The sequence below is a fragment of the Protopterus annectens genome, chromosome 1.part0 (genome assembly GCF_019279795.1).
Source record: "Protopterus annectens isolate FY-2018-M chromosome 1.part0, PAN1.0, whole genome shotgun sequence".
Taxonomy (NCBI): Eukaryota; Metazoa; Chordata; order Ceratodontiformes; family Protopteridae; genus Protopterus; species Protopterus annectens.
Window position 1 is genome coordinate 1,587,059,652 of NC_056725.1, and position 72,089 is coordinate 1,587,131,740.

Here is a 72,089-nt window from a genome sequence, read left to right on the forward strand (position 1 = left end):
TTTGTGCCCCTACTTATGCAAATCTTGTCATGCTCTCCTGGGAGAATACATTTACATTTAATTCAAAATTCCAGGTTTATTGGGACCTTTGCATCCATTTTTTGGACTACATTTTTAAACTATGGAAGGGTACCCAAGAGACACTAAATGAATTTATTTATTTAAATTCCACTTCTGATTTTTAAAATTCACATATCCAAGTTTTCCTAATTACATAAATTATGTGGATGTTCTTGTGAATAAAAATATTAGCTGAGATAGATTTACTTCAAACATTTATAGGAAGCCTACTTTTTCAAATTAATATCTACACTACAAGAGCTGTCATCCCTTCCACCAAAAGAAAAGGTCTGGTTAAAGAACAATTTGTAAGGTTAGCCAGACTATTTTCTGATGACACTGAATTTGAGATTCAAGCTGATATTTAACTAACATGTTTTTGGAGCAGGGTTACCCCAATAAGTTGAAACAGGACTTGAGGAGGGGGGTTTCTAAGGGTAGACATAATAAATACAAAGTTCTGCAAGGAACAGATTTTCCAAATTCTAGTGAATCAACAGTAGTAAGAAGTGATGAGATGAGTAATGCTCATTTTAATTCAGCATTTGTTATGAACTATTTTAATGACTGTCTCTCTATTAAAGAAGATTTTAGAGATGAATTGGGAAATTTTTAGCTTTGATCAGGGCATCTTGGACATTTTGGGGCATACACCACAAGTTTTCTAGAAAAGGAGTTTTAACCTTAAGAATAATTTTGAAAACAAGAAGAACCTTAGCGATGTTCAGAGGATTGGTCCCCCCATTAGTAGGATGAGGCCCTGTGGACACTGTAATTATTGTAACTGTATTTATGTCAGTGATAATTCATGATCAAACATTTTTTTATGGATGTTTTATTTTAGTTTTATATATATATATATATATATATATATATATATATATATATATATATATATATGCACACACATAAGGTTCTCATATAACTGATGTTTCAGAAGCTTTGCTTACACTTTACAAACCTAATTTTTTCAAATATTTAGAATTTTTAAATATTAGGGATTTTTAAACACTAGGAACTTTTAATTCACTCTTATTTTTTATTTATTTACAATGTATTACAAACTTATAAGTTATTATTTTACTGTTATCCTCATTTCAGTCTTATTCATGCTTGTTTTGGGCAGTTTAGTCTGAGATACATTTGGAAACTATACTAATTAGAAATATACATGAATTATTCCTAATGAATAACAAGAGGTGTTTAAGTCAGCCTTGTCATGTGACCTGAATGTTATACAAATGTGCAACTGAGTGTTGGTAATTTTATTCTGATGAAGTCTTCTAAAGTTTAGGATGAAAGCACTCAGTTTAAACTTTTTGAAGTCAATAAATTTCTATTTTATGAAGTGTATATCTTCATTTGGATTATGTTCATTAGCAGTGAAATATGGTGTTGTAGAAGCAGAGACTTTGTTGTTTTTGGGTTCTTGGTTCTTTTCTGCTTTGCTGGAATTTTGGTGATTGACATATACCCTGATGTTTGTCCTTAGTGGTGATTGACACATAGCCTGGTATCTGTCCTAAGTGATGATTGATGCATACCCTAATGTCTGTCCTTAGTGATGATCGGCACATACCCTGGTGTCTGCCCTTAGTGGTGGCTGACACCTACTCTGATGTACGTCCTCAGTAGTGATTGATACATACCTTGATGTCTGTCCTTAGAGGTGATTGACACATACCCCTGATATCTGTCTGTAGCGGGGACTGACATTTAGCCTGATGTACGCCCTTAGTGGTGATGGATGCATACCCTGAAGTCTGCCCTTAGTGGTAATTGATGTTTAACCTGATGTATGTCCTTAGTTGGGATTGACACATACCTGTTTGTCTGTCCTTAGTGGTGATTGACATATACCCTGATGTCTGTCCTTAGTGGTGATTGACATTTAACCTGATGTATGTCCATACTGGTGACTGAAACATACCCTGATGTATGTGTTGATTAACACATACCCTGATGTCTGTCCTGAGTGGTGACTGATGTTTAACCTGATGTTTAACCTGATGTATGTCCTTTGTGGTGATTAATACATACCCTGATGTATGTACTGAGTGGTGATTGACGTTTAAACTGATGTATGTCCTTAGTGATGATGCCACATACTGTTATGTCTGTGCTTAGTGGTGATTGACAGATAGTGTTATGTCTGTCCTTAGTGGTGGTTGACACATACCCTGATGTCTGTCCTTAGTGGTGATTGACACATACTCTGATTTATGTGTTTAAGGAGCCCCTCATGCCCAGATGTATGTCCTTAGTGAGCCCTATTGCAGATATTCAGACTGTATCGGTAAAGTCAGTTTATACCCTGAATACATAATGAAGTTCCATCAGGTTCCTTAGAACTGAATTTTATAGAACCTTCTTATACTTCCTAGCCTTGGGCAGGAGTGGAGGAGCATGGCTACGTAATGATGAGTACTGTCCACTCTCTTTTACCCATAAGAAAGTGATATGCATCACTTCAATGGAGCTCAGGACGTTCACACTGTAACTTCCAATGGGCGGAACCTAACTTTTTGACAGAATCAAATTATGTCCTCACATTTCAAACAAGTGTTCATATGTCTGGAACCATAGGGGTTATGAAAGCAGTATGAATGCAAACCCTTCAGCACAAAGTGTTTTTATAGTGGTAGTAGTCTTTAAGTTTTAGGTCTTAAACTGAATTTTGTAAGTCACAGTAAACAGAGTGACTATTTTGTCTGTAATATTTTCTAAACAGCTAACAATATCTCAGCAACCACTCAAGTTAAATATATACTGTCAAAAGCATTTCATTCATCTAGCTGAGAGCTTTCATATGAGGTTAAGTAGTTCTGTCTGTGTTACTTGGTTGTTGAAATATTTAGAAAATTGTGAAAATTATATCTATATAAATTAATATCATAAAAACAACAGTTAATATCTCTTTACCTGCACTAGAGAGATGCCAAATATTAATGCAGTTGAGTTTGCCATTGTGTAAGCTTTAAGATGTAATCTTTTAAAACCTTGTACATAGTATAATTTTGGAATTATTGATGCAAATATGAACAAGTTATATTTGATGCCTAGTTGCGTCAGTAGGAGTTAACTGCAGACGCACCTGGAGGCATCACTTGGATGTCATGAGTTAAGGGATTAGAGCAAAGTGACTTCAAAATTGAGTTATACATGCAATGCTGTGCCAGTGTTTAGGAGATCAACATATTACATTGCTAAAGGTGAAACTGTCATTTTTCTTGTCTAGCAAAAACACAGAATCAGCAGTCACATACTACATTCTCAGATATTCTCATCTGTATTAGAAATGCAACCTAATTAAACTAAATCACTATAACATCTTTGCACATCTAAAGGATGAGTTTAAACTGAATAAAGATTTTACATGCAAACAAAAGCTGAAGGAAGTCACTTGATGACCAAATTTCTTAATTATTCAAAACATACATTGACACAGATGACACAAAAATTAAATACAGGAAATGTATGTCTTCTATAATGTTCTAGAACACAAGATAAAAGATATATAGCAAAATGGTTAAATAAGATGTTTACAAAGTTAGAGAAATAGTTTTGAATCATGTTAGTTCCACTTGGCATACTCTGTATGAATTTTAGCAATTCTCTCATCTTCACTATTCTCATACATCATCCTTGAAAAGGGCCCACTGATTAGTGCAATAACCTCCTAAAATTAAACAAATGTAATAATATTCAACATATTAGTTATTTTTTATTTGAACACTGTATTAAGGTAAGGTTTGTATGTAAATGGCATCTGATATGGTATAATATCTATTACATTTAACTGCAACTTGAGTTGAATCAGTTCCTTGCCAACTGTAGTTAATTTTGCTACAATAATTAACATTTCTAATTTTAATTCATTCTAAGTTCTCCCTGTTGTATAGGATTCCAACAGTCTATATAATGCCTACAGAATGCTGATCTGAAGTTGTCAGCACAATCATTACTACAGATGTGATCAATTCCAGTCCATCTGTGACTACCATATATGATGCAATGCTATCTGGTGTATAGTGCCACAGAGTAAATATATACTAGAGTATTGAATGCTGCCACAGAGTAAATATATACTAGAGTATTGAATGCTGCCACAGAGTAAATATACACTAGAGTATTGAATTATTCCTAAGACACAAGACCTTCATCATGTAACAGGGTTGCTAGGAAGCAAATAACAGAGGAGCAGCTCTAAAGCTAACAGCTGTCAATACGCAGACCAGCAACAAGCCTTAGCATATTAAGGAAGCCTCACATACATGCAGTCCCACAGAGTAGGTGCATTTTCAGTGACCCTCACACATGAAATTTGTACATGGTTTAACAAATAAGTACAAGTTAAAATGTTTATCCTCAACTGGTTAGCACAAACAGCACCTCGGTGTACCCTAGAGATTACTAAGGTAATCTTCATAGTGTAAATGAACATCACTGTCCCCCAGCACATGGATTCCTACTGAATTGTCTAAAGCTTAGGCTGTCGAATGCTTAATCATTGACACCTAAGCATCAAATGCTTACAATAGCGAACGGACACATCATTGAATCCTTTCCCCGAGAAAGAATTTGCATGGCCATTATTGGTAATTTGCCCTTTCCCCAATGTAGAGCGATCTTGGAGTTGGTATATTTAGTTAGGAGGGGAGGTGGGGATGGGGTTGCAGCCCCCCACATTGGGGTGGGGGTAGGGTGGTGAAGTCCCCTATGTTTGAGTGAGTTTGTTTATTTTGTTTACGGACGGCCACCCAAATTATTTCCCGAGGAAATAATTCAATGATGTTGCCATTTGCTATTGTTAGCTTTCAACTCTTAGGTGTCAATGTTTTAGGATTCAACAACCTAAGCTGTCGATGTTATGATATAGACACCAGCACATTACCTATTTCCATAATGCCTACTACTATGTTCCATGCATGCCCTGTTTTATCTCATCCCTCCCAATTGTGATCAAGTCCTCTCTTTTATATTTCGGTATGTCAGCCATTGGAGAGGACATCAGCCTGAGCTTACACTGGTGTCATGCCAGGTATCAGCCTATACTTATTGGTGTATTTGGTGTTGCCCCATTGAACCACCTTAGTAATGTATGCCAGCCCTAACTCTAACTCTTCCCTCCTCCCCAAACCCTAATCCAGCACCTTACTTTACAAAAAGCCTTTCTATAACACTGTCACTACACAAGACAGACTCAGACACAAACTCACACCAACACACTCTACTTGTACCACATCTATCCCCTTATCTAACTCTGACCCTAACACTAAAATGTACATATTTATTTATTTATTGACATTTGATATCTGGGAAAGTCCGACTGGGTCAGAAACCCATTTTCAGCAGAGGACTAGGGAGAAAAGCTCCTGCAGTGATTAAAAAAATTTGACAATAACAGTAAGCATATAACATCAAGCATATAACATCAAATTATACAGCATTGGATATATGCAAGCGATACAGTAGGGGGTAGATAACGTACATACTAATTTTCATTTTGGATAGAAAAAAATTAACATTACATAAAATATATTTTTACAAAATATAAGTAATAGGTTGGATAACAGGCATCAGAACACAAAAAAAATTTACAAAACAAAAAACATACTTGCACACGAAGATATAATACCCTATTACCTCACCTAACCCAGATGCTAACCCCAACACCAAATAGAAAATGCAGGGGAGACACACATACACACGTATATGTGAGTGTTTGGGTGAGTTTGTGTGTGTGTTTGTGTTTATATATATATATATATATATATATATATATATATATATATATATATATATATACACACACACACACACACACACACACACACACACACACACACACACATACACACACACACTCACACACATATGCATGTGTATGTTCATTTAATATGGATGCCTGACAAATTAATTTTACAAAAATAATACAAAAACAGTTTTAGTTCAGGTTTAAATATATGTACGTTGGCACACACAGACAAATAAAATGATGCATTCAGAAAAAACAAAGTTCCAGATATAGAAGTACCTTTAGAAATACTGTCTCTATGAGAGAAATGTTCCTATAGTCCAAAAATATGGGACCTCATAAGATGAAATATTAATACTTGAACTTTCTATAAGAAAGCAAACAGCAAGGAGCTGGAGTGATTTGAATACATTTGATATCATTGAGCCTTCACTTCCAGGTTTAAAGTAACAGAACTGCCCAAGATATTGGAAAGAGTATTAAGAGGGAAAAATAAGATATAATCACTCAGTTATACATGCAGGGATGCATGTTATTTATGACATACCTTTGAATTAAATGTGCAGACCTTTCTGGATATTATAGAATATTTATAAGATAATTCCTAGGTGGATTTTATTTATGAGAAAGTGAATGTTTCGTAAGGATAGTTTACAGCTGGATCACTGTGGTATTGATTATTTAAGTGGAAAAATTGTTGACAGTCTGAAGACTTTTTTGGGAACACTGCAAGGGAGACAGGTAAAGGTATGAGGCCTAATCATTCTCCAAAATGTTATTTGTATAATGCCCAAACCTTAGGAAGTATACAAAATGAGATGAAACTGGTATTATCTTTTGAATCATTCAAAACTGTAGCAATTGTTGAAGTGTGGATGACGTCAAATTATATTTCACTAATAATATGAATGTTTTAGGTCAGTATCAAGAAGAAGTGGAATTTTGTTACTAGTTCCTGAGTCTATTCCCACAATACTTGTAATATTGGATAGTCATAATGAAATGCTCATTGTTGATATTTTAAATCACTCTGATACTATAACACTCATAGCCTGTTATTATAGACCAGAGATGGATGCCAACAAAGATAAGAAATGTGTGGAATACTTGGACAAATTAGTTAAATGTAAATATACAGTCTTATTAGGGGATTTCAGTTAGCCTAATATAAACTGGATAAATTGCAATTATAATTCAGAGTAAGCAAGAAAGTGCATTAAAATATTGTCTTATCATGGTTTGATCCAAATGACTGAAGAAAATATGAGGGGTACATATTTTATATCCTGTAGCCACAAGTGTAGAAAATCTTACTAAAATATAAAAATGGGAGCTACACTGGGGAAATCAAATCACAAATCAATAACATTTTACATTGTTAAGAATAAACTGTTATATACAAATAATAAGACATACACTTTTGGGCTCCTGGATTATCTAAAAATATATTAGGAAATATCTACCATTAATTGGATGAGTATGAATTTTAATAAGGAAACTGACTAAAACTACAATGTATTAGAGAAAATCCAAGGTGAAAGTGGTGACTTTACAAATGAATCTGTAATTAGTAATAATGCTAAGAGAATATAAACAAGATGGCAGGGTAGAATGTTAATAAAGCTTTAAACAAAGAATAATTGGGTTTTGACTATAAAAAAATCCCACTGTAAGAAATAAATATAAATAAAATAAAGTAACCAAGGATGTTTAGCCCTTAATAAAAAAAGAAGCATGCAGTTTGAGAATAATTTGTACAAAATAAATAATAAGAAGGCTAGGTAGAGCTATCCACGTTCATATAAAATTTGGTAATTGAGTAGTGATTAAGGATATCACAACAGCTGATATTAAGGTTATAAAAGATGAATTTAATAGATATATGTCCAGTAAAGAACAAGGACGGTTACATATTGATTGTTTTCAGAATTAAAAAAAAAAGAATTTGCACAATAATAACAATAAGCAGTTTTGAGAACTCCTTGAAAAAAAGCAAAAACATTTTTATCCATGTAACCTGACAGAAAACTCACAGTTTTTGTAAAGAGATCACCTCTGCATCCAAATCTGCATTCAGTTTTCATTAGTTTACTTAGGGCATAGAAGTACCACAAACAAAGTGAACACGTTGTATCAACCTGATACCAAAACTGGGTGAACAAACTGACGTATCTAATAATAGGTCTGTGAGTTTGATACATATACTGAGTACATGTTTTAAGAGGTGCATAACTGAACTGCAACTTCAAGATAACTAATATATAGGAATAATGGGTCTACAACAACATAAGTTTATAAGTGCAGGATCTTAATTAACAAATTTGGTCGACTTCTATGATCAAGTAACCTTATCAAGTGGTCTAGGATTATCTTGCAATACTATCATCCTTGGTTTAGTTAGTTTGACTTGTGACTATATGACTCATATTTATAAAGTATTGAATAATATAGGATATAATCTATGCATTGTATGTTGTGTAATGAGATGGTTTATAGGAAGAATCCCAAAAGCAGTTATTTATGGGTGTTCATCAAATGCATTACATTTTTATACCACAGGGCTCAGTTCTTGGACTGTTATTTCTCTAGCTAGTATTCTGACTATTGCAAGACAAAATTAATTTTGGTTAATAAATATGGAAATTATTCCAAATTTGGTTTTCTAATTCTAAGTAGAGAGGACTATCAAGATATGAATTTGTGTCTGTCTTAAATCACTTAATGGGCATCTAACACTGGTATTTCTTTTAGTTTTAACAAATGTGAAATTTATTTTGGAGAAAATGTCACTCAAAGAGACTACTTATTTTGAGGGATCACTATTAGAAGAGGTATCTGAATATACAGATTTAAGCATAACAAGCAGTGATAACTTATTATTCTCTAAGCATCTTGATCTACTTATGAAAGGGGCCTTCAGGTAAATTGCATTAATGCTTTAGAATGATTTTGATAGGGTTATATGCAATCTAATTAATGTGAGCAAGTCTTTTATCAGACACATTCTAGAGTATAGTTACTCATTTGTATATACACATCTTCTCAGATGAAAATTTTGGAATCAGTTCCAAAGACGTTAATGAGGACAATCAACTCTTTCTGCTCTTGATCATGAGGAATGATGTCAGAATGCACATCTGTATTCACTACACTGCAGATATTGTAAAGGAAAGCTGATTCTAGATATTAAAACCATCAAAATGGAAGAACTAACAATATTATTGAATTTAGAGATTTGGAGCAGTAATGAAACACTCAGACATAAACAGCTTAGATTTTGTATACATCATAATAGAGCATGTTTAAGAAACTCTTTCATTTACTCCACATATCTCAATAATATGGAACCATCTTCCTTTTTGGAGATGTAACCACAAATCTTTAGAACTTTGTAAGATGATTCTTGATAAATGGCCTGATAAACAATTGCTCAATCCTAGATTTAGGGAGTCTGCGTTTCTTGAAGGCCTATGGAGAATAATACTGTAAACTAAACTTAGGAAACATAAGAAATTTAGATATGCTAGGACAATCATTTATAATAGTCTATTAAAGCAAGGTTGGGATGTATAAACATTGCACTAACCATGATTTTGCAAGGTCTGTATATAAGAACCTTGATATGACAAACTTCAGAAGTAATTGTGCACCTGTATAAATAACCACAAAACTGAATGACACTGACAAGTACTATCGATAGATGAAATAAATCTCACAGCTGCCAAATACTTATTCTCCACAAATACAGACCATTATGAATATGTTATTATAGGTGAAATGGCTTAGTGCTCATTCTGTATGCTAGATCCATAGCTTGTATTCTCTCTCTTATGTCACTACATGAGGTTGTCTTGCCTCATGTTATCTTTCTCCAATATCTCCAAGTTGTTTAGATCCTTAGAGATGTAGTTACATTTTTTGCACCCAGTGGCATCATGCAATCTAGTGTCCCCCTCAACTTTAAGCTGAGCAGCAACAAAAATGTTTTCTTCCTGTAAACTGCAGTCACACACAGAGTGCTACAGTGTTTCAGTTCTGACCCCAAATGTAATAATGTCATTCACTACCAGTATGCACTGAAGACTGACCAGGATTTGCCAGTCATGCCCCCTTACATTTTGTGTCCAATTGCCCCCTGTGTCACACTACAGCTATACCCCTGGGATCTCCTTATTAAATCTGGACACAAAGTTCACAAAATCTGTTTTGCTTCACCCTTTGATGCTTGCCAAGAGTGCTCTTCTCAGCACCTGTAATTTATTCGGAATAGGGTTACTTACCTTGGTTGCATATTTAAGTAGAATTGGAAATTCGTTTTTATAAAGAGTTTTGCTCATAGTGCAGCTGGAACTGTTTTATCTTAAAGCTACCATGTTCTAGTCTCTGCAAGCATTTCACGTGATATTTTACAACTTTATGGTTATAGTCGTGTTGATAATGAAAACTACAGTGTTCTAGTGTCTGCAAGCATTTCACGTGATATTTTACAACTTTATGGGTAACGTCATGTTGATAGTCTCTGCAAGCATTTCCCATGATATTTTACAACTTCATGGGTATAGTCATGTTGATAATGAAAGATGCAATGTTCTAGTGTCTGTAAGCATTTCACATGATATTTTACAACTTTATGGGTAACGTCGTGTTGATAATGAAAGCTGCAATGTTCTAGTCTCTGCAAGAATTTCACGTGATATTTTACAACTTTATGGGTATAGTCATGTTGATAATTAAAGCTGCAATGTTCTAGTCTCTGCAAGCACTTCACGTGATATTTTACAACTTTATGGGTATAGTTGTGTTGATAATGAAAGCTGCAATGTTCTAGTCTCTGCAAGCATTTCACGTGATATTTTACAACTTTATGGGTATAGTTGTGTTGATAATGCTGATTTTATCCTTTTTCCCTTGACTACATTACCTGTTGTGATCATCATGACTTTTTTTTTAGTAGTCCTTTGCATTCTCACACCTCCCAGCTGTGTGATGCAATGTTTATAGAATATGCAGTGAAATAACCTTGCCACGTTGTTTTTTTAACTGCAGAACCTTTCAGACACATGTGTATACCAGCTTGCAACAAGATGTATAACTGTTTCTAGTTCCAGTCTACAGGCATGCATTTGTATGTATTTTCTACCTTTTCTATATATTTTGTGAACCATCATGTGCATTGCCGACTCTCTTAAACTGCCATTCTTAACTTTCATCTCTTGGTTTAAATTGGCCTTCCTAAGACATTTGTGCCTCAGCTCTTGGATAACACATGCTTGTTCAAGTTCATTGTATTTTCCAGTACAATTTGTGGTGCTACTTCTTTTTTGTCCAGCTCTGGCTTGATTTTCATACCTGCTCTCTTCCTAAATCTTTTTGCTAACTTGAACAAAGATGTCATCTTAATGTCCGTTTCTTCATGGTTTAGACCTTTCACTATGTTTGGATCTGAAGTTGTCAACAAATATATATGTATTCCCACAAACATCAAATTACACATGTAGTCAATTTCAAGGAGGCCTATACTTTTTTCAGACCAAATGATATATAATCTTGGTAAGTATGGTTTTGTATATCATCTGACTGGCATGAAGCAGTTTTCTTGTTTTTCTATTCAGCTGATCTAACACTTCTAACACTTTTTAATTTCAGGTGATCACAGCAAAGCTGTAAGTTTGAACAGGGGTTATAAGATGATTTATATTTTGAACTTTATTCCTAGATATCAGTGCAGATTTAAGTATTATTATCAGTCTCCTTAAATATCCCCTTTGTTTTAATTTGTTTATGCCATATTGCTACCTCTTCATCTATTCCCAGATATTTATGCAGTCTTTCTCACTACAATTCTTTTATATCACATTCCTCCTCAAGTTGGATATTTCCTGGATGCTTTGATTTTCATACTACAAAGTTTGCTTTTGCATATTTGCTAAGACTAAATAACACTTCTATGTCATCTTAAAGGTTTAAGCAACTTATACCTTTGTTATGAGTTGTTTGTCAGTTGACGTCTACAGTTTTACACCAGCCACAAACAGCAGATGAAATTACATTTAAAAAGATTTGCCAAATTATGGCTACAGCTATAGCCTAGATTGTTAAGTAAACAATCATTCTAAAAATGTTAAAAATTAAGAGAAGGCATGGAAGAATTAGAATTTCTGGAAATGTTAAGAGAGAGAGAGAGAGGGAGAGATGAGGATAAAAGGCAGTTCACTTTCTGGAAATAAATGTAGACTGGTGAACACACTAGCTAGGCTTGTAGCTGACAGAAAAGTACAAGGAGGAGCACTAAGGGTTCATATCTTAATGCCAAATGCTGTAGACTTGGAAAGGTAAAACTAAAATGCATAGAAAAGGAGCAGCAAGAGAGCAGCTGGAGGTGGAACCCTAACAAAACATATAAATAACAGTCATATTAAGTGGCTAAAGGAAATGGTATGGCAAGTGATTGTGGAGAATAGAGAACAAGATGGAGAGGCTGGAAGAAGAAGTGTGATGGTACAAAGTTGAACCTTAATTGGTAGGATAAGGGGAAGAAGGCAGGATGAATAGTGAAGGAATAATACAAGTTAATGGATGATTGGTACAGAGAACATGAGGCTATAGGGACAGAAAGAAGTAACAACAGCAACTGCAAGCATTAAGAATTTGGAAAAATCCCATGTTGTTGTAATTCTGGGGAAAAGAGAAATACAATGGTAGACCAAGGGGGAATTGGAATTAAATTACTTAGACTTAAGTTGAAAAATAAAACAAAAATATTGATAAATAGTATAAATAGAAAGGAAATAGAAGAATGATATAGAGTTGTCACCAGCAAGGAAAAGGGGAGGTCTTTTTAATGATTTGTATGGGAAATGGTCTAGCAAGGATGAAGATTTCACATAATGGTTTGGGCCTATCTACAAGGCAAAGACATAGAAGACTTGAACAAGGGGATAGATCTATAGGAAACAACCAGGTCTATAAAGAATATGAATAATGGGAAAACAGGGGAAGTGGATGGTTTCCCTATAGAATATTGCACAACTATAGGGTTAGAACTGTGGAACTCATTGGTTAAGGTTTTGTAAGGATGTCTTAAGGTAGAGAAAGAGAGAGGTGTTGCTGTAGTGATGTTGATATTGCCAAAAGATAAAGAGGATCTTAGTAATCTACATACCACTAGCCTTCTGCAACATGGAAGCAAACATAATTCCCTGAGAAAATAGCAGGCACATTGGAGAAAGTGACTTTGCAACCTGTGTGGGTTCAACAAACAAGATTTGTTAATGGAAGATATCTACTGATCAGTGGAGACTTCTCTTGAACATTATTGTATAGGCAGAGGTAGAGAGAGATTATATTGCAATGTATAATTATCAATGTAAAAATTATCCAATAGGATTCCATAACCAAATAACACTTAATTAAAATAATAAATAAATAATATGTATTATTAAACATGCACTGGAATTACCCCTTTGAATGTCTTGATAGTGTTTGTAAATGTGCTTCTTTAACATTGCATCACAGATTGTGAGAAAAATACATCTTATTTTGCTATTTGGTGACAACAAAATAGAAGCATCATTTAAATTTAAGCATTTTAGTCCTTCTAATCCTCCACTTATCACAAAAAAAATTGTGTTGAACGAGTGATACATGACAAAACTCTGAGACTGATGAAGCCAGACAAAGGTGGAGGGTTAGTTATTAAGAACACTATAGATTATTCTACTAGAATGTTCAATTTGCTTAATGATTGATTTACATATGAGAGAGTTTCGTTAATTGAAATTCATATAGTTTATGCTCACATTAAATGTTTACTAGAAGATTTATTGTCTCAAAAAACTATTGTTATTGAGTTGTTTAATTTTTTAAGTGTAGGCTCTCCTATAGTTGCAGCTATCTTTGTTATTCCTAAGATTCATACCAGTTTAGAGGATCCACCACTTTGACTTATATTGGTGGTGAGGGGGTCTATTACTGAGCCTCTAGCTGTTTATCTTGATAGAAAGCTAAAAGGAGCTTTGGATTTATTTGACCACTTAATAAAATATTCTTGACATTTTTGCACAAATTTAGTTTATTTGATTATACTGAAGATATATATTTTTGTTACAGTTGATATCAGGAGTTTATACATGATTATACATCATTCCATGGGAATGAAATGGTTTATGGAATCTGTGGATAGGTGCCCTTGGTTAGATGTTAATGATTTGATTACTATTGAACATTTTATAGATATTGTTTTAAGAAATAGTTCTTTGAAGGAGAGTACATTAAGAAAAACTATGGGGTGGAAATAGATGTAGTGGTAGTTACTCTATATGCCAATTTGGTGCTCACTGAGTGGGAAATGGTGCATGTGTTTGATGAAGAATTTAATTCATGTGTTAAATTGTACTTGAGATACCAGGATGATGTTTTTGTTGTGGGTAGGTGATTTGACTTGTTTAGAAAAAAAATTCCACAAGTTGAATAACTCGACTGATTTTTTGAATTTTACTTATGAATGTTCTAAAGACAACATTCATTTTTTGAATGCAAAGATATTTAAATCCTTCACATCTTGTACATGTCAGTCCAGTCAGTCCACTATTTATAGAAAACCTACATTTTCAATACCTATTTGCATTGGTTGAGTTGCCATCCATTGCCTCAAAAAACAGCTGTTGTTCGATGGCCAGTGATACGGTTGTCAATAATTATTTCAGATGACAATTTGTTTAAAATTGAGATGGATAAATTAAAAGAAGAGTTTTTGGCTAGGCGATATCCATCAGATAGCATTACCAAAGCCAAAGAGTTAGTTTGTGCAGGCAGAAAAACAAGACATATGCCCATTCTCTTTGAGAAATCTTTTTCTTGGTCCAAGAACACAAGCTCAGATGATTTTATTAATCAAGCTTTTATTTGCACTTTTACCAATAAAGAGAGCACTATTAAGAGCCTAAGTAAAAAAAAAAATGGAAAAAAAGGTTTTCTGAGAATGATTTGGTGAAATTGGGATTTGAGCCTAAGGTTATTTATAAGAGCGGTGCCAATATTAAATGTTTATTAGACAATACACCTCAAGTAATGAACAGAAACGTGTGTAAAATGAACAAATGCATCAGATGTGGACAATGCTGCTACATTTTAGATACTAAAAGCACATCTGTTAAGAATTATTATAGAAGTTTATGTTGCCTTGGAAAATTTGACTGCAACACCAAATCTGTTGTATGTTTAAGTCAATGCATCTCTTGTGACCTGTATGGCATTCAAAGGGGTAATCCCAATAGTGCTTTGTACAGGCAGTCTTTATTGTGTAATAATTATAAGAAGTTTTTTTTTTTCATTTTGGAAAAAGTAGATAATTCTGAAAGAGTAGGACTCTGGAAAGAAAGTTTAAGTAAACAACATCTTGTTTGGCAGTTATGATTAGATGCGTATGCTTTTCCAGGTATGAATGATTACTGTTCAGTTTTACCTATTTTAAACTAAAAGTATCAGTTCATTTCATATGTTTATCCATTTTAATAATATATATTATGCATTTATTTGTTTGAATTTATTGTTTTAGTTATTAATAGGTTATGAAGTGCTATTGGATATATTTTAAGTTGATAATTAAAGGTTATAATATAATCCATTTGGTTTGAATGTAGAGAAGTTTTGAAAAATTCCTAGTGGAAGATGAAAGTGCCTAACTGCTTTTTATGTATTGTCTTTTTGTATGGAGTTATTAAATTTGGTTTACTGCAAAGTCCTGTCTGTCCTACTGATGGTCTAAGATGTTGTTTTTGAATATTTTGAATACTTTGGCACATCTTGTTTGTTCTTTGGATTTTTGGTTACTGAATGAGAGAGTTTCACAACTTATGTCTATGCATTTGTACAGGGAAACCAGCTACATGTGTCTGTTATCTCTTATTTTATTCTTACTTGTGAATGAAATACAAACACAAAGGGTAACTGACCTATAGAAGAACCAGGGATACTATAGTAATTTAAATTATCCGAGGAACAAAAGGGATTGTGTTTTCTATTGGGAAGATCAGTCATTATGGTTTTGAAAAGAAGTTAAGCTTTAGTATCCCCCTAGTTGAAAGGAAGGACACAATTCTTGGGTCCTAGGTTATATGCCACTCTGTGGAAACTAAAATAGAAACTGCACTGACCTGCTTAGAAATATTAGTTTATTGTCAGCCAAGTGGTCCTCTTATCTTTGACTGGGAGTATTATAGTTTTGAGAGTGTTGATCTCATCAGTGATCTTTATCTGTTGAGACATATCGATGAAACACTCTAAAATAAGTCTATAGTTAAATTACATAGATATGGGAATGTAACATTGTTACAGAATGTAAGCTGAGACTTGGAGCACTCAGTATATTAGAAGAGTGAGGAATGATGGTTTCAGAAGACATGCAGACTAATTATCTTGCATGGGTTATCTGGGAGGAGAATTTGGAACAAACTGAAGCAAGGAATGAGATAAAGATAAAGGGATCTACAGATAAAAATGTCAATAAAAGAGTTGGATGAATGGTCAGATTTTGTAAAGCATACAAAAAAAGGAACTCGGAGATATAGTTAAATGATCAGCTTACCATACCTTAAGAAGCAAGATAGTTATTTATTCATTCATTCATTCATTCATTCATTCATTCATGTATGTATGCATTTGTTAATATGGTTGATACAGTGGTTAGAAGACCCTCTTCATGTATGACCTGGACTAAAAGGCTAAGGTCACATATATTAATGACAACAAAATACATGCAACACAAAACTGAACACATATAAAGTAAACAACATAATGCCAGCATAAAACAGTAAAAAGGAAAAGTTTGTTGTTGTGTTTTTTGGCTTTTTCCGGTTAGGGATCGAAACAGCGGAACTCCGGTTCGTTAATGATTGGCAGTAGATTTTTACGTGCCGAGTTGCCAGCTCTGATGCACAACCTTCAACGAAGGTACGCCCATTCACACATGTTGCCACACAGAAGACGCTTTAGCTGAGAATCGAACAGGACAACATCTTACTGTGAGGTGACAACGCTATCGCAGCACCACCAAGAAAAAGTTTATATAAATGAATTAGATTTTGTTGTTTAAAATGATAAAGGAATGGGGAGCAAAAGACATGCATTTTATAGAAGATTTGATGGAAGAGAATAACCAAGGTTAAACTAATGAGTTTCTTAAGGACAACAAGAAAACAGAATGTTTTGAATGAAGGTGATCAGCACATGTATGTAATGGTTTGTAGTGGAAAGATAACTGATTGAAAGCGGAAAGATTGGGAGTTAAGTCAGAGGCTGAGGAAAGTTTTGAATCATTGTGGAAAAAAGTGGGTGAGGGATGATGCTATTATAGAACAGAGATGGGAAGAATTTTGGACAATTGACAATAAGCTGAGCATGACAGGGTAAGCTGTGAATCTGCATAGTCTTTTACTTCACAGATTGTGTAGGACACTGATACAATGCCAAAAGAAGGAGGATGGGGAAGAGATGTCATCTGTTAGAGATGTGGGTAGAATGAAATAGATTGCAAAGAGGCTGTGCCCCTGTGAAGAGCATTTGCAATATTTCTTAGGGGAGTTTTGAGGAGAATGGACTGGATACTATGTATACTTAGGATAGGTATTGACAAAATGTAATATGTAGTTGACCTAATCAAAAAGGAGATAGCAAAGAATTAGAAAAAAGATGTTAAACATGGAGCACATGGAAATAAGGTGGCTGGTTAGGAAAATAATTCTCAATGTGTGAAGGAAAGAGTAAGGTAAGCATCTCAGGAGCAGATGGCAGATTTGACAACATGAGGTAAATGATAGGTGAGTAAACATAACAAATTTTAATAGACTAGAATAAAGTGAGACTTGATTCTTGTCGCATGTGTAGTAGTGTATGGACATACATGAAGTAGATCAATTTGTTTCAACATTATGCTATTAAAATAAATGGTATTCAATCAATTTAAGTTGATCCACATGGAAGCCTAGGAATGTTATGACCTCACTGTCAATGGACTGAGATGGTTCTCAGAATATCTGCCTAATAGAATACAGGACGTAAAATACAATGATGCTATTCCAGCTGCTTATATGTGACTACATGTGTACCCTAGGGATCAGAACATGGTCCATTGATGTTCACTATTTATATGAATGCTATAACCCATTCACTGTATAGATTCCAAGGTAATTGACTATTCCGATGGCTCCACTTGTACTTCGAATTTCAGTTCACCAAACTGCATTCATATCAAGCATGAAGCATGTTTCCATTTATTTCTATTTCGACCAGTTTCCATAGGTCTACACCTCAGTGCATCTGAATCCAAGCCCTTGAATTTCTTTTGTAGGATCTCTTTAACCAGTATTTCTAATCACCACCTCTCACACTTGTTTCAGTTTCTAATGAACCCAAATTAACCATTAAAGCTCTTGGCTTAACCATGATATCGAGGAGGTTGTTTCAGATAAGCTCCTTAGGTGTATTATTGATAATCAGTCACATTATGACTTTCAGTAAAAAGACCAGTTTAAAACTTGACACTTTTCACAGCCTACAGCTTTCTTAACAGATAGTCCCAGTTTATTCACTGCAATATGAGCAAACTTATGACAAATTCTAGATTTGCCTTAGGATGCCACAGCAGAAGTCACAACTGCTTATCTTTACACAAACTGCATTGAATCAGATTAATTCAATCATTACCTTCCTGATGCATAACTATGCTTTGCTCATAAACTATTATACTCCAAAAACAGTCCTTCATTAGCCCAAACTAGCTTGTTTTGTAGAACATCCCCTAAAATCTGTGAGCCTCAGCCAATAGATTAGTGCCATCCCTAAGTATGGCGATATCATGTCTCGTTTTACAGACAGGAAACTATGGAACTTCAACATACTCTTTCAGACAAGAAAATTTCCAGTTCCTCCCTCAGCAAAGGGGATGGCGAGTCCAGGAACAGGTTGTTAGGGGGCTTGATCAACAGTTACTGATGAGGTGCGAGTGGAGTACCAGCATTCATTTAAGAAGTTGTGGGTGATACTGTGGCTTCCTAAATTAATGTATTTAATAGCTTAGTGAGTTAGTAACTATTCATTTTCACTTGTTTGAATGCTAGTTTGCTAACCCCACTTCAGCAAAATTCAAGTTAAGCGAAACCAAGTGCTACCAGACAGTTTTTACTGGGAAAAGAACCACTTGGCCACCAGGGAAACTACACAAATGGAAACAAATTAAACCAACTCGAGTGGTGCCTTCACCCCCACAGCCCCTGTAACTACATATACCAACTACAAGATCGCACTACACTGGAGAACAGGGCAATGTTCACCCTGGTGGCCAAGTGGTTCATTTCCCAGATAATGCTGTTTGGTAGTCCGTGGTTTTGCTTAACTGGAATTTTGATGAAGTGGAGTTTGCAAACTAGCATTCGAACAAGTGAAAATTTGGTAAGAAGAAATACACCCAAATATATATATATATTATTTATTTATTTGTTTTACTTTGGGTTGAGCAGCACCAGTCTGGGGATCTCCCAATGTGCCAAATTATAAAGTTATAGTTCTTTCCTCACTTGTGAGCTCACACTTGGGTGTCACCTAATTGTCTGACATCAATTTAACTAAGACTCCGTCAACAATTCTTTATATAATTTAGCATAATTTAGTTCCATTACCATTCTCTATGTATCTATGCATTACCCCCTATTAGCTCTATTCCATTCGACGACTTGTCAACTAATATTTATTTGTATTTCAATATGGCTACAAGCAGTCTTGCCATCATGTGTAACAAACTGCAGAATTCCCACTATACTGTATATGTATCTGTTTTTTCAACAACTGGTCTGGTGTTCATAAACAGCACATAGCACTCTGCAAATTATCACCTTAAAGTAGCAACACTGAGGGTGGAAGTAGCAAAGAGACTTTAGGGTAAAAGTAGCTCAGTACTCAGCATATTCAAATGACTACATAAGGATGTGGAAATGATGTTCCTGATGCAAATGAGGAATGAGTTATGCATATGAATTCAAACATGACAGAGTGATTTAGAGTCTTACAAAATAAGCATATTGTACTGTGGCATCCACATATTCTGAACACCAGGAATTGCTGATGTACAGAATGATGTAATGTTTGTGACAACTGCAGCAGTAGCTATAGCACAGCAATACCTCAGTGGTCATTCATGCAACCAGTGCATGTGACATGGTGTGCACTGACCCTCTAAACCAACACAGATGATACTGTCAGCATCTTACATACCAGGACATTAGCTCACCAATAGGTTTTAGGCTGCTTCCTTGTGGATGTGGAGACCATATGTGAGCCTGTCAAATTGTGTCACCCACATGAGAAATCAAGTGGACACTAAAGGATCTGTAGCATTAATCATCCTAGCTACATGGACATTTTAGTGGCCTATGGGAGATACAATTGAAATAGTGCAGGCATCAGCCTCATGTATCTGATACCAGTTTCTTGACATTAGGTTGCAGCATCTGGAAGAGCATACATGATTATAAAAGAGTTGCAGAGGAAAGAGTCACCCCTGTGAGGGTGTTTTACAATTTAGCTCATTTCACTTAGGTCCTTGTCACCATTGATTAAACACATAATGCCATCAAAGTCCTTCCAAGCCCACACAATGTCAGATAGCTCATCAAGATGGATTCCCCTTCTTCAATGATCAAGTGGTGGGCAGTGATCAGGGTAGCAATTTTATGTATCTGTGCACCACCCAAACAGTTCCCATGCATGTATTGGCACAGGTTATTCATGTGCCACACATATGGTGCATGTCTGACTTATAACAACAGTTTGTGTGGTGGGACGTCACATAGGATAATCTCATTGGCAGGTGTACACACAGGTAGATACTCATGCCAATATGTACAGATCAAGTTCAAGTAAGTAGCAAGAGACATGTCATAATATTGTATAATGCAGGTAATGCTGGACATGAGTTGGAAGAATGACTGATGACCTCCACCTAGAACAGCTAGACATTAGCAGAGGTGGCATATAATACTGTGCATGCAGAGACAAAGAACAAATATATTTTTGGCCAACTGATGGGATGCTTCACCTGCCTTAATGTGTCCTGTGAGGTACCATGGTATTCACCTGAGACCTGCACCCACATATTTGCAGTGTGCACCAAACTACATAACCTGGCTCTGCAGAAGGTTTTACCTTTCAACCGAACTCTCAAACTTTCGCCCCATAGCCTTACTCTCTCCTTTAGCTAAAATTATGGAAAAATGCATCCACCAGCAACTACTTGATCACCTTCTCCAAAATGACCTACTAGCTGACTGCCAGCATGGTTTTAGGCCCTGCCATAATACCACCACTGCTCTCTTATCCTTCTCTGATTGCATTAACAAACGTAATAACAACATGCTTTCCTCTGCACTTTTTATTGACCTCTCTAAAGCCTTCAATATGGTTAATCATCAGACACTTCTAAACATACTCAAATTACTCTCTCTTGACACACAGGCACTAAAATGGTTCAACTCCTACTTAGAAAATAGACATCAAGCTGTCCTTTGGGACAATCACCTATCCGCCCCTCTCCCTATTACCCTTGGTGTCCCTCAAGGCTCTGTCCTGGGGCCACTCCTTTTTTCCATTTTTATTAACGATCTAGATATAAATCTTCCTCAAGCTACCTGCATACAGTATGCAGATGACTCCACTCTAGTCTGTGCTGCCTCATCTTCATCTGAACTACAATCCATAACTCAGACTGTATTTAACCTAGTAGAAAACTGGTTCCTTCAACGGTGTCTCCTCCTAAATGCCAAAAAAACAAAATTGTTATTATTTACTCCAACACTACCACCAGGGAAACTACACAAACGGAAACAAATTAAACCAACTTGAGTGGTGTTTTCACCCTCACACCCCCTGTAACTACATATACCAACTCCAAGATCGCACTACACTGGGGAACAGGGCAATGTTCACCCTGGTGGCCAAGTGGTTAATTTCCCAGAGAATGCTGTTTGGTAGTCCGTGGTTTCGCTTAACTGGAATTTTGATGAGGTGGAGTTGGCAAACTAACATTCGAACAAGTGAAAATTTGGTAAGAAGTAGACCCATATATATATATATATATATATATATATATATATATATATATATATATATATATATTTTTTTTTTATTTTTTATGTATGTATTTTTTTTACTTTGGGTTGAGCAGCATCAGTCTGGGGATCTCCCAATGTGCCAAATTATATAGTTATAGTTCTTTCCTCACTTGTGAGCTCATGCTTGGGTGTCACCTAATTGTCTGACATCAATTTAACTAAGACTCCGTCAACAATTCTTTATATAATTTAGCATAATTTAGTTACATTACCATTCTCTATGTATCTATGCATTACCCCCTATTAGTGCTAATCCATTCTACGACCTGTCAACTAATATTTATTTGTATTTCAATATGGCTACAAGCAGTCTTGCCATCATGTGTAACAAACTGCAGAATTCCCACTATACTGTATATGTATCTGTTTTATCAACAACTGGTCTGGTGTTCATAAACAGCACATAGCACTCAGCAAATTAACACCTTAAAGTAGCAACACTGAGGGTGGAAGTAGCAAAGAGACTTTAGGGTAAACGTAGCTCAGTACTCAGCATATTCAAATGACTACATAAGGATGAGGAAATGATGTTCCCGATGCAAATGAGGAATGAGTTATGCATATGAATTCAAACATGACAGAGTGATTTAGAGTCTTACAAAATAAGCATATTGTACTGTGGCATCCACATATTCTGAACACCAGGAATTGCTGATGTACAGAATGATGCAATGTTTGTGACAACTGCAGCAGTAGCTATAGCACAGCAGTACCTCAGTGGTCATTCATGCAACCAGTGCATGTGACATGGTGTGCACTGAGCCTCTGAACCAACACAGATGATACTGTCAGCATCTTACATACCAGGACATTAGCTCACCAGCCAGGTTTTTAGGCTGCTTCACTTGTGGATGTGGAGACCATAAAGGTGGAGCCTGTCAAATTGTGTCACCCACATGAGAAATCAAGTGGATACTAAATGATCTGTAGCATTAACCATCCTAGCTACATGGACATTTTAGTGGCCTATGGGAGATACAATTGAAATAGTGCATCAGCCTCATGTATCTGATGCCAGTTTCTTGACATTAGGTTGCAGCATCTGGAAGAGCATACATGATTATAAAGAGCTGCAGAGGAAAGAGTCACCCCTGTGAGGGTGTTTTACAATTTAGCTCATTTCACTTAGGTCCTTGCCACCATTGATTAAACACATAATGCCATCAAAGTCCTTCCAAGCCCACACAATGTCAGCTAACTCATCAAGATGGATTCCCCTCCTTCAATGACCAAGTGGTGGGCAGTGATCAGAGTAGCAATTTTATGTATCTGTGCACCACCCAGACAGTTCCCATGCATGTATTGGCAGAGGTTATTCATGTGCCACACATATGGTGCATGTCTGACTTATAACAATAGTTTTTCTGGTGGGACGTCACATAGGATAATCTCATTGGCAGGTGTACATACAGGTGGATACTCATGCCAATATGTACAGATCAAGTTCAAGTAAGTAGCAAGAGACATGTCATAATATTGTATAATGCAGGTAATGCTGGACATGACTTGGAAGAATGACTGATGACCTTCACCTAGAACAGCTAGACATTAGCAGAGGTGGCATATAATACTGTGCATGCAGAGACAAAGAAGAAATATATTTTTGGCCAACCGATGGGATGCTTCACCTGCCTTAATGTGTCCTGTGAGGTACCATGGTATTCACCTGAGACCTGCACCCAGATATTTGCAGTGTGCACCAAACTACATAACCTGGCTCTGCAGAAGTTTTTACCACAACAGGGAAATATACCAGTGGGATCCACATACTTGTTGGACTGGGAGCATAGGAGCAGGGCAATAACTCAGAGGGCAAACAGACAGCAGCCATACCTCATGCAAGGCAAACACAGATGCAGTATATTGCTGTACAGGCAAAGAAGTGGCATCTGGTCCACAATTTTGAGACATGACACATACTGTGCAGAATAAAATGAAGCATGCATTACCACAACCAGGGTATGGAATACAGTGTGTGGACTGGCCATGCTGTACATCAGACATTACCTTACCCACAATGGTTAATAGATGGACAGGGTACAGCCATCATCATTTGTGGAGATAGGGGCAACAGTGACAATTAACACTAATGCTGTCATATAGATTAGGATCATGTGAGGATGATGTAGCCACACAGTTTGGTAGCAGATTGTGAAGAGTCCTAAAGATCACATCCTACAGTGCCATGATGAAGTTGCCATTTTGTCAGCACTGGTAATGTGTACTGTGGTGGTCTGCTGCTGAAGTTTATTGTGGTCGATGGGGAGAGTGTGTAGAATGAGTAGAGCATGAGCACGTACCTGACAGGTTAACCCATGTTGGGGACTAACAAATGATGATTTTCATGACCCATATGATTCCCAAGAGTAAATGTGACACTGTCTTTCTACAGGGGACACAAAAGTTATAGAACTTTGAGAGAACAATCTGGTGGCCTGTAGAGGTGTCTGAGGTATGGAGCTTGTGCAGCATCAATGGCCATGAATATGAGACCAGGAGTGCTGGCCTATTTTGCTAAAGCTAACAGTGAAGCTGTTTCAGGGGTGATCCATGTCATACGGATATAATTAAAGTGTGACTGTCCTCTTTACATAAGGATGAACCATGGCCACAGACAGCATGGTCTAAAGAGGCATAACAAAGGACTGTTGCCATCTGCCTCATGGTAGCACTAGCACTCCATTTCTAAGTGGACTCAGCTCTTATCATACCTTCAAACGTGAGGGATACTGTTGAGCTATCACCATTTTTGTTAGAAATAATATCACCTATACAAAAGATGCATAAAACTATTTAGCTAGCTGTTCTTACCCAAAATACCTTTATTCTGATTAATTTTATTTGTCATTCAATTAACTGGCGCACCTACCTAAACTTTTGTGTATCTAAAGATTCCTAGTCTTAGTTAATGATAACTCATTTGAATAAACAGTTAACCATCCCGATAGAAACTAGAACACTCTCAACTTGGATCTCAACAACATTGCTGCATGTGTGTCAAGCCTAAAGTATATCCATCTCTTAAGTTACATTACAAACTAATCAACTCCTCCTTTAAACCCACTAGCCACACAATGTGAAAAGGACTTTGAGCCTGCAGACATGCTTAAAATCTGTGATGAGTTATCTAAGTTTACTAACAATGTTTCCAGTCCCATACAGCTTCTGTTAATTTTTCATCTAAACTTTTTCACTCTGTCTCTTTTTTCCTCCTTTGAGTCACAGCTGATTCCTGGAGCAACCCCGTGGACAACCAGCCACAAGACAAAGTGGGAATGATTTAAATAACCAGGTCTTTCTTCTGTATTAGATGTGCATGCACTCACACAACAATTTAGAGTCTGCATGTCTTTTGAATGTGGGAGAAAAATGGAGCACAAGGTAAAAACCCACTCAAACACAGGGATGTTAGAATGTGGGAGAAAATGGAGCAAAACAGAAAACCCATGTAAAGATAGGGGGCTCACTAACAGAACCCACACTGTAAATGTTGCAGACTCCAAATCTGACTTCAAACCAGTGACAAGTGGAGTACCACAGGGTCCAGACCTGGGACCTCTCCTGTTTGGTATCTACTTCTCTGAAGTTCAGTCCAACACAGAAGACCTTTGGCTAATGAAGTTTGCAGCTGACTGCAAACAAAGAGCCAAAGTCGAGTCCCCAAATGATGTGGACATCCTACAGAAGGGTCTCACTGAGACAGATGCTTGGTGTCAGAGCCATGGCCTCAAGCTCAGTGCCAAAAAGTGCATTCTCATCCCCTTTGGTAAAAACTCTGTAACCATGAACTACCACATAGGTGGCAGTCTACTTAATGCCGAATGTGTGATAAGAGACCTTGGGACCCAGGCGGACAGTAGTCTCTCCTTTGATAATCACATCACCACAGTAGTCAGGAAATCCTTCTATGTGGCACACCTCTTCACAAAAGGGTTCTCATCCAGGAAAAAAAAGGTCATCGTTCCCCTCTACTCATCACTCATTAGACCCATTATAGAGTACAACGCCCCTTTTGGAATGTACCTCACAAGACATCTGCAGCAGCTGGAAAGGCCACAGAAATACCTCCCAAAGAGGATTACTGGCCTCAAACAGATGCCCTACACTGGCCGTCTCAAAGAACTCCAGTTTTACTCCATAGCATATTGCCTACTCTGAGGTGATCTCTGCCTAACATATAAAGCTATGTCAAACCCAGAGCTGTTGGACATGCTGCACCTAAAGAAATCCCAATTCCTCCGAACTACATGCTATTGGGACCTAACCTCATCACCACAATAAACAGGACATTCTGGAGGGATATACCTGTCCCAGAGACTTTCCATACTCTTGAACAAGCTACCCATCTATGTCAAGTAAAGTTCCTCATTAGCACTCTTCAAGAAAAATCTTGATGAGTGTATGAAAAATAGGAAATACACCCCAGGGATCACTTCTGTGGCTCTACTTGACAGGGGCACAGGAATATAACATTTTTGGGTGGCATAAGCCAGGGAACCTTGTTGGCTAGGCTTACTTAGTCCCTTGGGCTGATAGCCTAGTACCTACCTATGAAGCTATGAAACTATGACATTACTACTGTGTGGAAGAGATGTATGATGAGGCACACATATGTAAAAAAAAATATAGAGGTGACCTGTATCTGCCCTATAAGGCATCATCTGACCCATTACTGATGCTTTTACTGCACATCAGGTAGTCAAATGGCATCAGAAATATGCATGTCTCACAGAGGTTACTGCTGCTGTGGAACAGACTACTCATCCACATAAAACAAAGTTCATTCCTGTCCATATTCACTTGCAACTTAGATCTATGGATGAGAAATAACATTTACACCAGGACTGTCCCATGTACTACTAATGGACGGAGGCAGCTCTTAAATGCTTTATCCCATGCATGGGTCCCCTTAAATTATCTATGGTATGATCTCAGTTATTCTCATTATGGTCATATGTATTTATTGACCATAGGATGGGTAAGACCAGTCTCTAACCAAATAAGATAGGTTATTATGAGCACAAAAAGGGAAATTGGCTAGGCTTAAAATGCCCCACAAGGGCAATTAACCTAGTACTTACCTATGAACCTACGGGCATACAAACTCCACAAAGAAGGTACCCCAACCAAGAATTAAACTGTAGAACCTCTTACTGTAAGGCAAAAGCTTTACTCTCACATAAATAATTTGATAGATCTAACAGTCCCCACTCAAACCAAATATAATACAAAATTTAAAAATAAACCATGTTGATGGTGTACAAGGAACTATAAATGATACTTAGAATGTCCAACGCTGAACATGAACTGAGACTGTCATCCAAAGCCAAATATAACTACATCCCTTCTTAAGTTCCATTAAGAAACTAAGAAGTAACACCTTGAAAACTGCAGAACTAATGTGACATGGTATTGCTCACTCTAAATCAAAAGACATAGCTAATAAATGTTATAACAAATTTAGTGGTAGTTTTACACAAGAAACCATCATTGAAATTTCACAAATATGTGAGCTCCGACTGACCCCTAAAGAGCACCATGGACGATATCCTGATAACACTCTCTAAAAATAAAAATACCACTTCCATCAGCTCAGACAATTTACATGGATGCCTTATTAGCATCACCTGATCTGCCTTTGCTGAAACCCTCCTGCAGCCTAGCCATGGGCTATGTCCCTGAGATAGGGAAAACAGCTATAACTGTGCCGTTGGAAAATGAGGCCCTACCACAGGCCATGTTAATTACATGCCCATCAGCCTAACTAGCCTAATTTGCAAGGCCATGAAAATATCTTATCTGACTTCTTAAACTGTGTTATTAAAAATGTCATATAACTGGATCCACAGATGTTTGGTTTTGTTAAGGGTAGATCATGTTTGCTCAGCTTGGTAAACTTCTTTGAGAAAGTTACAGAGGCCATATGCAGTGATCATTCAGTCCGCAAAGCAAATCTGTCAAGGGCATTGAAAATGGTACCCTACATTGGCTTTCATTGTAGGCAAGCTAAAATAACTAAATGTAGGCCCTTGCATGTTAAGACAGATTGTAAACTGGCTGAAGGATACAACACAAAATTAAGGTGGCAGGTGTGACAATAGAAGATATTGGCAGCTATGTCAGGAGAAGCAGGGCAGTGGATGTATGACTTGTGCCAGTGCATGTAGCTGGAATTTTGAAAATAATTATATGTCATTTGTATATCAAACTGATTTGTACAGATGCCTGTGCTGAAAATGTATTTGTGGGGTTTGTGTCTGTTAAAATGCATCAACAGTGCACCCTGCTGGAATGAAAAGAAATGCACATGTATTATTGTAACTGAATTAAATGTGTATGTTTAAATAGAGGATACTGGGACAACAGAGGTTAACCAAATAGCTTACTTTAAGAAAAATAAGGGAAATGTAAATAAGCTGTTAAACCATTAAAATGTTACCCCACAGTGCTGAATAGGACTGGAGACGGTGGGTCTGGAAGAAGCCTTTTTTTTGTAAAAAGAGGGAAAGCCCTCGACACTGTCATAAGCATTTAGATGTGTACTGTAGCTGTCTATGCTAAATTCCTGTCTCAGTTTCAAAGGGTGATACTATGAGAACCTAGAGTTAGGTGACCAAATGAGGTAATTCTGCAAGCCATCTTGGATATTGTATTTTACAGGGAGTAATCTCTGAGTATTGAGTATTCTGTTTTAGGGAACCTGACTAGAAAGTGCTCAAGTATTTCATGGTGCCTTGTTCTATCAAGTAAGTTATTAGGGGATAAGAATTCTCCTAGATTCAGTCAGGAATATAGTGAAGCTTAGCTTAGAGATTGCTTTTCTTTATTTGTATGAGTCTGCCTGTTAATGTTATTTTTAATATTTCCTGTGATCTTGGTGGTTTACCTAAATATATGTTTAGTATTTTATTGTTGTTTTATTATTTATTATTTAATATATTTAAACTTTTCATTATGGCTGGTCCTTTTTAGAAAATATTTAAGCTTTGAGAGTATTTGTACATATTTATTTGGTGATAACTTTGGCCATTCCTGAAAGCCTTGCTGTTTGGTCAACATTACCATTTGTATTAATATTAGCTTCACTCAGTATAGTTGGATACCCCTTTAAGAGCCTTAACATACTAACTGACTGAGCAAAGTTGGTAGCGTGGGTAATCTATACCAGCCTTTCCCAGGTGTGTGTGTGTGTGTGTGTGTGTGTGTGTGTGTGTGTGTGTGTGTGTGTGTGTGTGTGTGTGCGCGGCCATGCGTCGTGTGTGTGTGTGTGTGTGTGTGTGTGTGTGTGTGTGTGTATGTGTAAAAATTAAATCTCAAAGAGTAATCAAGGAGCTTGAATCCTCACAACTGACACTGTAGAGGGAATACAAATGGATACACTCAGTATTTCCAGATGCAGACCTCTCTGCATCAAGCATAATTTCCATTAAGAGCACAAAGCGAACACACTCAGGCTGGGGTCTGGGTTTCTCTCACTGTCTCCCCAAGTCCACAGTAAAGATCCTCACTGGCACAGCTACAAAGTTAGGTCCTCAGCCAAGTGTAAAAGCCAAAGTTCTCCACCACTCTCTCTGTGAAACCACTGCTTCATGTACCTGCTCCAAGTAGCTGACACACACACTTTTTGAGATTTACTTTTCACACACACACACGCGCACATACACACACACACACACACACACACACACACACACACACACACACACACACACACACACACACACACACACACACACACACACACGTGCGAGCACACACACACACACACACACACACACACACACATGCACACACACACACACACACACACACACACACACACACACACACACACACACACACACACACACACACACACACACACACACACACTGTTAGAAAAATATGTATTAATGTATATGTTTAGTGCTTATTAGAAGCTAAAAGGGTTAACACATTTCATTCTATTTTATGTACAGCTTAATTCTGTATGAAATTATAAGATGCTTTTTCAAACTGCAGATACATCAAACAAAGACTGCTTGAAGAAATGAACTGTAATCTGTACTTGCTTTGTGCTCGAATTAGCCATAGTACCTTGAATGGTAACATTGCATAGTGAGAAGCTATATCAGACCGGTGATCATTAAGGCCACGTTGTTTTTTTTAGGAAGTTTTTTTTGTAAACTTGATATGCCAGCAGAAAATCATGGGCAAACAGCTGCTGTGAAATAATATTGAAAGAACTTGTGCTTTATTACGTCAGCTTACTAGGCAATACCTTGTAAGAAATGTATAAAAATAGTTTCACTTCCTGATTCTAGTTAGACAAACTCTGTATTAGCACATTTTTGTCTCCTTGCTGCAAGATTAAAGTGCCTTAACCTGAACCTGCCATGTGTTGATCATTTTGAAGTTATTTTTCCTTTGACAGATTGGTCCTTCGGACCGGAACTCTCACTTCACCTCAGGTCAGATGGGCCAGGTGGCATGAAACCATACGGAGAAGAGACCACATCGGTTCTTCTGCTTTGAAAGTCCTCTGACTGAATTGTCGTTCAAAAGAGGCCAGCCACTTTTCTAATCTGCGACTGGAGGACGAGTCGGTATACGAACCAGAGACGGTCAATCACGGAGGCTCAGGTAAGGTGAGATTTACCTTTTTTCTGTTTTAGATCAGGGACTTGATTGGAAATATCTGTCAGGAGATTTGTATTGTACAAGTCAGGGACAGAAAGATTGCAATCTTGTCACAGATCAGGGGAAACAGAATAGGTAAAACAGTTATTCTAGATAAACTGTGAAACAGAAAATTGTGGTACACGTGAGAATAAGAAGGGTTACGTAACATTTTTTATCAGAACAATATGGGTAATAAGTGCACAAAAAGTTCCCAAAACCCACCGCTGACCGAAGATGCAAAATATATGCAATCACAGCGTGCCGACAATGTTAGATACTATACAAAATGGGTTAATAAATATGAATTTAATGGCAAATTAGAAAAATCCTCGCTTATTAAACTTGTCAAACAGCTTAAAGCTGATACAAAAGGTCAGGTAAAAAAGCAACGTTAATTGGGGGGTTCCTCAGGCACACAGGTGGATTGAGGAAGCAAACCGTAGGGAGCAAAAAAGTAATAATTCAAAAGCTATGTTTCTAGATAAAGAAGACAATAATTTGGTAATAGCATCAGCCCCTCCACCCCCTCCGCTTCCTGCACCGGAATATGAAGTGAGTGGACAAGCTGGTCCACCTCCGCTATATCCAGCTGTTACCACAAAGCCAAGACTGTATGTTAGAGATCCCATCGAGACCAGGTCTCAAATGCGTAACTTAAGAGGAGATACTGAGTTATATGAAATAAACAAAAATTCATGAGCTATGAGTGAAGAAGAGATATGTCCACTCATAGAAGTACCAAATCAGCAGGCAGGACAGGACTCGACTCTCCTAGTATATAGACCTTGGACACCGGAAGACATCCGGAAAGCCACAGAGGAAATTCCCCATCTAAAAGTTAATTTTAGAAAATTCTTGGAAGACTTACAGGGCATGAGGTTAAGTTATCATTTAAATGGAGAAGAAGTAGAAAAAGTAGTCAGACAGATCGTAGGTCCAGATTGGCACATGATCAGTGGCAACTGGAATCCCCGTGACGCAGAACACAAGCCACTTCCACATAGCAACGCGGAAATAGATAACAGAGTGAAAGGTCTAACAGACCGAATCTCTGAGAAATGGAAGCGTAGGGCAGACTGGACTTGCATTAATCAATGCATCCAACAGGAAGGTGAAACTCTTGACAGATATTATGCTAGATTATTAGAGTGTTTCAATAACCATTGTGGAATGCAGGTACCGGAAGACCAGACACATGATTCCCCATATGAGCAGCAATTAAAGAATGCATTTTTGAAAGGCAGTATTTTCCCTATAAGCAGCTTTATTACAAAGCACATGGTAGACCATCGTACAAATAGATTACAGTCACTACTTGAATATGCTAGGCATGCCGAAAGGCATTTTAACAGTAAAAAGAAAAAGAAAGCCCAAGTATTTGCTTTAGAAGACGGAGCAGAAGTTTATGTAGTACAGTCTGGAAAAAAGGGCAAGAAAAATGCCCAGGGAAACAAACAATCTGATAAACGATCAGAAGAGTTTGAAGAAAGAAAGAAAAGGGGTGAATGTTTTAAGTGCTGAAAAAAGGGACATTTAGCAAGGGATTGCAAGCAAAATAAGAAGGTAGCCTGACTATATGATAGTCAAGAATCACTAGAAGGGAGTAACCGAAGAAAAACAAATGCAAATGTGATAGAAGGAGTAGAGGATGTGATAGAAGAAATAGAGGAAGTACAAGGAATCACAGATGGTGAAGAAAGTGAAATTTTAGACTTGGCATTATTGAGCCTAGAGCTCTATTTAGCAGACACAAAACCGGAAGTTACACTTTTGGTAGAGGGGAGGGAAGTTAAATTCCTGTGTGACTCAGGGGCTTCACGAACCCTGAAACATCCTTCCAAACTACCAGAAAATTCAGAATCACTTGATTACATATTAGTGAAAGCAGCTAATGGACAGCTGTATCGGGAGCCACTCTCTCATAACATAACAATAACTGACCCTGTTTCAGGGATGACCCAGAAAAGCAAAATTGTTGTTTCTGCAAAATGCCCAGTGAACCTTTGGGCAGACATCTTATGAGATATTTGGCATAGCAGTAGTACCGACTATGCAGGGTATGGAAGCTTACAGTGACAAATGGATACTTTTTGTGGTGCACCGAGGGTGAAACATTTTATTGGTACAGCCAGGACTTAGTTATGACTGGTCAAGGGGCAGTAACTGAAGAACTGATGAATGTAGCCATCAGTAAGTCCCCCTCCCTTGACACTGATAAACAGCATTTGTTTCACTGTACTCTGTATTATTGTAGCACACCAGGACCTGATAAGAAATATGAGCAAGAACTGTTTAAAACCATGCAAACAGATTAGTATTACGTAATCTGTACTGGGACACAGAAGGAACAGTGTAGTTAGCTGTTCATTGCCCCAAGAATTCTTTGCACTCTATAAATCTAATCAATTACCACATGTTAGTTTAACTAAAGACAAGAATGTGAAATGGGCAGATCTTGGAGAAAAAGTCACAAAGTGGGAAAACAGACAGAGTTAGAATTGTCAGAACAGGGAATACAAAAGCAGAAGTTAAATTGGATAATGCAGACACACCCAGCTGTACACTTGCAGTCTAGCGAGGACAGCTGATTAGCACTATTACTAGAAGAGGAAGAAAAGCTTTATGGAGCATACTAGAAACTCTCTGGTCAACAGGAAATCAGATGTAGGACTAATTCGTACAGCAGGACCAAGGAAGTTACTATTACGCCAACATCAACCTTTAGGACCTCAAAAGAGACAATATCCCTTAAGGAAGGATGGTCAGGAATAGGGAATCAAACCTATAATAAGCAGCTTTACTTAAGGAAGGTGAGTCTTGATAGAATCTCCTGATTCACCATGTAATACACCACTTATTTTCCTGTTAGGAAAGCAAATGGAGAATGGCATATGGTCCAAGATTTACAAGCTGTAAATGACGTAGTAATACCTAGAGCACCTACTGTGCCAGATCCACACACCCTATTGAATGATTTGAAGCCTCAACAGAAGTGGTATTTTTCTGTGGTAGATATTAGCCAATGTGCTTTTTCGATACTGATACCCTGACAGCCAACATTGGTTTGCTTGCATTCATTTCAGGGGAAAAGAGTATACATACAACGCTGACTACCACAGGGTATTGTGAAAACCCAACAATATTTGCACAAGATGGCAGCAGCTTTGCAGTTATCCCACCAAAGAGGCAGCCAAATTTTTCTTTATGTAGACGACATCCTGCTGGCAGCCCCCACCCAGCAAGAATGTAGAGAAGATACCATATCATTACTACAATTTTTAGCCACTCAAGGACATTTATTTTACATTTGTTGACCGGGCTAGTCTAACTGGACATAAATATCCATTTTCAGTAGAGGCCCGGGGAGAAAAGCTCCAGTACAGGCAATAAACAATGATTTATTACATAAAGCATATGAGTAAAAAGAAAAATTTGGTCTAGAACTTTGGACAATTGAGATGAGGCCGTAAGTTAAAAATTTTGAAGTTTCCCCGACCAATTAAGGGAACTTGGATCGTATACCTACAAAATACTTTGGAATTATGAGAAATCCGGGGAAAAAGGGAACCCTTCCAGTATATAAGGGACATATTTTTTAAAAAGGGGAATTCCCATCTAAATTTTTTTAAAAAAAAAGGGGAAGAAAAAGGGTTAATTTTAAATGGAAGAAAAAGTAAGGGAAACGTTTTTTAAAATTGAAAGAAGTGAGAAAAAACTTTAAAGAAGAAAGATAACAATGAAAGGTCAGCCATTCGTGAAAGGAACTGGGCAGAACGAAAATCAATGCATAAAGGAAGGTGAATTTACAGATATAAATTTTAGTGTTTAATACCTTTGGGATAGGATTTAAACCACGATCCCCAGATGAAAATTAAGTTTTTTTAAGCAGTTTTTCCTTAAGATTTTACAAAACCCCTTTCTAAAGATTAAGTATTTAAAGCGGGATCCAAGGCAGTTTATACAAAAGATAGAATTTTTTAAAGAGTGAGATTATTGATAGCTGAAGCGAAGGGAAATTCAAAAAAAAAGTAAGATTGATTTAAAAGAAGAAAGTGTAAGTTTTGAAGGGAAGAAAATTGCCAGGGAGAAAAAATAAAAAGAGGTTTAGAAGTAAGAAACTAAATGTTTAAATGAAAAGGAATTGATAGAGGGAGGAGAGGATGTGATAGAAGAAACAGAGGAAGTACAAGGAATCACAGATGGTGAAGAAAGTGAAATTTTAGACTTGGCATTATTGAGCCTAGAGCTCTATTTAGCAGACACAAAACCGGAAGTTACACTTTTGGTAGAGGGAGGAAGTTAAATTCCTGTGTGACTCAGGGGCTTCACGAACCCTGAAACATCCTTCCAAACTACCAGAAAATTCAGAATCACTTGATTACATATTAGTGAAAGCAGCTAATGGACAGCTGTATCGGGAGCCACTCTCCCATAACATAGCAATAACTGACCCTGTTTCAGGGATGACCCAGAAAAGCAAAATTGTTGTTTCTGCAAAATGCCCAGTGAACCTTTTGGGCAGAGACCTTATGCAGATATTTGGCATAGCAGTAGTTCCAACTATGCAGGGTATGGAAGCACAGTGACAAATGGATACTTTTGTGGTGCGACCGGAGGGTGAAACATTTTATTGGTACAGCCAGGACTTAGTTATGACTGGTCAAGGGGCAGTAACTGAAGAACTGATGAATGTAGCCATCAGTAAGTCCCCCTCCCTTGACACTGATAAACAGCATTTGTTGCACTGTACTCTGTATTATTGTAGCACACCAGGACCTGATAAGAAATATGAGCAAGAACTGTTTAAAACCATGCAAACAGATTAGTATTACGTAATCTGTACTGGGACACAGAAGGGAACAGTGTAGTTAGCTGTTCATTGCCCCAAGAATTCTTTGCACTCTATAAATCTAATCAATTACCACATGTTAGTTTAACTAAAGACAAGAATGTGAAATGGGCAGATCTTGGAGAAAAAGTCACAAAGTGGGAAAAACAGACAGAGTTAGAATTGTCAGAACAGGGAATACAAAAGCAGAAGTTAAATTGGATAATGCAGACACACCCAGCTGTACACTTGCAGTCTAGCGAGGACAGCTGATTAGCACTATTACTAGAAGAGGAAGAAAAAGCTTTATGGAGCATACTAGAAACTCCCTGGTCAACAGGGAAATCAGATGTAGGACTAATTCGTACAGCAGGACCAGTTACTATTACGCCAACATCAGCCTTTAGACCTCAAAAGAGACAATATCCCTTAAGGAAGGATGCAGGAATAGGAATCAAACCTATAATAGCAGCTTTACTTAAGGAAGGAGTCTTGATAGAATCTCCTGATTCACCATGTAATACACCCTTATTTCCTGTTAGGAAAGCAAATGGAGAATGGCATATGGTCCAAGATTTACAAGCTGTAAATGACGTAGTAATACCTAGAGCACCTACTGTGCCAGATCCACACACCCTATTGAATGATTTGAAGCCTCAACAGAAGTATTTTTCTGTGGTAGATATTAGCAATGTGCTTTTTCGATACTGATACACCCTGACAGCCAACATTGGTTTGCATTCACATTTCAGGGGAAAAGGTATACATACACGCGACTACCACAGGGGTATTGTGAAAGCCCAACAATATTTGCACAAGAGATGGCAAGCAGCTTTGCAGGATTTATCCCACCAAGAGGCAGCCAAATTTTACTTTATGTAGACGACATCCTGCTGGCAGCCCCCCCCCCCCCCAGCAAGAATGTAGAGAAGATACCATAGCATTACTACAATTTGTAGCCACTCAAGGACATAAAGTAAACAAAAACAAATTGCAACTTTGGAGAAAGCAGGTTAAATACTTGGGATATATAATATCCAAAGAAGGCAGAACATTAGATGAAGATAGGAAAATAGCAATTTTACAAGCACCCAAACTGACTACCAAGAAGGAAATTATGTCCTTCCTGGGCACAACTAATTTCTGTCGGGAGTTGGATTCCAAACTATGCCTTGGAGTCTGCTCCACTGACCAGCTTGATATACAAGAAGCCTATGGCAGCACAACATTTATTACAATGGACACCAGAAGCAGAATCAGCTTTCTGCAAACTGAAACAACTGATAGCATCCTCATTAGTTTTAGGATTACCAAACTATCATAAACGTTTTTTCCAAACTGTAGATTGTAAACAAGGTTACGTGACATCAGTATTAACACAGCAGCATGGGGATAAGCAACGCCCCATAGCTTATTATTCATCACAGCTGGACCCAGTGGCATGATCCCTGCCCCACTGTGTACAAGCAGTAGTTGCAGCTGCAATGGCAGTACAGGCTTCAGCCTCAGTAGTGCTGTTTCACCCTCTCACATTGAGAGTGCCTCATGCAGTCCCAATTATTTTACTGCAAGAAAAAGTAGCATATCTTTCTCCTGCTAGACATCTTTCCTGTATGACTATACTCTTGAGCCAACCTCATATGACAATTGAACAATGTACAACTTTAAACCCGTCTACCTTGCTCCCGACCCCTGTGGATGGCACACCACACAACTGCCTGCAGGAGATTGAGCAGAAGACTCTGCCTAGAAAAGATCTAACGGATGTTCCCTTGGATGATGCCGAGGTGACATATTACATGGACAGCTCATGCAGGAGGGGTCCTACAGGACAGAACCTAGTGGGGTCTGCAGTAGTTTCTGATACTGAGATTTTAGAAGTGAAGTCTTTACCACACAACTTATCTGTGCAAGCAGCAGAATTGATTGCCTTGACAAGGGCATGTACCTTGGCAAAGGGTAAATGTGTGAACATCTTTACTGACAGCCAGTACGCTTTTTCTACTGTACATGTTTTTGCGCAACAGTGGAAAAATAGAGGAATGATAACATCTACTGGTAAACCGATTAATCATGCGCAATTTATTTTAGATTTGTTAGAATCTATTCAGTTACCTCAGAAAGTAGCTATTTGTAAATGTGTAGCTCATACCAAGCAACAGGATAGGATTTCAAAAGGTAATGCGAGAGCTGATACAGCTGCAAAGCAGGCAGCTTCAGCTTCAGAAGTATTTCTTTTTACAACCTTCTGAGATTTTAGATTTAGAAATGTTGAAAACAATGCAGACACTTACTATGAAAATAGAAAAACAGAAATGGATAAAAAGAGGAGCAATTCTTGAGAAAGGGCTGTACATCTCCAAAGAAGGAAAACCGATTTTGCCGTCTAACTTGTTTAGATATGCAGCTTTGTTGAGCCATGGGCAGTGCCATGTCTCAACAGGGGGGATGGTACAGTTAGTAAACTGAGTGTTCACTGCATATGGATTTACAAACTACACAAAAAAGTTTTGTGTAGCATGCCATGTTTGTAACAGGCATCATGCACAAGGGGCATTGAAGCCTAAGCAAGGTAGTTTTCCAACACCACCGTACCCATTCCATACTATCTGTATGGATTTTATAGAACTAAACAAATGTGAAAATAAGAAATATTGTCTTGTCATTATAGATATGTTTTCCAAATGGGTGGAAGCTTTTCCGACCAAAAATCCAGATGCAGCTACTGTTGCAAAAGTCCTTGTTAAAGAAATTATTCCTAGATTTGGCATACTGGAAAAGATCTACAGTGACAATGGCACACACTTTGCAAATCAAACCATACAACAGTTGAGTCGATATTTCAGAATTTCCTTAAAGAACCATTGTGCATACCACCCCCAATCCGCAGGATTAGTAGAGAGGCATAATGGGGTTTTGAAAAACAAACTTAGGAAATTGATTAGTGAGACACAAAAGAACTGGGTGCACTGCCTGCCTCTGGCACTGTTGAGCATGAGAACTGTTCCAAATGCAAAGGGGTTAACTCCTTTTGAAATACTGTTTGGGAGGGCATATTATATACCTCAGTGGAAACCTCTCATGCCTGCAGACCAGGAGGCTGACAGTTCACTTGAAGAGTATATGAGATGACTTTTAAGTAATAAACAACTTTTGCAGTTAAATTCTGTTTCAGATAAAGAACAAACCAGACCATCGGAAGCAGCAGTAGTCCCAGGCACGTGGGTCTGGGTGAAGGTTATCAAGAAAAGGAACTGGACCACACCAAAGTGGGAAGGGCCATACCAACTGCTACTGTCAACACCCACTGCAGTCAAGATCGCAGAGCGAGCATCCTGGATTCATCTGACACACTGCAAATTGGTTAAAAACTTTGAACTGGACAAAAAAATTTGTTACTGTTACACAAGAACAAAATGACCAGATACGGAGCAAGTAGAAATGCTGAACAACCTCAGAAGTATTGCATGATCATTCTGTTGGCCATACTGATAACATTAATCTTTATGATGTGGCCCTTCCTTTATCCAGCCACATGAGCTGAACTGAATAAACGTGAATCATTCATAGACTGGCATCCGAACTTTAACACTTACCAAGCAATTAAATATGTGTATGCTGAAACTTTTAATGTTTCGAATTGCTGGATCTGCACAGCTATACCAACGGCATACAGGGGATTATTAATGACTGCTGTCCCCCTAGGGGTCAATGAGACCTGGGAAAATTTGCTTTTTGATGCTACAACTGTAAAATCACAAGACAAAATACCATTGTACCTGCCTGTTACACAAAAGGGTATTGTATGTTTTTACAAAAATGATACTGTTCAGGTAGGTTGGAGTAATTGTAATGTGACTGGTCCTTACAAATTTTATACCAAAGCCAATAATGCAGGTTATATTTGTGATGCAAACTATGACTCATATCTTGAGTTGATCCATAAGACTATTGATGAGATACAACGTAATCCTGTTCTTTTAAAACAACTATCTATTATTGATAAGAAAATGTTTCATGCAGGGCAAGTGTATATTAATACTAAAGTAGAGAACTGTTATTTTGTTTGTGGGAAAAAGGCATACAAATGGTTACCTGAGAACTGGTCCGGCAGTTGTTTTTTGGGTTACCTGGTTCCGGCCATACGACAGACTGCAGTTTTGCCTCAGGGGAGAATTCAAAATGTCAGAGAGGTCACCAAGAAAACCGGAAATCCAATCAGAAGGCCTGAAAATCTAGTGGGATGAATTGAAGCAGGCTGGAGAAACCATAATTCCATTGAAAACAAAGATAAACTGACACACATGGACTTGAGTGACACTATTATATCATGGGCAGGTATAGCCCCTGCATATGGCGCAGTGAAATCGATTTGGGAGCTGAGAAAACTTCCAAACTTCTTGAAGTAATGAGTAATGCAACTTTTTCTGCTCTCGAGTTAATGACTGATGAACCGAATGCTATGAGAACTGTGGTGCTTCAAAACCGCATGGCTCTTGACTTCACCCTAGCGGCGAAACGTGGTACGTGTGCTTTAATAAAAGAGGAGTGCTGTTCATATATTCCTGACAACCAGTGTGAGATAAACGACCATCTTGAGGTGATTCAGCAAGTGTCAGCCATGACCAAACCAGGCCAAAACCCACTGACGGACTTTTTCCAGAATTTGTTTGGGTGGGTGGGGTAGCATCCTAATGAACGTCCTGATTGCCATTTGTGTGGGATTACTCCTATTAGGAGTGTGTGTTTGTTGTGGTATTCCCTGCATGAAAAGATTGATCAAAGATTTTATAGACATGTCAGTTTCTGAGACTTTATATCAAAGTACTGAAATTGAAAAACTGCTGAAAAATGAAACACTTTCGTAAGTTTAAACTGAATGACGCTCTTAACTGCAAATTCAAAAGCAGCCTAGAGACTGGTTGCTAAGACTAAGGGACAGAGAATGTAGTCAGGGCAAAGAAAAGGGAAAAAAAAACACAAGGAAAAAGCAAAGAGTCAAGGAGAGCACAAAAAATACAAACAGTGAGGAGGGTAGACGGAGACACTACAATGTTCCCAGGGGGGAAGAGAAGAGCATAGGAGGAGGGAGAAGGTGAAAGGCAAGTACTAAGGACACAGATAGATTAAGGGCTGGATTGAAGAAGGTAAGGGTCTATAAAATGAAGAGGCAGTCTAAGGGATAGAGTAGCAAAATGAAACAGGGAGGGGGGGGTTGCTGCTGGCAGAGACTGGCAGTAGTCTAGTAAAAGTAACAAGAGTAGAAAATAAAATATAGCATACGTAATACTCTTTGAATAAAAGTCAAAAAACACTGTAACATACAGTGATGATTACTGTGGTTTTGTCCAGGGTGGTTTAGGTAACCCAGGGGGGAACCAAGGCAGGATTTGGCGGGTGGATATAGTAGTTCTTAGGAGTCCACAAACGAGCACTTCCAGGAGTTAAGAGAGTGGAGAAAAATACCTTATACCAGCTGGTAGAGAAACGATATGTAAAAAAGACAAAAATGAGCAGCATATAATAACTTTGAACTATGACAAGCAAATCACTCTTTACATGGAGTAACAAAATATGTACATTTACTAGGCAAATAAACAAGGTACAACTAATTGTCAGCTTAGTGTCAAGAGTAAAGTAACACTTTCATAAAGTAACACTTTCATAAAGTAAACAAAAACAAATTGCAACTTTGGAGAAAGCAGGTTAAATACTTGGGATATATAATATCCAAAGAAGGCAGAACATTAGATGAAGATAGGAAAATAGCAATTTTACAAGCACCCAAACCGACTACCAAGAAGGAAATGATGTCCTTCCTGGGCACGACTAATTTCTGTTGGAGTGGGATTCCAAACTATGCCTTGGAGTCTGCTCCACTGACCAGCTTGATATACAATAAGCCTATGGCAGCACAAGATTTATTACAATGGACACCAGAATCAGAATCAGCTTTCTGCAAACTGAAACAACTGATAGCATCCTCATAAGTTTTAGGATTACCAAACTATCATAAACATTTTTTCCAAACTGTAGATTGTAAACAAGGTTACATGACATCAGTATTAACACAGCAGCATGGGGATAAGCAATGCCCCATAGCTTATTATTCAACACAGCTGGACCCAGTGGCATGATCCCTGCCCCACTGTGTACAAGCAGTAGTTGCAGCTGCAATGGGCAGTACAGGCTTCAGCCTCAGTAGTGTTGTTTCAGCCTCTCACATTGAGAGTGCCTCATGCAGTTGCAATTATTTTACTGCAAGAAAAAGTAGCATATCTTTCTCCTGCTAGACATCTTTCCTGTATGACTATACTCTTGAGACAACCTCATATGACAATTGAACGATGTACAACTTTAAACCCGTCTACCTTGCTCCCGACCCTGCGGATGGCACACCACACAGCTGCCTGCAGGAGATTGAGCAGAAGACACTGCCTAGAAAAGATCTAACGGATGTTCCCTTGGATGATGCCGAGGTGACATATTACATGGACGGCTCATGCAGGAGGGGTCCTACAGGACAGAACCTAGTGGGGTATGCAGTAGTTTCTAATACTGAGATTTTAGAAGTGAAGTCTTTACCACATAACTTATTTGTGCAAGCAGCAGAATTGATTGCTTTGACAAGGGCATGTACCTTGGCAAAGGGTAAATGTGTGAACATTTTTACTGACAGCCAGTACGCTTTTTCTACTGTACACATTTTTGCACAACAATGGAAAAATAGAGGAATGATAACATCTACTGGTAAACCGATTAATCATGCACAATTTATTTTAGATTTATTAGAATCTATTCAGTTACCTCCGAAAGTAGCTATTTGTAAATGTGTAGCTCATACCAAGCAACAGGATAGGATTTCAAAAGGTAATGCGAGAGCTGATACAGCTGCAAAGCAGGCAGCTTCAGCTTCAGAAGTATTTCTTTTGCGTGAGAAATTACAACCTTCTGAGATTTTAGATTTAGAAATGTTGAAAACAATGCAGACACTTACTATGAAAATAGAAAAACAGAAATGGATAAAACAAGGAGCAATTCTTGAGAAAGGGCTATACATCTCCAAAGAAGGAAAAACGATTTTGCCGTCTAACTTGTTTAGATATGCAGCTTTGTTGAGCCATGGGCAGTGCCATGTCTCAACAGGGGGGATGGTACAGTTAGTAAACTGAGTGTTCACTGCATATGGATTTACAAACTACACAAAAAGGTTTTGTGCAGCATGCCATGTTTGTAACAGGCATCATGCACAAGGCATTGAAGCCTAAGCAAGGTAGTTTTCCAACACCACCGTACCCATTTCATACTATCTGTATGGATTTCATAGAACTAAACAAATGTGAAAATAAGAAATATTGTCTTGTCATTATAGATATGTTTTCCAAATGGGTGGAAGCTTTTCCGACCAAAAATCCAGATGCAGCTACTGTTGCGAAAGTCCTTGTTAAAGAAATCATTCCTAGATTTGGCATACTGGAAAAGATCTACAGTGACAATGGCACACACTTTGTAAATCAAACCATACAACAGTTGAGTCGATATTTCGGAATTTCCTTAAAGAACCATTGTGCATACCACCCCCAATCTGCAGGATTAGTAGAGAGGCATAATGGGGTTTTGAAAAACAAACTTAGGAAATTGATTAGTGAGACACAGAAGAACTGGGTGCACTGCCTGCCTCTGGAATTGTTGAGCATGAGAACTGTTCCAAATGCAAAGGGGTTAACTCCTTTTGAAATACTGTTTGGGAGGGCATATTATATACCTCAGTGGAAACATCTCATGCCTGCAGACCAGGAGGCTGACAGTTCACTTGCAGAGTATATGATATGACTTTTAAGTAATAAATAACTTTTGCAGTTAAATTCTGTTTCAGATAAAGAACAAACCAGACCATTGGAAGCAGCAGTAGTCCCAGGCACGTGGGTCTGGGTGAAGGTTATCAAGAAAAGGAACTGGACCACACCGAAGTGGGAAGGGCCATACCAAGTGCTACTGTCAACACCCACTGCAGTCAAGATCGCAGAGCGAGCATCCTGGATTCATATGACACACTGTAAATTGGTTAAAAATTTTGAACTGGACAAAAAACTTGTTACTGTTACACAAGAACAAAATGACCAGATACAGAGCAAATAGAAATGCTGAACAACCTCAGAAGTATTGCATGATCATTCTGTTGGCCATACTGATAACATTAATCTTTTTGTTGTGGCCTTTCCTTTTTCCAGCCACATGAGCTGAACTGAATAAACGTGAATCATTCATAGACTGGCATCCGAACTTTAACACTTACCAAGCAATTAAATATGTGTATGCTGAAACTTTTAATGTTTCGAATTGCTGGATCTGCACAGCTATACCAACGGCATACAGGGGATTATTAATGACTGCTGTCCCCCTAGGGGTCAATGAGACCTGGGAAAATTAGCTTTTTGATGCTACAACTGTAAAATCACAAGACAAAATAGCATTGTACCTGCCTGTTACACAAAATGGAATTGTATGTTTTTACAAAAATGATACTGTTCAGGTAGGTTGGAGTAATTATAATGTGACTGGTCCTTACAAATGTTATACCAAAGCCAATAATGCAGGTTATATTTGTGATGCAAACTATGACTCGTATCTTGAGTCGATCCATAAGACTATTGATGAGATACAACGTAATCCTGTTCTTTTAAAACAACTATCTATTATTGATAAGAAAATGTTTCATGCAGGGCAAGTGTATATTAATACTAAAGTAGAGAACTGTTATTTTGTTTGTGGGAAAAAGGCATACAAATGGTTACCTGAGAACTGGTCCGGCAGTTGTTTTTTGGGTTACCTGGTTCCGGCCATATGACAGACTGCAGTTTTGCCTCAGGGGAGAATTCAAAATGTCAGAGAGGTCACCAAGAAAACCGGAAATCCAATCAGAAGGCCTGAAAATCCAGTGGGACGAATCGAAGCAGGCTGGAGAAACCATAATTCCATGAAAAACAAAGATAAACTGACACACATGGACTTGAGTGACACTATTATATCATGGGCAGGTATAGCCCCTGCATATGGCGCAGTGAAATCGATTTGGAAGCTGAGAAAACTGTCCAAACTTCTTGAAGTAATGAGTAATGCAACTTTTTCTGCTCTTGAGTTAATGACTGATGAACTGAATGCTATGAGAACTGTGGTGCTTCAAAACCGCATGGCTCTTGACTTCACCCTAGCGGCGAAAGGTGGTACGTGTGCTTTAATAAAAGAGGAGTGCTGTTTGTATATTCCTGACAACCAGCATGAGATAAACGACCAGCTTGAGGTGATTCAGCAAGTATCGGCCATGACCAAACCAGGCCCAAACCCACTGACGGACTTTTTCCAGAATTTATTTGGGGGGGGTGGGGTAGCATCCTAATGAACGTCCTGATTGCCATTTGTGTGGGATTACTCCTATTAGGAGTGTGTGTTTGTTGTGGTATTCCCTGCATGAAAAGATTGATCAAAGATTTTATAGACATGTCAGTTTCTGAGACTTTATATCAAAGTACTGAAATTGAAGAACTGCTGAAAAATGAAACACTTTCATAAGTTTAAACTGAATGACTCTCTTAACTGCAAATTCTGAACAGAAAGAGGTTAGGAGAAGAAGCAATTGTTTATGCTTTTGAAAATAGAATAAAAAGTATTAACAGGGGGGAAATGTTAGAAAAATATGTATTAATGTATATGTTTAGTGCTTATTAGAAGCTAAAAGGGTTAACACATTTCATTCTATTTTATGTACAGCTTAATTCTATATGAAATTATAAGATGCTTTTACAAACTGCAGTATGCTTTCTGAAATTGCAAGATGCTCTCTGACCTAGAATTTGCTAGCACAGCAAAATTCATGTTTATGCCTTTTGGAAATGTACTGAGAAGCAGTTGATTATATGCTAGGTCAGGAAAATGAATGAATAGTGAATGAATAGAACAATACTGTTTTCTATAATGTGATTGAATATGAACAATCAGCCTTGTTCTTGTTATGAGAACATCCACAGCTGCAGAAAAGAAGAGATACATCAAGCAAAGACTGCTTGAAGAAATGAACTGTAATCTGTACTTGCTTTGTGCTCGAATTAGCCATAGTACCTTGAATGGTAACAGTGCATAGTGAGAAGCTGTATCAGACCGGTGGTCATCAAGGGCACGTTGTTTTTCTTAGGAAGTTTTTTTGTAAACTTGATATGCCAGCAGAAAATCATGGACCAACAGCTGCTGTGAAATAATATTGAAAGAACTTGTGATTTATTACGTCAGCTTAGTAGGCAATACCTTGTAAGAAATGTATAAAAATAGTTTCACTTCCTGATTCTAGTTAGACAAACTCTGTATTAGCACGTTTTTATCTCCTTGTTGCAAGATTAAAGTGCCTTAACCTGAACCTGCCGTGTGTTGATCATTTTGAAGTTATTTTTCCTTTGACACACACACACACACACACACACACACACACACACACACACACACACACACACACACACACACACACACACGCACACACACACCTGTTAAAGGGTGGCACAGATTTCCTACTCTACCAACTTTGCCCAGACTATAAGGTAGATTCACTGTTACCAGTCAGTTACTATAAGGCTCCTAAAAGGTTACACAATTATACTGAGTGAAGTTAATATTAATACAAATGATAGTGTTTGGCCAATGCCGTCAGCCTTCCAGAAGTGGCCACAGTGTTAACAATAGATATTAGTACTCTCAAAGGTTAAAATATTTTCTAAAGGACCAGCCACAATGAAAAGTTTAAATATATTTAATAATAAATAACAAAAGAGCACGAAAATACAAAATATCTATTTACAGTAAACACCAGAGTTTCAAACATAGGAAAATATTAAAATAGCACAGATGAACAGATTCACACAGATACAATAAAAACAGTATGTAACTAATCTCACTATATTTTCCTGATTTATCTAAAGAGTTACTATTCCCTGGTTCATTTACTAGAGCAAGGCAAGATAAAGTAGGTGAGGGATCCTTCTATGTCACATTCCAAGACACAGACTGCCTCTGAGGCTTCAGTCTCCTCTAATATTAAAACATTATTTCTGTACAGAATGACATCACATACATCTTGTCATCTGACTTCTGGTTCCCATGTAACCCTCCATTATTTGAAGCTGTCAGAATTTATCATATAGGTGTCAATAATACACACACATGGAGCCTTGCTGTGATCTGCTGCAGCTCCTGGAAGTCATAAAACAATTTCAAAACTCCACCCTTTCAGAGTAGCAACTAGTTCACTCCAGTGACAATGTAGGAAGCTTCCTAGTATGGCTTATTTGTCTCTGGCTGCATTCAAAACTGTAAGATGACATCTTTATGGCCTAGGCCCAATAGTTTGATTTTCTTGCTATTTTTCAAAGTCATGTGGATTGAGATTAACCTCTTCTCTTCCAGTACCCCCTGTTGCAATATATACATTTAAACAGGTACAATAATGCTTATACATTTCTTTTCAGCCCAGCAGGGCACACTGTTGATAATTCTTTAACACAAGCAGCTTTAACAAATACATTTTCAACACAAGCATCTGTACAAATTAAAACAGAAAAAATGTGGACCACTCAGTAAAGGTTGGGTAAACAGCAGCAGCCAAATCAGAAAACAAAAAAAATACTCCTTTCAAACATGGTTGTGTGTATAGAAACAACAAATAGCTTATTGAGACAAAAAGGGTTGTCTCTTTCCCAGAGTAACCTCTGCTTCATCAGACCATAACTGCATACATTTTCCAAACATTATTTAAAATTTTAGATAAACCAATCATAACAGATGCATGTTATTATAATCACACACTCAAAAGACACAAACCTAATAACTCAAAACACAACAGTTGAATAAGTGCTAATCAAAACCATAAAATATATAACAGAACCTAATAGTATAAAAAGATAATGATAGAATCTCAGCATTATTGTTGTGACCGAAAACATAACGAACTGCCTAGCTACGTGAGCTTTACACTTTTGTGTCATACTTCTGTTGTTAGTTTTATGAGTTCTATATTTTTATAGTTTGTGTTGTGAAGATATTATTTATAGAGCTGCTTGATTGAATTTTTGCAGCATTACGTCTGGGTTTGTTAGGCAGTTTATTATGTTTATGTTTTTTAAATACCATTTGGAAAATGTATTTAGTTATGGTCTGATGAAGCAGAGGTTACTCTGCAAAAGCGCTAACCCTTTTTGTCTCAATAAAGCTATTTTTGTTTATATATACATGGTTGTGTTTGGAAAGAGTATTATTTTCTTGTTATCTGTACAAATCATTTTGATATACAAATGACATATAATTCTTTATAAAATTCCAGCTAGCTATGCTGGCATATTTGACACATCCACTGCTCTACTCTTCCTGGCATAACTGGCAGTACCTCCTATCATCACAGGGTATATGGGCAGATCCAGCTTTGAAGTTTTTCCTAATCATAATAACCAATTGGTTAATGATAGTTAAAAAAAACTATAGGTTGTATAAAAAGATTTATGTGGTGAGAGAGGACATGCAGGTGGTTGGTGTGACAGAGCAAGATGCAGAGGACAGGAAAAAATGGAAACAGTTGATCTGCTGTGGCGACCCTTAACAGGAGCAGCCGAAAGAAGAAGAAGATAAAGTCTAGGAAATCAGAAATGACAAAGTCATTGTTAATTACATTAGATCCCAAACTTGAGTAAGAAATAATAATATGAAAACCTTATAACAAAACAATCATGAGTAAACTGGAAAGAGTACAGTGAAAATATACCAAGGGCATCCATGGATGTGAAAATTTAAGTTATTATGAAAGATTTAAATATATGAAGATGTACAGTGTCTCTTACAGATACTTAAGAGGAGATTTTATTCAGTTATATAGGGCATTTAGAGACAACTATCTCTGGGAATGTTTGGGTTTATCTAAAAATAGTAGAGAATCATCAGACAACCTACGCAGAAGATTCTATAGGAATGAGAAGGGTATAATTGGTTCATTGAGAGAGCAGCTGATGCATGGAACAGACTACCAAACTACATTAAAGCAAGCACTGGTTTATATATTTTAAGAACAGCATGGACACTTACTGTGGGAACAACTGTTTTGGTATATTGGTAGGCTAGAAGGCCATTATTGCCCATGCTTGAAATGTTTTTATGTATGTATGTGTGTATGTATGCTTGTATCAACATCCATTGTACTCAAACTGACTACCTCTGAACACCACTGTTATGCAAAGGTTGCAAGTGTAAGATGCAGAAAATATATATTTTGTAGTTAGTAGTCAAACACTGTAATAATGTAGAATGTGAGAAATACAGCTACAAAATGGTATGCTTTACATCTGTAAGCACAGTGTCTTCTTGGCTCACCCCTCATAGGAAATACTCTTTAAAAGGTTCTTTAAAGTTCTTTTCTCATTTGTTAATAAATTAGGGAAAATCCTCTAAATTAGAATACACATTGAGGTTAGCTGAAACTATTCTGCAATTATTAACAGTGGACATAATTTCTCTAGAGTCCACTGAAAATTAGATGAATAGCAAAGTCACAATTAACTAATCTCTTCACCTTCAGCTGCAGTATTATTCCCTCCCAGTTAATGAAAAGCATTAATACTGCTATTAATACACTTAGCCACAACAATTGTAATTCAATAAATTTTACAAAAGTGTTTGGTGGTCGACTGAACAATATTTGATGAATACTACTATTATTTGATATACAGTAATTGGTTCGTGGGACTGCCTTTAATGGATCCTGTTAACGGAGAGCTACATGTGTTACTAGTTTTTTGTGATTATTGTACCAAGTCCATGTATTCAACAAGAGATCACATCTTGCTATAAATGAAGTCTTCACTTTTCAGCAGGACATTACTAAGCCACTTGATATCTTTTGTATGAGGAATTACTGTATACAAACACTTGACATCATAAGAGAAGCTTGCACAACTAGTCAACTTATCTGAAGACATTGAAACTAAATTACTGTAAATCATTTTAATATTTTAAAAATAGTTGTACATAAAAAAATAAGAAATTTTTTTTTTTTAGGAAGAATACTTCTTTACAAGGGTCTGCACTCAATGTGCCTTTCCCTAGCACGTATCAAATATGCTGATTGTAATGTCATGTTTTCTTTGAGATAGGGATTACTTGATTTTCCAACAAAGCCAGGTATTCCCCTTTCTCCAAAGTAATCTAATGTTCAAAGTAGTATATTCAGCAATTTGAGCTGAGGGGGACAGATCCATGAAAAATATTAAATCTGAGTTTTACCAAATGGTAAACATGTATTTGGTAAACATGTTTTACCAAATGGTAAACATCAGCTTAAATGTAAACCCATACGTCACAAGATGGGTTGCAAACTGGCTAAGTGACAGAACTCACAGGGTCAGAGTTGCTGGCGCCATGTCAGACTCAAAGCCTGTCACAAGTGGTGTCCCACAGGGCTCAGTCCTGGGCCCACTCTTGTTCGGCATCCACTTTTCAGAAGTACAAGCAAACACAGGAGGGTTATGGCTGACAAAGTTTGCAGATGACTGCAAACTGGGCGCCATAGTCGAGAACACATCTGACACAGATATCCTTCAGAAGGGTCTCATAGAGACGGATAACTGGTGCCAGAGCCATGGCCTAAAGTTAAACGCCAAAAAATGCATAGTCATACCCTTCGGGAAAAACAAGGTTACCCCAGCTACCATATAGGTGGCAACCCACTAAGCACAGAAGAGGTTATCAGGGATCTGGGGACCCAGGTTGACAGTAACCTTTCGTTTGACACTCATGTTGCCAAAGTAGTTAGGAAGACCTTCTACATTGCCCACCTGATCATGAAGGGATTTACATCTAGATCAAGGGAGGTCATCGTCCCCCTGTACTCATCACTCATCAGACCAATGATTGAGTACAATGCCCCATTCAGAATGTATCTGACCCGACACCTGCAGCAACTGGAAAGGCCCCAAAAGTTCCTCACCAAAAGGATAAAGGGTCTCAAAAATATGTCTTATGCTGCCCGACTGAAGGAACTCCAGCTCTATTCAGTCGCTTACCGTCTGCTCAGAGGTGACCTGTGCCTGACATACAAGGCCATGTCCAACCCGGAATTGATGAACATGCTTCACCTCAAAAAATCTAGATCCCTCAGAACTACAAGGGTGGGAGACTTAAACCTTGACACGGTTATTAACAGGATGTGCTAGAGGGACAGATTCATCACCCAGAGACTCCCTATGCTGTGGAACAAAATCTCGGTACATGTGAGGCAGAGCACCTCGCTGGCCTTGTTCAAGAGAAATCTTGACCAATGGATGGGAGATCGCAGATATACCCCAGGGATTACCTCAGTGTCACTGCTTGACAGAGGCACAGCAAAGAAATGGGCATAGTATCCTTCAAACTAAAGGGGTGGCGAAAGTCACAAAACTCTGCGCTAGGCTTATAAATGCCCTTGGGCAGATAGCCTAGTATGAACCTATGAACCTATGAACCTATGTTTAGCAGCCTGCTCCATAAAGAGAGACACAAGTTTGTTGTCGGACATTTGCTATTTGCAGTCTCAACAGCACTGTGCACATCCTTTCCCTGTCCTTCATGTCGCTGTACAGATAGTGGACATTTTCTTACAAGCTACAAAATCCACTCATCATCTCCTGAGTGTTGTGGGTTGTAGGTGTATGGGCCGGGATTATTGACCTGAACAGCTGCTATTTAATTCTGAGTGACAAGTCTAGGAGTCATGGCAGTAGAACACCCCTCCCACTCACATTTATTTAGTATGGTGGGCAAACTCACCTCTGTGGCAATGTACATGTCAGATGTTGTGTGAGCTGTGGACACATAAGGAGTCCATAGAGGAATCACAGTCTGTGATGTACTGATGGAGCTGTTTGCTCATTCTGCAACTCTACAAGACATTCTGCATGGTGAGTGTGAGTGACTTCAACTCTTCTAGTGCTGCAGCCAGGGTGACTGTGCCACCAGACCATGCCAACATCATCATTCACATATGCCTTACTGACATCAGCATTATCTTGTTCTGTTGTGCTCTTCCGTTGTACCCTGTACCAGTAGAACTTGTGAAAACAGAAACACTAAGATGCCCTTGTCAGCTCAGACATGTATGTCCCACAAGTGGGCAAGCGACTACAAAAATTCTTCAACCTCGTTGAACCACTTCTGTGTCAGTGGTCTATGCCATGTGGTAGACCTTTCTGCCACAATCTTCCATGCCTTTTCCTTTGCATGCAGAATAATATCACTAACCCTTTGTCGCAACTGCTGTAGAAACCTATTATCCTGCACCAGTCATTACCACCCACTACATTCATATCCTGCACCAGTGTCAGCAAAATCTGGTCACATTTATGATGGCATGTGGTACCTTTGTCCAGGAGATGCCTACCATGTGCAGAGCACTTAATTCTCCTCACCAATGAAATTTTCAAGGCACTGCTTCCCTCGGGTGCCCATTTCAGTACCTATAAACATATGAGCAGAACATGTTAGTCAATGGGTGCATATGGCATGCTATGTGATGCAAATAACTATGACAACAGCCTTCTTTCTTTATGTACCTGGATATCAGCTGCAGTCATTGCAATGTGTAGCCCCCTCCAGAGTTCTGTATTGTAGCAATGCTTCTTCCTATGACTGTGAAACATCACATGACCTTATAACATTTCCTTCCTTAGGTTTCTTATGTTCATTGTTTGAATCCTCCCCCAGCTGCTGACAAATATTACAGTATTACATCAGTGTCATGGATCCCCAGTTGCATGTACATCAAAACATCTGCCTCACTCTCAGTGGCATCCTCTACAGAGTTTGCTATTGCTGCTGAGATAGCTTACCCCTCCTCTAATTTTGGGAAGTTGCACACCCACAGTGGTTTTACTGAAATTGCTCTGTTTTGAACTTGTACTGTTGTAAATGTTGCATAAAATGGTGTTTCACTTTATATAATATTAATAAGTGTTATTATCTGATATTAATAAGTGATAGCATGATGGTCATGATAATGAAGCCAGTTTGTGTCATTGTCTATGGACCACTGCTGTTGTGCACTGCACTATATTTACATGTCAGCATGAGTCATGCAGATCACTGTTAACATAAAGCATGTGACCTGTAATCTTGTGCATTTGGCATGAGTACACCAATAGTACTGCATGGCCATGTCCTAGCTCTGTGATCCAGGGCTACACTGCACAGCACGTGATTCACAAACATGCATGTGTGCATGGGGCTACTATTTTATTCCATTGTGGACCTGACTATGAGGTCAAGGCTACTTCACACAGTGGAGAAAGCAGGGATCCAATTTTTGCCAGGATAAGCAGAATTTTCCTTTTCTTCCTGTGCAGGAACATCAGAGAATACCTGGTGCATAGTTATGATGGCCCCATGGTAGGACGTGGATGCCTGGCCTGAGCTGGCACAAATGCTGACTGATGCTATTAACATCACCCATTCCAATCAACAATGTTGACATTTCTGTTGTGATTTGAAATGGCATCTCACTGACCTGCTTCACCAATGGGATGCAGAGGTTCAGCAGAGTGATGCAGAAATATACTATCAGCACTTTTCAAAACTATTGTCTTCTACTGTATTAACTACTGTACAAGCTTATTTATGTACTTTGTTTCCAGCAGTGGATGAGTCATCACTATCACCATCATGATCATCAATCTCCCTTTTTTCCTATTTTCCAGAAAACAATCAGGTAATACACTACCAAAGTACATCCCAAGAAAATAGATAAATATTGAGAAAACAACAAGGAACGTTCCACCACAATGAAATAAAATGTAAAACTTTAATGAATGAACTTATTCACTCAAAACCAGGGCAAATGCTTTAGGCAATATGCCTTCTTCAGATCCTGAAGGATCTCTTCAGGATCTGAAGAAGGCATATTGCCGAAAGCGCTTGTCCTGGTTTTGAGTGAATAAGCTTGTTTTATTCATTAAAGGTTTATGTTTCATTTTATCATGGTGGAACGTTCCTGCTTGTTTTCTCAATATTTTTCCTATTTTCGACATGGGATTGTGGTGTTGTGTCAGTTGTAGCCATCTCTCTCTATTCAGTGCCACTCTACTAAGTTTTTTGCCAGCCATGCCGGACTGTCACAGGCCTTCTCTCACAAAATCCATCCACTTCTTTGCTGGATGCACCCTCTTCCTCTTGCCTTCCTTCTGTCTGTCCCAAATCTTTTCCACCAGAGTTTCTTCTGCTTTTCTGCACATGTCGCTGAACCACCATAATCTATACTCTTTGACCTCTTCTGCAATTTGAGCTACTTTGGCTTCTCCTCTTCTATCTCAGTTCTCAGCTTCTTCTGATTTCCCCCATTTGCTGTCATTTCAGCTGTCTGCACTCACTTTCATCCCATGTGCCTTCCGTTTTGCATTCTATTCCCATATCATTTGCTGAATGAATTTGCTTGTTTTCTGCACAACAGGGGAGCACCTCTTCAGGTAGCAGAGGTTGTTTGTCTGGCAGTCGATTTCATGTTTGCACTGCTGTTATTTTCAGATGTATCTTTGATGATCTTTTCCTTTTATGTCATATCTTTGCAGGTCTGGCTGTGGAGAACAGGCCAAATGGACCATAACACCTAGGTACCTGCCAGATACTGCATCTAGTGCTGGGCTCAAAGTAGCCTTAACATTTTCCTCTCAGTGAGGAGCAGATGAAGGCTTCTCTGGTGGTGGAGGTGAGCTGCAGGAATCACTGGTGTCCTGTGTATGCTTCTAAGAAGGGATTTTAAACACTCTTCTCACAAAGGTGGATGTGTAGGGGGGGTCTATCCCAGCATATGGTGCAGAGTCTGGTTGCTGCTAAGGCACATTATTTTATTTTATTTTGAATTTGTTAACCATGGTAGAGAACTGATTTCATTGGACTTATTCTAGTCTCAGCTCAGGGGTACTATCAATAGATACACAAGACGATATATCTAGTGAAGACAAAATGCAATGAATACATGCATTGTATACTGAGTGAATACCCAAGTTGGACTGTTTTTATAAAGACAAAAGATACATGACATTATATGCAGAATGACTGACAAAACACAATATATACGTGCATTATTTATAGAGTGGATGTCAGAGGTGGCATGTTGAAAGGATCACAATGAGAAACAGAATCAGAGCAAGGTATGTACACTGAAGTAGAATAGGAAAATGTTAAGTTATGTGAACAGAGAAAGAAAGAGAGAAATGTATTTCCATTGAGAATTGTAATGAGCTTTTAGTTATGAATGGAAATTGGGGTAAAAGTAATGAAGTAATAATATTTAAGAAAAGTGGGGAGAGATTCCCACAGTTTGGTAGCAAGGCTAAAAAATCATTATTTGTGCACCGAAGCCTTAGAAGCCACTGAAGGGTTAAGACATCTAAGGTTGTATATTAATGGATTCATGATTAGGTCTTTACTTCCCATGCACAAGGTACAAGGTTCAATCCTGACCACCGGCCAATGGCTTGTTTGGAGTTTGCATGTTCTCCCTGTGTCTCTGTGGGGTTCCTCCCACCTCTGAAAAACATGCTGAGTATTTCCATTTCAAAACTCACCATTGAATGGAGCTGTGGGCAGCAGCTCAGACTCTACATGGTGCTCTATAGGGGGAAGAGTTGTACAGACCAACCGCTTTGGGCATCTACTGTGGTGCGCAGTATCCTCAAGGTAGGAAAACATGGATCATAGACTGTGCCCTGTCATGGGGCTAGCCACCTGATAATATAAAATATGGCGCTAGGTGATTCATTCATGTTGACTAATGGCACCAAATGGGTATGGATAGTTATGACCTATGACAGGGACCCATGCTAATGTTGGGATGGGTGTATGTGCCCATAGTAGCCAGTGTGTGCCTGCAAAGCCCAGCAGCCCTGGGTCAATAAGCTACTGGCTGGCTGGTCTAGTGGCCCAGCCTGGGTTACCTGGGATAGCTCTGCTGAGTGAAACCAATCAACCTGCCAAACATGAACTGAGAATTAGAAAGTGATGGTGACATTTCTAAGTCTCTTATATTATTCAACACACCTGTACCTCAATGTGTTAAAAAGATTAAGCTTCCCTTGTTATGGTCTATCCTAGCAGTGGCTAGGAAAATAATAACTAGAAATTGGATTTCAGATACACCTCCTTCGGTCAATGAATTTAAAAATGTTATGAATATAATGTGTCATATGGAAATAAGCACAATTAGAATGAGAACAACTAGAAAAACATCACATTTTATTGTATGGGATAATTTACAAAATTTGTTAAAAAAATTCTAATTTCAATAACACAGTATTTTAGTTTAATTAATTGATCTGATTGTAGTGGATGTCTTTGTAAATACTTTAGTTGTTTTGTTGAATATTATAATAATACCTATTTTTAATTATTTGTATAAAATTGTTATGATATTTCTCTTATATGTTAAAACAATAAACTTGTTTTGAAAAAAAAAAAGAAAGTGATGGTGACAGTTAACACGATATCCTGACCCCATGTAGAAAATGGGAAATAGGGGAATGATGATGAGGTTTACTATTGAATGTGCGAATGCACTTAGTTCGAACGGTGACCTCATCGACGTGTTTGTGCGAACCAAAACTGCGAAAACTGTTCGCTAGCGAACCGAAACCACGAAAACTTCGATGATCGACATTACCGGCTGCGCAACACCTCCACACCCATGCTACCATGGGTCGGATAGGGGCAAGGTTTTGCCGTTCGCACATCTGGGAGTCGGTGTAGTGGCGATCGCAGTTCCGCACTCGTGCAAGACGAGTTGCACATGTCGGGATCGACATTTCAATAGTAAACTGATGATGATTAGTTTGCAGGCAATTGAGGGCAAAGTCTCATTCTTGATAAGTTTAAACAGCTGAGAGATGAGTAGAAAGTCAGCATATTTTTTCACAGGTACATAGCTTTTTCAAATGTTTCACAGAGATGTTCCTTTCTTTTGGAGAGGCTGATGAATCTGGATATGGCTTTTGAGATGGTTTGAATGGCGGCTGCATTTCTTTTAGAGACTGCATCAATTAGAGAGAGAACATATTTTACTTGACCCAGTAAGATGCCTTTACCTATGGCATTTCTACTGTGACTGGAAAGAAAATGGGAAATCCTACTAATCCAGAATAGGAGACAGTTGATTTTTTTTGTAAGTGTAGCCCAGGTGGATATGGAAATGGGCCCACCAAATCCCTTGGTATTTGAGTATAATGACAATTTTAATAGTGTTATTGAGATGATCAAGGCTTTGTAGTGGTTTGGAGATAGTAGTGAGCTTTTGCCTAGTTCCAAAAGGCACTGCTTTTGTTTTTGTTTTAGATGAGTTCAGCACTAATTGTTTATCACTGGATCATTGAATAAGGGTGTGAAACTCAGCCTGAAGTTTAAGTTCAAGGGAGGAGAGAAAATGGCTGGAGCAGAAAAGGACTTTGTCATCATCATCATCACAAAACAGATGAAGAAAATTGGGTAAGTCATGTTCAAGTTACTTAATGAAGATGGAAGAGAGGAGAGCTCTCAGAATAGATCCTTGAGCAATGCCTTTGTACAGAGAGTTTATTGGAGAAGGTGCTGAGTTGACAATCACTGAAAAGTGGCAGTTAGAGAGGTAGTTTTTGAACTGGGGCATTGTGTGATAAGGAGAATTGTGTGATTGACAAGCCAGACAGAGTCTGGTGAAGTCAATAAAAATGGCTCCAGTAAATAAGCCCTTTTCCATTCCAAGTAGAATGTTGCCAAGGAGTGTTCAGTTAGCTGTGAAAGTACCGCAACTGGAACAGAAGCCATGTTGTTTTTGAAAAAGAAGGTGGTATTGGTTGAAGTATTGAGTGAGTTCCAAGTACAGTAACTTTTCTAGAATCTTTCCTAGATTATGGAGAATAGAAATAGGCTGGAAATCTGAGGGACTGGAAGGCTTGGGTTTCTTAGGGAGAGGTTTTACGATGTCTTTTTTCCTGATATTAGGTATAATATTAAGAATAATACCTACATTATAAATGTGCATCAGTAGAGTTATGATGTGGTTTCTGTAATGATAAACCATGGGCAAAGGATGTCTGTATGGGATTGTTATCTATCAAGTTTTATCTGTCTGAGCAGTGGGTGAATGTCCTTGGATGTGACAGTTCCAAAGTTAAAAGTAGGGATGCATGGATGGGTAGTAGGGGAACAAAGGCCATTTGGAGTTGCCTAGCATAAGTGATGGGTTGCTAAAATGAAAGAGGAAATCTGTGTAAGAAAGTTGAAAGGATGTGGAATTCATGGAGGTAAGGTAATTTCACCCTGCAAGACAGTGACAATTTTCTAGAAGTTTCTGAGTGATTTCATCAGTGAGATTTGGTGTGATTTCATTAGGTAACTTTTAAGATGGCATATTGCTTGCTTATCAAGGTTCCACAGTGGGGTGTAGAATTGTCTGTTTCTGGTCATTAGAAGGGCTTGCCAGGAACACCATGTCTTGCCTCAGAGTTGTAGATGAGTCTTAAGCTCTTAGGTTAACCAGTTATTAGCTTGTTTGTTTTCGTAGTCTTTGGATTACTGTGAAACGGGAGCTTTTCAGGTCAGTCAGTATAGAGGAGAACAGTTCTACAGCAGTGTTAAGGTCAGCTGAATTCTGGACTGGTGACCATTCCAATGAGGATAATGTATATTCAAGTTGTTAATGTTAGGCTGTGATATCTTTCAGAAAGATATCAGTTTGGCAGCGTATTTGCATATGGATGATGTATACAGAAACTGATATGGCTGTGGTCCATGAAATATGGTGGGTGGGTGGTATTATTTGAGATAAGAGAAGGCTTACTAATTGACATCAGATCTGGGAGGAAGTGATGAGAGGGGTTCAGGTTAGGTCTAGCAGGTTGAACTGTGAGCTGGGTGAGGTTGAATTGCATGAGAATAGTATGAATATTGTCAGCTGGATGCTTGCACTGGAAACACTGAATGCCTTTTGCTAAGTGTGGTTGAGTCACATGTCAGGTAACCCCTGGCCATCATCCTCTGGAAATAAAAATGGCCCATACCATTGGTCAGTCGGGTCTACTTCATAGGATCAAAATTTCAGAACATCGAACCTCTGATCATTGAAGACCAGAGGATCAAAGTTCTGAAATACTGAACCTATTAAAAAAACCTAAAATGTGAAAAATTCTTATTTCACGTTTTTGCTGGGGGGCAAGCTCCCCTGCACCCCCACACCCCCTGCTACTTAAATATACCAACTCTGAGATCGCACTACAGTGAGGACAACTGTAAAGTTCTTGTTCCGCACTGTACGGCAGTCTCCATTCACAAGATTCAATATTTCAAAACTTCGATCCTCTGGTCTTCTAAGATCAGAGTTTTGATGTTCTGAAATTTTGATCCTTTGAAGGGGATCCAGCCAGCCAGCTGATTGAATCCTGGCTTTGTTGCCCTCTGGGCCAGACAAATAGCCAACCATGCTCATCCTGTAGGAATTCTCCTTTCCTTATGTGCCATTACCCATTTCTTGTTGGTTGTCCAATGCTTTTCATTGCTACTTGTTCCCCTTCTGTATATGTATGTATATATATATATATATATATATATATATATATATATATATATATATGTATATATATATATATATATATATATATATATGAGAAAATTAACTCTATTTCCTTTGTTTTAAATGTGCATCATCATAACTATGTCTGTATTCTGTGTTTATCTGTCAACAACTGCTATCTATCATTCTCTGTCTATCTCAGTCCTAACCTCCCCTTCCCACCTACCCTTTCTCTATAAAAATTAGAATAATGGACTCTTCCTCAAAAATGTCCCCTTAATCCTCTACCACCTTTCTCACATTATAACCATGTTTATGTATTTACCTCTGCTTGGTATCCTTTTCTTTTCTACTGTCCTATCTATCCCCTTTCGTCACTGTTTATATGCTGAACATGTTTGCTGCACTGTACTACCCTTTTTGTGCTGGCTGGACACTGGCTGTAGCTTCACATTACTACATTGCTCATGGGAGCATGCATTGTCTAAGGTGTGCCAGCTTGGTGTAGCTGTGGTGTCCATCATGTCAGTCATGTGTGCTTCTCCAGTTCTTCTCATGTTGAAATGCAATCTAGCATTGCTAATCTATCTGTCTGTCTACCTGTCCTGTTACCCCTGTGCCCTTCTGTTTTGTATGCTGCCTATTTGTTGATATATAAGAACAGTCCACTGCATATTACATATTTGATTAGCTCCATAGTGCCGTGTGCAGGGACCTTCTTGAAATATTCATGCAGTGCCTGTATATAATTCTCAGCCCCCATGTTAAAACATTTCAGAACATAAAGGAGATCACTATTAAACAAACGCACAAGGGAGTTTCTGTGCTGTTGATGGATTGTGATTAAGTTTTCATCATGTTAAATTATAACAAGGTATATTTGAAGGCCACCTTAGAATTCATGCATAATGTTAAACACAGTCTGTGTTTAAGAGAGTTGTTAGTTGAGGGTTGCTTGTCTAATGCCATATAAAAATATTTGAATGCAAACTAAACTTATTTTGGTATCTCCAAGAACCATAAACATAATGGAGATTTTGCAAGACCTGTTGTCTCAGTGAAAGGATTTCTCTGAGGATGTATATAATTTTATTGATTTTTTTTTTTTTACTAAAACCATTTGTTATGTAAACTATCGGCACCTAAAAGACATAAGAATTTTTAGAGCCTAAATGGAGTAACAGCTAAAGAAGACAATCTATTTGTAAATGCTGTGATATACTTGTTGTATAGCACTGAAGATAAAAAACATTTGGTGTGACGTCTGGCCATTTTACACTTATTGAAGTGGGATAATTGCCAAATTAAATTTATGCAATCCTATGTTTGTTTATTGTAATCCACAGCTTGTTGCTCTCAGATGCAAAGTGCTATTGGCTTGGGAACTACCTGGAATGTTACAGGCACATCAGCAGCTTCCATATATGCAAGTGTGTGCATATCTACCACATAAGGAGAAAAGTGGCTTCAAAATTAGATTTTAGAAGTGGCTCAAATATTATAAAAGATTTGTTATAGGTTTTGTTATGTTAGCACCTTATGTCTGAATGATTTGACAGAATGATCCTCTGCTGACATCAGAGTCTCCTAATGTATTCAGCTTCTCTGTTTTTATCTCATCGTGGCTACTACCGAGCATACCTTGATGTAACCTTTCACTGAGTGGTCCTATTTCTATAATGAGAAAAGAAAAGCTTTACAGTTACCAAGCTCTGAGTTATCACATGACTAGGAAGATGAATGGATGGTTGTCTGCCATCTTACTGTACCCCCCTCCCATTAGCTTGAAGCTGGCTAGGCTGAAGTGCTCCTCTTCCCTGATGTGCTGGGACATGTAAGTGCATGTATAGCTGTGCTATGGGGTATTTGTGAGGACATGCTTCCACCTCTGCATTGCTGTGCACTGCCATACCTCTCCCAGATGTTACTGGGAAGTGTCACTCTTGTCAGTCTCCAGTTTTCACCAGGAATAGACACCATATGTGCCCTCCACCCTCCATGAGAGAATTTTGAAAGCATAGCTTTATCATTCTACTTTGCACTTGATTCTGAGCTGCTAAAGGAACCAGGTCATTCTTCTATTGGCAGTTAAAAAAATACTGATGATGACTTTATCATCTGGTTGTGAGGAGAGTCCTTTAAATGAGATCTGGTTTCCAGGGTATACTGTCTATAATGTTTCCAAGAGATGGAAGAAGTTATGATATGGCAGAAGTACCACTTATGACTTTGAAGGGAAACTTGCTTTAAATGAATTAAGGGAGCATGTCTGAGTAAGGTGTTATCTTTAGCAATGTTTAAACAAATAGTATATTAGGATCATAACTGAAGCTAATGATGGAATTATTACATGTTGGCATCATAAGTATGCAGGTGAAAGATTAGATGTTACAACTAGCTGGGGAGGGAACATTATATATTTTTCCAGCTTAAACAATATTGTTCATTTATTACTATCACTCAATCAACAAAGCTGAAGATGTTATGAATCAAAACTGCAATACCCAACAATTGAATGTTGGGCGGGGTAAAGGTATAGGCTGCCAAGTGAGATTTGTTTACAATTAAGATGAAGAAGAAATACTGGGTAAATGATTTGAGTCAGCTAAAGAACTTTCATGTCAAAGCAATACTTCCAGATGTTTACTGCATAACATTTGTAAGTTGGTCATGGAAACTCACATTTTTTTTTAAATGTGGAGAGTAGAAGACTTATAAAAACGTGCCCTTGGATTCACAAAGATTCTCTCCACCCACACTAGTTGGACAACATGAGTTGGTTGATTAGCACAATGGGGACTATTCTTGATTCAGAAACATGATAAAACTGTATAGAGAAAGAAGAAAAATCCCTCACTTGTGGTTCATTACCACAACTCTGTGTCAAAGACTGTGCTGTCAGATCTGATAGTGCTAGTATAATGGCAGCACAGGCATTCTCTACTTGCATGCTTTCAGTGACACACACACACACACACACACACACACACACACACACACACACACACACACACAAAGGATCCATAAAGAAGCCCCCACACACTTGTACATACTCATGGAAATGCTCACCCTCACACCTGCATGCGCGCGCACACACACACACACACACACACACACACACACACACACACACACACACACACACACACACACACACACACACACATACACATAAACATCCGCAATACCCCTATACTTACATGTGCCAGGGGGAATGTAAGGGAATGTAATGCTAGGCTTTCTAACAGCCTTACAGGTCAACAGCCTTACAGGTCAACACTGTAGGAAGTACCTATGATTCTCTGAACCTATTATATGTTTCTGTCTGCATATGTTTTGCTGAATGCCACATTAGAAAAAAGGACTTGGAATCCAAAAACTTGGTTTCAGTATTTTATTTCTGTGTTTTAAAAAAAATATATATATCTTTTCTGTTCACTACCGTTTTATATTATTGTAATTAACACACTATAGTTGTACCTGAATGTAAGACTTTTTAGATGGAAATTGCCATGCATTTTTCATTGCCTAATAAATTACAAGGTATGTTTCCTTCAGTTTCTTCTGCATTTTGAAGATGTAAAAGACAGCATGGTGGTCTGTGGATTTGGAGCTGCCTCATTTCTAGGCTTCATTCCAACAAATTTGCAACATGTGTTGGAATGCTTTCATTCTAAATGTGTATTTGCTCTACAAGACTGTAGGATTTCAGAGACAGCATGTGATAGGGAACCAATGATGTGAAATTGTTCGATCTCGCCGTTTGTTCTTACACACGGGTTCGGAGCTGATCCTCGGCTCCGAGTCGGCCACATCACCAGCTCTGCATCTTCGAGAAAGCTCGAGGCACAGTTCTATCCCATGATCCTCCTGTGCTAACCCTCAGATCTAGTTTGCCGCTAGCAGCAGATCCCATCGTGAGAGGCTCGGGCCAGTATTTTTTCATACTATTATACTATCCTTTTTTTTTGAAGTTTGTAGTTTTAAAAGTAGTTTAAAAAGTAGATTAGTAGTGTAGAGTGTGATAGTTTATTAGAGAGTGTGTTTTCATATAGCTAAAGTAGTTTAAATAGTTTAGTGTTTTACTACAGTTAAGGCCTTGTTGTTATTCTGTCAGGACTGACAGTAGGATTTAAATTGTTATTTTTTCTGCCTTAACTTATTCTTCCGTTTATATATATAGAGATAAGTATTATTCCTATATTTAGAGTGTTATAGTGTGTTATATATATATATATATATATATATATATATATATATATATATATATATATATATAGTGTGTTGTTAGTATTTTGTTTACTAGATATCTTAGAGTGCTAGTATGTCTGAAAAAGCTAAGTCAGGCTTTAAAAGGTGTCAGTGTGGATAAAAGATGTCCATAACTGATAACCACTCTTCCTGCGTCTACTGTCTTGGCCCTCTCCACTTGCAGGAAGACTGTTCCATCTGTCATTCCTTCAGTGGGAGGGTCATGCTAGAAAGGCACAGGAAGTTGGTGGACAGAGGGGTATTAAAACCCAACTTTCAGAAGACCCTGGATAAGACTGAACAAGTGTCCAAGTCTTTGAAGGGGTCCAAGTCTTCAAGAGTATCGGAGCCTAAGTCCTCGGCTCCGAGCACCTCTTTTCAAATTCGGATGCCGGCTCCAAAGACCTCGAGGTCGGGCGTCGAATGTTTGTCTCTGATCGAGACTCAGGTATTGGAGCCGGTGTCGGAGGTACCACCGCCTTCAATCCTTCACTCGGTGACGGCTTCGGCCCCTTTGACCCATTCTTCGAGGCCGCTTTCCGACTCCGACGTGGACCGAGTGGTACAGAAGCTAATGGAGAACTCGGCTCTGTCCAAACTAATCGAGGTTTCGAAACTTGAGGCTCTTTCCACTCCAGAGACAAATCCTCCTCCGAGACTCATCGAGTCGTCGGAGCCAGGAATCGAAGAGCCGATGATTGTAGAGCCCTCGATGCCGAAGCCTCCAGTAGCGCTATCGGCGACAATCTTTCCTAGGTTCCAGGGCAGACAGTTGAACCGAACTTTCGGTTCCGACTCTCCCCCTCAGGGCCTTGGCTCAGATCAGCTCGGATCTGTCCTCAGGGTCGGAGCCCGTGGTCCCAGTTCCAGGGAAACTACCGGCTTCTTCGGAACCGATGGGTCCTCAGTCCGGGGCACTGGTGCCTTCGACATCATGAGGAAGGTCTTGTCTGAACAGACACATACGTCATCGGAATCTTCTTCTCCTCCCCCAAAGGGTCCACATTCTGCTTCTGTATCTTCGGTTCCTACCAAGCGTCGAGACTCAATGCCTCAGCCAGCCCCAGAGGGCACCCCTGGTTCCTCGGATGCCTCCCCAGAAGCCCCCTCTGATGATGTACCGAGGAAAAGTTTGTGCAAGAGGAGGCACATTGATTCCCCACAGGAATCTCTGACATCTGATACCGATTTGGATGAAGCAGAAGGGTCCCCACTGTCCCTCCCTCTCTGAAGATGTCTCTTTTGCTGACATTTTGGAAATCTTGAAACAGAGGGGAGGCTGGCAGACCCTTGCCCCTTCTGTAGACGAATCGGTGTTGCTGAAGACATTTGGGGCTCAACCTTCTACCTCCTGGGTGACCCCTCCCTTTGACGAGCTCATGGACCTGATAGCGCGAAGGGCATGGGAGACACCTGATACAGTGGAAACGGTCCCCTGCAGACCCAACAAATATATCACGGCCCCTCAAGACAAAAGCTTTCTGACTAAAGGAGTGCCAGTGGATACTATGGTGGTGGCGGCAGCCACTAAGAGGGAAATGTCCGAATCATCTTCCTCTGTTCATCCTCCTAATAAGGATTCTAGGACGATGGACAGGTATGGGAAGTGCATGTTTAGTTCTGCGATTTTTTCCATGTGATCGCTGAACTACCTTACGCATTTCACGCGTCTACAGAGAGATCTCCTCAAGGAACTGGGAGATACTCTCCAAGGCAATACAGATGCTGCTGTCTCCGAGAAAGTGACAGCACACCTTAACACCCTCAATTCCATAGTTAACTCATCCATGAGGCTCATTTCTTGTGCAGCCAAAGGTTCGAGTAGGGCGGCAGCCTCAGCAATTGGTCTGAGGAGACAATCCTGGCTGCGCCTATGCTCCTTTGCGGAAGCCTTCAAGTCTTCCTTTGCTAATGCCCCTTTTGATGGTGCCTCACTGTTTGGTCCCAAAGTAAAGGAGACTCTCACTAGGTGCGAGCAGGAAGGGAAGACACTGTCTGCCGTAGGGGTCTGTTTTTCTGCCCCATCTAGACCATACCCCAAATGGCAAAGAGGCAGAAAAATGTGGTTCCAAAAGACTCAGGGATCCTTTCAGCCCACACAGAGTGATGCCCCCTCCAGAGGCAGAGGAGGGGGAAGAAATGGAAGACGCCGCCCAGGCGGCAGAGGGGGTCCGCAAAATCAGGGCGACAGAGATACGTTCAATGGGAAGCCCTTTCAGCACTCCTGAGTGCATGCCTGGCTGTCCTACTCTGGAGGCAGCCGGGGGTCATTTGGCTTTATACCCAGTGGCCTGGCTAAATCTTACATCGGATTCCTGGGTAAAAAGCATAGTTACCAGAGGCTACAATATTCCATTTATAAAAATTCCACCTGCCCCCAAAAAGCTCCCAGATGTTCCACCCAGTCTGGAGACCAGGCAGCCGTAGAAATAAAAAGGCTGCTTGAAAACAGAGTCATCCAACCAGTCCCAGTGGACGAGATAGGATCCGGAACTTACTCAAGGTTTTTTTTAGTTCCAAAGAAAACAGGGGACTGGAGGCCAATTTTGGACCTCAGCAGACTCAACACTTTCGTGAAAAAGGAAAAGTTCCAGATGGTTATGCTACAGTCAATCCTTCCTTTCCAACAGGATGGCGACTGGATGTGCTCTATAGATCTCAAAGACGTGTACTACTATATCAAGATGGCCAGAGCATCCAGAGATCACCTGCGCTTCCGGCTGGGAGCCAGTCACTTCCAGTTTCGTGCTCTGCCCTTTGGCCTCACCTCAGCACCCAGGGTGTTCACCAAATGCATGGCAGTAGTAGCGTCTCACTTGAGACAAATGGGATTCCGAGTGTTTCCTTACCTAGATGACTGGCTCCTGTCCGCCACCACCAAGTATCGTCTTGTGCAAGCCAGGGATTACCACCATCAACCTTTGCTCCTCTCTGGGCATAACAGTCAATTTTGGAAAATCTGTCTTATCGCCCTCACAGCATATCTCATTTATAGGGACAGAGTTAAACACTTCCCTGGCTCAAATCCATCTCCCCCCACTAAGAGTATCAGCCCTCAGAAATCAAATTTCTATCCTTCTTCAGAGCAGGAGAGTCCCTGCACAGCAAATCTTGAGAGTGCTAGGAATGATGGCAGCCACTCTTATCATAGTCCCCCTAGGCAGGATGCATATGGGGATTCTTCAGTGGATGCTATTCGCTCAGTGGTCTTACCAACAGCTTCCACTATCTCATGAGATCTTAATCACGAACTCCTGCAAACGGGATCTCCCATGGTGGATGCACAGTCAGGACCTAACAGAAGGCCGACCATTTATGTTGCCCAGTCCTATAGCTACTTTAACCATGGACGCTTCCCTGATAGGGTGGGGGGGACTTTTTCAGGGAAGAACAGTCCAAGTTCAATGGTCCAACTTGGAGTACAACCTGCACATCAATGTCCTAGAGCTGAGGGCAGTGTTTCTAGCGTTGCAACACTTTCACAAGTCCTTACCTCTGGGAACAGTGACAGTTCAGACAGACAACATGTCAGTAGTCTGGTACATAAACAAACAGGGAGGAACCAGGTCTTATCCATTGTGCAGAGAGGCCCTCAGGATTTGGCAATGGGCTGTGTCTACTGAATGCTTTTTGATAGCAATGCACATCCTGGGGACATCCAACGTCATTGCGGACAGGTTGAGCAGAGCCATCCTGTTGCCCCAGGAGTGGTCCCTCAAATTTGAAGTAGTGGAAAAGATTTTACACAGATGGGGCCAGCCTTGCTGCAACCTATTTGCATCCCCATTGAATGCCAAATGCAGAAGCTACTTTTCCCTACTACCCCCTCCGGCGGTGCCCCCAGGAACGCACTGGTACACGATTGGCCCCTGGGTCTCCTTTACACTTTTCCCCCTGTCCCGCTAATTCCCAAATTCCTGCAGAAAGCCAAACATCTGGAAAGGACCATAATTCTGGCCTCGACAAATCTGGTACCCCTTTCTTCAAACTCATCAGGTGGAGGAACCGTGGATTCTGGAACCAGTGCCAGATCTGTTGACACACTCGTCGGGAGTTCCTCACACATCTTTCAAGTCCCTCAAACTGACAGCTTGGCTGCTCCTCTTCCCATCTTTGCCAGGTCAGATTTACTGTCCCCTGCAGTACAACACATAATTGTGTCTTCCCACAAGCTATCCACAAGGAAGCTATACAACAGCAAATGGAAACGTTTTGTGAACTGGGCCTCGCAGCAGGGTATAGATCCATCAGGGGCTCTAGTACACAAGATATTAGAATTTCTTTCAACACTTTTTCAAGAAGGAGCATCGACTTTCACGATAAGGGTACAACTTGCGGCTATATCTAATTTTCATGTTGGTAAGGGAGATAGTTCTCTCATGTCCCACAGACTTTGCAAAGCCTTTATGAAAGGTACCTTTCACCTCCGTCCCCCCTTTCATAATCCAGTTGCCCCATGGAATCTTAACCTGATGTTATTACGGCTCATGTTACCCCCATTCGAACCAGCCGCCACAACCCTTTTTAAATTTTTGTCATGGAAGACACTTTTTCTGGTTGCCATCACTTCCGCCTGGAGGGTTTTAGAGTTGCAAGCCTTGTCTCTCTGGCCCCCATATATGATTTTTCATCCAGATAAGGTAACATTGTGCACCAGTCCATCCTTCCTTCCAAAGATTTGTTCGGTCCAGAATATTAATCAATCGATTGAACTACCCACCTTCTTCAAAAATCACTCCAATAAGTTGGAATACATGCTGCACAAATTGGACGTCCACAGGCAGCTGAGTTTTTACTTAGACAGGAAGAAGGAATACAGAAAGTCAGACCAACTATTTGTATCATATGCTGACCAAAGGAAGGGAAAGGCGGTAACAAAAGTTACTTTATCCAAATGGCTCTCAGACTATATAAATTTTGTATATTCAGATTCAAAGCAACAACTCCCCTTTAACCCCAAGGCTCATTCTACGAGGGCAATTGCTACTTCTTTAGCCCATGCCGCTCACTTGCCATTAGATACCATTTGTGCGGCGGCAACTTGGGCGAAACCACATACATTTATCGCTCACTACAAATTAGATAAAAACTCCAGAGACAGGGCGACGTTTGGTTCCACTGTTCTCAGGAATGTTCTCCCGTGAGCCACCCAAGGTAAAGGAGCTAGGGACACTACCCGTGTATAAGAACAAATGGCGAGATCAAACAATTTCACATAAAGAAGTTATGTTCTTACCATAACGTTCCATGTGAATTGTTCATCTCGCCTTTGTTCTTATATTCCCGCTCTCCACCCCCTGTCCTGCATTCTGGAAGAACAGGTACAACTGCATTCGAGTTCAGTCTTCTGTAGATATTGTTATTCTTGAGCTTCCTAGTGTACATCAGGGATGGCATCTTTTCTCTTCTATTGATGACAGAGTATCAAACAGTGTGGTTGTGTTTTTCTATGCGCTTAGGGCGCAGTAACTAGTGGGATTCTTCTGGTGTTAGCAAACTAGATCTGAGGGCTAGCACAGGAGGATCATGGGATAGAACTGTGCCTTGAGCTTTCTCGAAGATGTGGAGCTGATGATGTGGCCGACTCAGGGCCGAGGATCGGCTCCGAACCCGTGTGTAAGAACAAAGGCGAGATGAACAATTCACATGGAACGTTATGGTAAGAACGTAACTTTTTTTTTTAATATTCCTTCTGACAATAGGCCCTTAATGCATTACTGTCATTGGGAAGTAGCCTGTCTCTCATAATGATCAACAATTGTCCTGTATCTACCTTATCTTTTCAAAGTACATACAAGTTATATTAAGCAGATGCTTTTTTATGAATGTAGATTTTAATTTCTTCCTTTACTTTTTCTTCTACTTCTGTTCTTTCTCATTTCCCTCTCTCTCTCTCTCTCTCACTCTCTCTCTCTCATATTGTCTTTATTTGTATTCATATGTTTGTAGTTTTTTTCTTGGTTTTATTTTCAGCATTTTAAAGTTATTTATTTGAAAAAGTAAAACCTTATATCTTGCACTGCTTGCATTTGTTCTTCTGATTCCCACTGGGACTTTCCTATGTATAGCTACTTAAACCTGAATTGTCATTTTCTTTCTCTATACCATTTGCAATTTCAGTATCATTAAAATAAAAATAATTCTTCAGTGACGAAAAATCAGCTATCACAAAATGGAGCATTGGTTTTTGTGGCCTCCAGGCTGCAGTGTAGAATCTTCAAGACACAGAAACATTCCTACAATGGGGTTAGGAATGGCTCATGGGGAGGTTGCCCCCCCCCGTTGCAAAAGGAAGTAGTAGTCCACAAAAAACACAAAACCTGACAGGCCAAAAAATAGCCATAAAGATGTCAGAGTGGACTATAGGGGATAAGGAAGAAATTATGTATTATTACTGTTTTGCAAGAAACTAAGAATTTCCAGATGTAAGATACTTGAAAAGATTAAAAGAGAAATTAGAGAGAAAAAAAAAAAACACTTGCACAAGAAAAACTGTAAAAAGCTTCAGATGCAAATTTGTGTTCATTAATACAACAGATCTATAAAAAACATTATATGGACCAACAAACTTTGAGCTGTCTGGAAAAAGAAGCGACAGAGGTAGTGCAAAAAATATAAAGAACAAAACCTAAAGATTTTTGAAAGGCATAAGGAAAGAAACATGATCATGGGAAAGAAAGAGAGATATGATATAGTATAATATTTATGCAAAGGAGAAAGCCAAACTGATCAATACAAAAAAGCAGCTGCAAATATATTTCAAGAGAAATACAGGCAAAGGCACTCAGGGATGGAGAATTTCACAATACAAAAAATAAAATCACAAATGGGGAACATAGAACAGAAGATTAGTAAAGCAGAAGTTACCAAATAGAAGATGAAGTTATGTAATGCATGCAAAGTGAAGGATTTAGTGTAAAAAGTCTAACACAAGTTATGTCACAGTATGAAGGAACAATGAGTTCTCAAAGTGAAGCAGGAGATATCTGAAAAAGAAATATGGACATTGGAAATTAAAAGCAATTTAATATGATGAAAGATTTGTTCAAAGGAGAAAACAAAACTAATCAATAGAAAAAAGTAGCACCAAAGATATTTGAAGAGAAATACAGGCAAACACATCCAGATACGCAAATTTTTTGCAGTATGGAAAATAAGAAACAGTGAGGAAGTAGAAAAGAACATTAGTAATGAAGAAGTTAAAGAAATAGAAACTGAAGTTATGGATTACCTGTAAAATGAAAGATTTATTGTAGAAAATCCCACCCTGGTAACATCACAGCATGATGAAACAATGAGTCCCCAAATTAAGGAGAAAAAGGTGGAATGGGAAGCATCTGATCACTTGCCACATGAGGATGCTCTGGAGCCTTCAGCAGGAAGCCAATAAAGTTTAGTTGGAGTTTCACAGCAAGTGAAGGAGTAGGAGACAGTGACAACTCTGATGGAGTCAATGTTGTAGCGTGATAGGCCAGTGAGATGCCATATGAAAGAGCAATGGATAACACAGCATGCAGCTAAAAAGAATATGCAACAGGAAGATGTTCTGGAACTTTCTATAGAATGTGCATGGGAAACAGAGAACAAAGAATGTGCCCTCAGTTAAGAAGAAAATCATTTAAGGGAAGAGTTGCTTGATTTAGTAGAGATGGATAGCCATATTTAGATTACTGAAAAAAGTAGATTACAGAAAGTTAATAAGACCCAACATGTTAGAAGTCTGATAAAACACAAGAATACAGTAATCAAGACTATTATCAGAAATTGCAAATAATAAACTAAAGATATCAGCTCAGGCCAAAAAAATGTAGAAGAAATGCAGATAAATATAAAGGAGAAGTATAAAAATAATTCATTGATGACCCAAAAAGTTTTATAGGGAATTGGGGAATCAAAGCAAAAGGAATAGAAATGCCACCCAAAAAAAACCCCCACATCTTGGAAAAATATCTATGAATACCCTGTGGAACATAACAAAGATGTCGAATGGACAGAAGAAGTAAAATAAACAGTAAGAAGTTCAAATGTACAGGATATGAAATGGGATGAAGCAATGGCCAGAGAAACTCCTATGAAACTAAAAAAATCTCTTTCTGGCTAAAAGTATTAGCATCTTTACATGGAGATTTAGCCCTGAAAAAAAGCTACTTATATGTGCATTCCAAACAGACACCAACCTGGTTAACAACAGGAAAAATGATACTCCTCCTTAAGAGAAAACCTGCAAACTATCCTAAAAAAATTATAGACCAATAACTTGCCTTCTAATGATGCATAAACTATATACTAGAATTGACACTGATAGAGTTTATAGTCATTTAGAAGAAAAGTCAACCATAGCAATAGAACAAAGGGGTAACAAAAAAGTCATATAGAATAAAGGATCATTTGTTGTTAAACAGTCATAATGGAGAATTGTCAAAAGAGGAAGAATCTAAGTATGCTGTGGATAGATTACAAAAATCATTTGACAGTATCCTGCATTTAGAGATAAAGGAGTGCTTACAGATGTATAAGGTACACCCAACACTGATCAATTACATTACAGTGAACATGAAACATTGGCAAACCATTTTGCAGCTAAGCTATGATAAAGGGCAGATTATTATCCCAGGGATAAACATTGAAATGGGGATATTCCAGGCTGACTGTCTGTCACTGCTGTTCTTTTGTTTTCCACTTAACCCGTTAAGCTGTCTACTTAACGTATTAGGTCATGGCTACAATTTAGCTCCTAGAAATCAACAAAGTGTAAAGACTTCTTATTTTCTTTTTATGAATGAT